We start from the raw sequence: 72,089 nt of genomic DNA, 5'->3' as shown, positions 1-72,089 counted from the left end.
CTGAAGCCTTTCACTGGAGAGGCACTATGCCTGTATCCGTTTTACTCACAGGACAGAGAGTATGCATCTCGGTGGAACCTCCAAGAAGTAACTGTCGAAATCTCGACCTCCGAAATGAATGACTCCGACACTTACAGCTCCGGTAGAAGTTTATTTAATTTACTTGCTACCAAGGGGCAGGTTACACTCAGTCAATGGCTAAGTGAACACCTCCGAAATGGTTCCGTTTAACAAGATATTTATACAGTAAAACCCAAGTTATGGCCTCTCCCTGTGTATTGCTCTGTCTCACAGTCAGTGAATACAGATAAAGAGTTAATTACTATATCCTGGTCCTGACATGGTATCCAGATATTTTCTTTTGTCAGGGTTATCAGTTGGCCAGCCGGCCATTACTCCATGAGTCATAGGTAATGGGCTATCACCTGTCTTGTATTGTGTCAGGATAGTTCAATTTCCTGGTCAGTTTATCTGTTTGCATCAAATGGATGAGGTCTCTGCAAGAGATAATGGCTGGTGGTTTGAGTCTAGAAGATAAGGGTGGGGTGACATGGAACTCCTGTAGTGTAGACAATAGGAAAGCACCATGGGGGGGTACTTGTCTCAGCATGACTTGTCTCCTAGCTGTCTGATGGCCATCAGCCATCTCAAACCAGGTTTAGCTGTTTATGCAAGCTGACTGCTAAAATGCAGAAAGTTCTGGAAGGGCCAGGACTCCATTTTGATATATATATATTGCAAAGGGCACACAAATACCGTATGGTATCAGCTTAGATAAAAATACATTTCCACAATTAGACAGGTCACTGAAGCCCTGTACTCATGCAGGAGGGATTTGATCAGCTTCCCTATGACCAGAATTTCTCCAGAATTGCAAACTTCCCCAAGGTGCAGGGAGCAATAGACTGTACGCACATCGTGATGCAGGCACCTTTTCAGGATGCTGAGGTTTTCAGGAACTGCAAGGGATTCCACAACTGAATGTCCAGCTGGTTGTTGACCACCAGCAAATTATACTGGCTGTGAATGCTCAATTTCCAGGCAGCATCCATGATGTGTACGTCCTGTGTGAGAGCACTGTATCTAACTTGTTTAACAATGAGCCACAACGTCAATGCTGGATGCTTGGGGACAAAGGATATGGCCTCGCCACCTGGCTGATGACCCCCCCTGCGTGACACCCACACCGAGGCCGAGAGGCGATACAACGAGAGCCACAGAGCAACTCGCAATATCGTGGAGAAAACCATTGGAGTGCTGAAGCAGCATTTCAGATACCTGGACCACTCAGGAGGCGAGCTCCAATACCACCCTGAGCAGGTAGCTCAATTCGTGGTGGTCTGCTCAATGCTACTCAATTTGGCTATCAGGAGGGGACAAGAATTGCCTGATGAGTCTGACAGTCTACCTCACCAGAGAGAGGAAGAGGAGGACAAGGAGGCAGATACTGACATCGGCCCAGACAATCGGGCTGATGCTGAAGCCATGCCCCCGCCCCCCTGTAGACCACATGAAAGGGCCCATGGTGGCATGATAGCTGCAAGAGCCTTACGTCAGAAGCTGATCAATGATCACTTTGCCTGAAAGAACGTTGGTGTTATTTACAAGGCTGACACACTGCTGGATGTGCAGGTCATACATCAATGGTGAGCATCACCTTGGTGACAGTTAAAGTTTAAGTTGATTGAAGTTAAGTGTGATTAACCCTTTGATGTTAACAAATCACCAGCGTGAGCCAATGTGCTGCAAGGTTTTATTAAATAAAAAACATTTAAATTGAACATTAGTCTGAAATCATCAGTATTTCTGTACAAACTAACCCTTTTTTCTTCCCCCCACCTTCTCCTTCCCACCTCAAACCCCTTCCCCTTCCTCTCCTGACTCCAAGCCATCTGGCTGAGGAGCTCCTCAGGTGATGCTTCATTTGGTGGGGCGGGGGGGTCGGGGGGTTGATGGCCGAAGCGCTGCTTGGACGACTACGGGAGAGGACAGTCCCGAGGTGGGAGCGTGCTCCGAACCCTAAGCAAGATGTTGCTGCTGGCTCTCGTGTGGTTGGCAATGGAGGTGCGTCACCTTAGGGTGCAGTACGGCGCTCCAGGACCACTGGGAGCCCTCTGCCACCAGTGTACCTGGCTACCAGTTCCAGGGCCTCCTCCATCCCTTGCATTTAATGTTATTTGTTGGACAAAAACTTGGTGTCAACTATGTTCTTGGTGCTTACTGGGCTTTTTGCTGCTGGTGAATCTCTAGTCTTTCCTCCCACAACAGACAAGCACACACCACAGCCACACACGCTTTCAGTTCCTCTGAGCTCCCTCTCTCTCTTTCTCCTCTTCTGCACATGTATTGATGACCCTTGACCTCCAGAATCACGGGAATGGAGTGTTGCCATGCCGTTGCAAACGATGGCCACACTTTACGGCAGAAGATCAGAAAAAATAAACACTACAGCCCATTTGATATCACTCGCGGTAATGCCCATTTTCAAAATCGTAAACTAGATGTTTTGAGAATGGGCGAGAAGCCGGCAATCTGAAAACCCTTATTTAATGCCTACGCCAAAAATACCGCCCATTTTTGGATGCTAAGCTCAAAAGTGGAGGTTCTAGCCCTTAAACTTAAATAAATCCAATTACATAGGTATGAGGGGCGAGTTGGCTAAGGTAGATTGGGAAATTAGATGAAAAGGTATGATGGTAGATAAGCAGTGGCAAATATTTAAAGAATATTCCAAATTTCTCAACGAATAAACATTCCATTGAGAAATAAAAACTCTATGGCTAACTAAAGAAGTTAAGGATAGTATTAAATTAAAAGAAACTACTGATTATATTGTGAAGAATATTAGCAAGAATGAGGATTGGGAGAACTTTAGAAACCAGCAAAGAATGACCAAAAAATTGATAAAAAGGGAGAAAATAGAATCAGAGTAACAAGCAAGAAATATAAAAACAGACTGTAAGAGCTTCTACAAGTATTTACAAATTAAGAGAGTAGTAAAAGTTGGCCCCTTAGAGGCTGAGACAGGAGAAATTATATTGGGGAACTGGAAATGGCAGAGACTTTAAACAAATATTTTGGATCTGTATTCACAGTAAAAGAATCAAAAAGTACACCAAAAATAGTAGAGAATCAAGGGTTTAATGAAAGTGAAGAACTTAAAGTAATTAATATCAGTGGAGAAAAAATACTTGAAAAACTAATGATACTAAAAGCTGATAAATCCTCTGAACCTGATAGCTGGAAGGGTTTTAAAAGAAGTGGCTGCAGAGATAGTGGATGCGTTAGTTGTGATCTTCCAAAATTCCCAGATTCTGAAAAGGACCCAGCGGATTGGAAGGTGGAAAATGTAACCAATGTTCCCTGTAATTCTGTTTGGTCCTGTGCAGTCCCCCTAAGGGGCTGTGCTGGCCGTCCAAAATACCGTGCATGCGCAGTTTTTGTATTGAAAAGCCAGCAAGCCGGCTGTGCAGGTTCCTTGGAGTGCAGCGCACCAGGGGACATTGAATGTAATCCTGCTATTCAAGAAAGGAGGGAGAGAGAAAATGGAACCACAAGCCAGTTAGTCTGACATCAGTCATCGAGAAAATGCTGAATCCACTAAGGAAGTGTTAACAGGGCACTTAGAAAATCCTAGTATGATTAGGCAGAGTAAATATGATTTTATGAAAGGGAAATTGTGTTTGACAAATTTATTAGAGTTTGTAAGTATGTAACTAGCAGGATAGACAAAGGGGAACCAACGGATGTCGGGGCCGAAATTGGTTATGGCAGTTTGTGAGGCGCTGTCACTGCCTGAGTGCTAATTTTAGTCAGTTTTAAATTCTGCCTCAAGCTGCCAAATTCAGTTTTTATGCCCAAAGATGAGAGAGGAGTGCTAAAAGTGGCATTGCACACTCATCCTCGCAGCTCAGGAGGCTTACTCAATTTTGCGACGGAATACTGCCGGCATGCGAGCTGCAAAAATGGGGAAAATAAATTTCTCCGACCCACACCCACACTTCCCCACTGTTGCAAATAATAAATAAATACTGAAATAAATATAGAGAAACTTATCTTGCTCTCTGGTCAATGCTGCCCCAGGATCACGAAGAAAGACACAAATAACCTTGCGGAAATACTAGGGAACCGAAGGTCTAGCGAGAAGGAGGAAATGAAGGAAATCCTTATTCGTCAGGAAATTGGGTTAGGGAAATTGATGGGATTGAAGGCCGATAAATCCCCAGGGCCTGATAGTTTGCATCCCAGAGTACTTAAGGAAGTGGCCCTAGAAATAGTGGATGCATTGCTTTCATTTTCCAACATTCTATTGACTCTGGATCAGTTCCTATGGATTGGAGGGTAGCTAATGTAATCCCACTTTTTACAAAAGGAGGGAGAGAAAAAACAGGGAATTATAGACCGGTTAGCCTGATATCGGTAGTGTGCAAAATGTTGGAATCAATTATTAAAGATGTAATAGCAGTGCATTTGGAAAGCAGTGACAGGATCGGTCCAAGTCAGCATAGATTTATGAAAGGGAAATCATGCTTGACAAATCTTCTAGAATTTTTTGAGGATGTAATTAGTAGAGTGGACAAGGGAGAACCAGTGGATGTGGTGTATTTGGACTTTCAAAAGGCTTTTGACAAGGTCCCACACAAGAGATTGGTGTGCAAAATTAAAGCACATGATGTTGGGGGTAATGTATTGACATGGATAGAGAACTGGTTGGCAGACAGGAAGCAAAGAGTAGGAATAAACAGGTCCTTTTCAGAATGGCAGACAGCGACTAGTGGGGAACCGCAAGGTTCAATGCTGGGACCCCAGCTATTTACAATATACATTAATGATTTAGACAAAGGAATTGAATGTAATATCTCCAAGTTTGAAGATGCCACTAAGCTGGGTGGAAGTGTGAGCTGTGAGGAGGATGCTAAGAGGCTGCAGGGTGACTTGGACAGGTTAGGTGAGTGGGCAAATGCATGGCAGATGCAGTATAATGTAGATAAATGTGAGGTTATCCACTTTCGTGGCAAATTCAGGAAGGCAGAATATTATCTGAATGGTGACAGATTAGGAAAAGGGGAGGTGCAATGAGACTTGGGTGTCATGGTACATCAGTCACCGAAAGTTGGCATGCAGGTACAGCAGGTGGTGAAGAAGGCAAATGGCATGTTGGCCTTCATAGCGAGAGGATTTGAGTATAGGAGCAGGGAGGTCTTATGCAGTTGTACAGGGCCTTGGTGAGGCCTCACCTGGATTATTGTGTTCAGTTTTGGTCTCCTAATCTGAGGAAGGATGTTCTTGCTATTGAGGGAGTGCAGCGAAGGTTCACCAGACTGATTCCCGGGATGGCAGGACTGACATATGAAGAAAGACTGGATCGACTAGGCTTATATTCACTGGAATTTAGAAGAATGAGATAGGATCTCATAGAAACATATAAAATTGTGATGGGATTGGACAGGGTAGATGCAGGAAGAATGTTCCCGATGTTGGGGACGTCCAGAACCAGGGGTCACAGTCTACGGATAAGGGGTAAGCCATTTAGGACCGAGTTGAGGAGAAACTTCTTTACTCAGAGAATTGTGAACCTGTGGAATTCTCTACCACAGAAAGTTGTTGAGGCCAGTTCGTTAGATATATTCAAAAGGGAGTTAGATGTAGCCCTTATGGCTAAAGAGATCAAGGGGTATGGAGAGAAAGCAGGAATGGGGTACTGAAGTTGCATGATCAGCCATGATCATATTGAATGGTGGTGCAGGCTCGAAGGGCTGAATGGCCTACTCCTGCACCTATTTTCCATGTTTCTATGTTTCTATCCCCGCTTTCACGACAGCTTTTTGTCGGCTGTCCGGACCCATACCCGTTAGGCCACCGTACAAAACAAATATCATGGCAGCGGCGCCAAGTTGACGTCATCACGTGGGTGGTGTTAGAGGGCGCAGCGTTACCTCTTGGCACCTCCGGCAATGCCCAACTCAATTTTTACGGAGGCGCAGACGCCGCTTTCCACCGATGGTAAGCCTTTGCCGCCCGTTAGCCGCCCATCACTGGCATTAACAGGTGGTGCTATGAAGCGAATTTTGGCCCTTAAGGACATTTCGATAAGGTGCCACATAAAACGTTATTACACAAGATAAGGGCTCATGGGGTTGGGGGTAGCATGGATAGAGGATTGGTTAACAGACAGAAAACAGAGAGTCGGAATAAACAGGTAATTTTCAGTTTGGCAGACTGTAACTATTGGGGTGCCGCAAGAATCAGTGCTGGGGCTCAGCTATTAATAATATATATTAATGACTTGGATGAAGGGACTGAGTGTAATGTATCCAAGTTTGCTGATGATACAAAGATAGGTGGGAAAATAAGCTGTGAGGAGGACACAAAGAGCCTGCAAAGGGATATCGACAGGTTAAGTGAGTGGGCAAGAAGGCGGCAGATGGATATAAGTGGGGAAATGTGAGGATATCCACTTTGGTAGGAAGAATAGGAAAACAGAATATTTTTTAAATGGTGTGAAACTATTAAATGTTGGTGTTCAGAGAGATTTAGGTGTCCTCGTACAGGAAACACAGAAAGCTAGCACGCAGGAACAGCAAGAAATTAGGAAGACAAATGGCATGTAGATCTTTATGGCAAGGGAGTTGGAGTATAGGGCCGAAATTGCCCACTGCTGGAAACGCGGTGCACCGACCGTGTTTTGACTGTTTTTACCGGTGTGGTTGATGCGGTGGCCTCTTGAGTATATTCTGCTATTTGGCTTTTTTTTTCAGCGGACTGGAAGTCAGTCACAATGGGGTTGGATGTGGGGTGGTAAGCGCAAGTTCGCACACTAGAGGGGCGGAAGTTGGGGGCGGGCGGAGTGTCCACCGTTGTCACTCATCAGTGTAGCGCTAATGACGTCATCACGCTGGCGCATCACCACGGCTCTCCCCTTCACTTAAAGGGGAAATCGGTGCGATTCTTTAAGTTAGGTCCAATGGGCCACCAGGGAGGGTTTCGGCCGGGCCAGCAGCCTGGCTGCCTGTTGGTGGACCGGGTGAACTCGGGGCATAATTGTCGGCCCGACATGGCAGTCGGCCGACAAAAAAAAAAGATGGTGGCTGTGGCAGTGCGCCCACCCCTTTAATGACAGCCGCACCGCCATTTTGCAAGTACTCCAAGCACAGTGCACTGGCAGAAAAAGCTGCTGGGGGCACCGAGTGGTGGCAGCAAGATTTTTTCAGCAAAATTTCACAATCGGTGGGGGGCACATCGGCGGTGCGCGCTTTGATGATGCACTTAGGATGGATCAGCAGCAGCAGAGCGGTTTGGGGGGAGCGGGTCACCGCCGGGATATCGCAGGTGTGGAATTCTCAAAATGGCAGCCAATCCATGAAAAATTGCCGGCCATTACACACCGCAGCAGTGCCAGTAACAGACCTTAAGGGAAGGCCAATTTCAGCCCCAGGAAGTCTTTCTATAATTGTACAGGACATTAGTGAGACCACACCTGGAATACTGTGCATAGTTTTATTCTCTTTATCTAAGGAAGGAAGACATAGTCTCAGGTTAGGGGTTGGCCATTTAAGACTGAGCTGAGGAGGAATTTCTTCACTCAGAGGGGTTGTGAATCTTTGCAATTCTCTATCCCAGAGGGTGGTGGATGCTGAGTCATTGAGTATAATCAAGGCTTGAGATAGATAGATTTTTGGGGCCCGAGTTTGGTCAAGCCTAAGTTCCGCCCACCTAAAGGACCACGAATATCCTGACGGTACTTTGAGGGGCAGTTTGGTGGAAAAATGGGAAAAAACCGCCTGGCAGAAAAAAATGGGCCTTGCACGTCGATTTGGGCAGCAGTAGGTGGTAGGTCGGATTCTGGGCAGCAAATGTTATTCTCGGCAAAGTAACGCCGAGGATAGAGTCGGGCCCAGGGAGGGGAGAACAGGAAAAAAAAATGTTTTCAACAAATGGTAAAAAAACTTTTCCAAATCCTTCAGAGGACCATATTCAACAGAATCGCTGCAAAAGAAATGAAGAAAACAAGTGCACTCACTTTTTTTTGCAGGTCTTCATACTTACCGTTCAGGTAAGACCTTTCTCCACGCGGCAGTTTCTTCTGCTGCTGGAGTGGAGGACCGCCCGGACCAATCTCGGGAGGGAGCGGGCGGGAGGACTTTTATCAGCGTTGCATGCCGGAGCACGCTTCCCAGCGATCTTCTCTCCCCGCCGGCGTGAGGGCCTCACCAAACTCGCTCAGAGGGGAGAGCGCCCAGAAAACAGGGAGACCGCCGAGAAAACACGGCGGCAGCCGGCAGTAAATCCACCAAATTCGGGCCCTAGGACTCGAAGAGAATAAAGGGATATAGGGATCAGACGGGAAAGTGGAGTTGAGGTCGGAGATCAGTAATGATCTTATTGAATTGTGGAGCAGGCTCAAGGTGCCATATGGCCTACTACTGTTCCTAATTCTTATGTTCTTATATTTTAATTCTTGCTGGGTATAAGGAAAGAAGCACTTGCATTTCTTTGGCGTATTTCATGATGTCAGGATGTCCGAAAGCGCTTTAAAGCAATAAAGATCTTTTTGAGGCGTAGTCACTGTTGAATGTAGGCAATGCAGCAACCAATTTGCACACAGCATGCGCCCACAAACAGCAATGTGATAATAAGCAAATCATCTGCTTTGGGGATGTTATTTGAGGAATAAATATTGGCCAGGACACTAGGGATAACTCCCCTGTTCTTCTTCGAAATAGTGCCATGGGATCTTTTAAGTCCACCTGAGAGAGCAGACGGAGGTTTAACTTCTCATCCGAAAGATAAATATACAATCGCATGGTCATCAGCCTCCATCTGGTACCTCACCCAGGTAACCATTTTTCATGTGTGACCCGAACTGGGGTACTGAAGTTGCATGTTCAGCCATGAACTCATTGAATGGCGGTGCAGGCTAGAAGGGCCGAATGGCCTACTCCTGCACCTATTTTCTATGTTTCTATGAACCGGTGAGTACCAACAGGCTAATTTGCCAGTGAGGATATCGTCATGAAGCCTCATCCTGTCCTCACGAAACGTTCCCGCTTACAGTAATCGGGAGAGGAAATACTGTCAGACCTTACTCCTGACAGAGATCGATAGATTTTGAATATTAAGGGAATCAAGGGATATGGGGATAGTGCAGGAAAGTGGAGTTGAGGTAGAAGATCAGCCATGATCTTACGGAATGGTGGAGCAGGCTCGAGGGGCCGAATGGCCTACTCCTGCTCCTATTTCTTATGTTCTTGTGTTCCTCCTTAGCTGACACCAGCTAAGCCAACACAGAGCAGAAATTGAATCTGGTGCATATGACTCAGTTTCACATTGACTAGTGGCTTCAGCAACTGAATGATCTGAGAACTATTAGCATCTAGTTTGGAAATGGACAATCTATTTCACGTTGAACCTTTACAGACAAAAGAGACTTTCTTCCTATTAGTCTGGACAGGATCACACCCAAATCTTCAGAAGTGAAGGGACAGTGACTAACTCACTTTAGCACTCAGTATTATTATTTATTATCGAGCAAAGTTCACTATCAGAACAATTCCATTGCATATTTTCACTTACACTGTTACTGACAGGAAATTGGATGATATTTATAGGAAATATATTGGGAGCAATTGCACAGATTATAGGAAAAAATATGATGGTGATTTTGGAATTCTGGATCTGGAAGGCTCTGAAAGTATTATTATGTTATCACTTCCAGAATCTGAGCCAGACTGATGTGCCAAGATTCTTATGAATGCTATTAAATGAGCAGTGTACAATCTTTGTGATAAACTGCTTGTCAAACATTTTTTTCTTTGCAAGCACACAATGTATTGCTGTAAATCACATCAAAATGATCAGCATTGTGTCACTACTACAGAACCACATTGGCCCTCCCACCTCCCACCCCGTGCTCAAACACTAAAGGCAGTTTGCTAAACACTACACCATGCCCAAATTATGTTCATTGCCTTCCGCTTCTGTCCTGAAGGCAGTGATCCTTACTAGGCTATGATACCAGGAGTATGGTAGCATAATAGTCATGTTACTGGACTAGTAATCCAGTGGCCTGGACTAATAATCCAAAGATGTGAGTTCAAATCCCACCATGGCAGCTGGGGAATTTAAGTTCAATGAATTTAAATAAATCTGGAATTAAAAAGTTAGTATGGTAACCATACAACTACTGGATTGTTGTAAAAATCCATCTGGTTCATTAATGTCCTTACCTGGTCTGCACACTTGTGACTCCAGACCCACAGCAATGTGGTTGACTCTTAACTGCCCCCTGAATTTTACCAAACTTTTACAAAGTATCACCAGTCTTTGAAGAAGGCAACTCACCACCATCTTCTCCAGGGCAAATAGGGATGGGCAATAAATGCTGACGTTATAAATAAAACCAAAACACAAGTGCCTATCCCTTGATACCTCACACACTTGCTCATTCTTCATGTCGTGACTGTGAATATTTGACCGGCGAGCTCTTTGTAGCTGAGTCCAATCCTGTTCTCACCCAACGTGCGTGGATGTGCACTTTCCAGCTGGGGTAATGGATAATGATCAGTCGCAGGAGTCTGAGCCTGTCTTTCCCTCCCCAGCACTTGAGCATAAAGCTCAATTACATAGCAATCAGAACACGGAGAGAGACCGTTTGGCCCATCCAGTCCATGTTGGTGTTCATCCCCCATGTGTGCAGTAGTCCTAACCCCAGGTACCTGCCCTGTTCCCATATCACTTTATTCACATTTTCTTCAACCATCGATATAACCTTTTCTTAAATGTTGATATGGTTTTAGCTGCAATCAACAACTCTGATAGTTTATTCTGCAACTAACACCCCAGGTTTCTCCTGCTCTCTGATTGATGCCTCTCCGCACCCCCCCTCCCCCCCATGCCCCCGCACCACCGTACTAGATCCCTCAATGACTGGAAACATTTTGTTTTTATTCACTGTGTCACATCTCTTCATAATTTTAAACACCTCTATAAAATCAAACCAAAATCTCCTCAGTTCTAAAACAGCGCCAATTTCCACTTCTTTATTTGTGTTTCTATGCATCATCCTCGTGACTCTGCATTGATGTGTCCTTACATGTGTCAGCCGTGACTCAGTTGGTATTATTCATAAACAACAAAATTTGGTACTTGGAGTATAATGTGGGAAAATGCGATGTTATCCACTTTGGTAGGAAGAATAAAAAAGCAAATTATTATTTAAATGGAGAGACTATAAAATGCTGCGGTACAGAGGGATCTGGGGGTCCTTGTACATGAAACACAAAAAGTTAGCATGCAGGTACAGCAAGTAATTAGGAAAGCAAATAGAATGTTGACCTTTATTGAAAGGGGTATAGAGTATAAAAGTAAGGAACTCTAACTATACAGGGCGTTGGTGAGACTACACCTGGAGTATTGCGTACAGTTTTGGTCTCCTTATTTAAAGAAGGATATACTTGCTTTGGAGGAAGTTCAGAGAAGGTCCACGGTTGATTCCTGAGATGAAGGGGCTATCTTATGAAGAAAGGTTGAGCAGGTTGGACCTATACTCATTGGAGCTTAGAAGAATTAGAGGTGATCTTATTGAAACGTATAAGATTCTGAGGGACCTTGACGGGGTAGATGCAGTGAGGATATTTCCCCTCATGGGGGAATCTAGAACTAGGGGCCATAGTTTCAGAATAAGGGGTTGTCCAATTAAAATTGAGATGAGGAGGAATATCTTCTCTCAGAAGGTCGTGAATCTTTGGAATTGTCTACCCCAGAGAGCTGTGGAGGCTGAGTCATTGAATATATTTAAGGCGGAGATAGACAGATTTTTGAATGATAAGAAGGTCAAGGGTTATGTAGAGCGGGCAGCAAAGTGGAGTTAAGATTGGATCAGCCATGATCTTACTGAATGGTGGTGCAGGCTTGAGGGGCCAAATGGTCGACTCCTGCTCCTATTTCTTATGTTCTTAATGTGCTACAATGCCCCTCCCCCTCCATTAAACGGGGGAGGGCCGCTGCGCACTTTGCAGGCTCTTTGATGACCGCCACCAAACCTCCGGGGCAATTTCCCGGGAGGTGGTAGCGCCCCTCCCCTGGGCAAAAGCTCTCTCATGGGGCAATAAAAAGGTTCAATTTCACCCCCTAAATGTCTGCCTTCTCAGGTGGCTGGAAAAGATCCCAGGGCACTATTTCTGAAGAAGAGCAGGGGAGTTATCCCCGGTGTCGTGGCCAATATTTGTCCCTCAACCAACACCACTCAAAACAGACTGGGGCAGAAATTCCTCTCAAGTCTTTCCGCGGGCGAAGCACTAAATAAAATGCGCACTTACCTTAAGCTGCTAGGCCCGCTCGAGATCCTGGTCCAGAGGCCTCTCGTGACTGCACGTCGCAGCGTGTTCACGTTGGGACATCCACCGGAGTCACGTGGGCCTGGACACCCAATCACAGGTAAGTATTTTCTCATTCATAGTAATAGGAGATTCGTAAGTTACGAAACTCCTATTACAATGAATGAGAAAACTCCCAGAACGCACAAACACTACATAAAACATTTAAAAAACACCTCACATAAATACACTAATAGTAATTAAAGTTGTTATAAATGTTTTTTAAAGAAAAAAAATTTGACGATTTTTTAAAAAGTTAGGGTTAGGGTTTAAAATAACATTACCTGAGTGGGCAGGGTTTTAATATAAATATGTTTTTTAACATTTTATTTTAATAATATTTTTGATAAGTCTTGAAACTTTTACGCCTGTGAAAGTAGGCTATGCACCTGCTTCTATCAGGCACAAGAGTTTTGAGGACATTAGCCGGACAAGATATGGGTACATACCACAATCTTGCCCATGCAACTGACCTCGCTCCCAATCTGTCTCGGATCTGTCCAGCTTGACAGATCAGAAAAGCTGGTTTTCAGTGCCTGCGCATTGATCGCTGAAAATCAGCTTTTCCGATGCCTTCCCGGGTCCATAGAAACTTCATACGGGCCAGGGACATCGGAATTTCCATGCCATTATCTGGTCATTATCACATTGCTGCTTGTGGGAGCTTGCTGTGCGCATATAGGCTGTAGCATTTCCTACATTACAACAGTGACTACACTCCAAAAGTACTTTGTTGGCCGGTGGTCATGCAAGTCTTTCTTTTCTTTCAGTGCCGTTATCCCAGCAAAGGCCACGGATGATTGGATCTGGTACCTTCATGGACCGGGGACTGGGCGTGCAGTTCCACACTGTGCAGTTCCTTCAGCAAGGGAACCCTCCCGATATTGACATTGCGGGGCAAAGCGAGTGAAAGCCTGTGCAAGGCGCAAAGGGTTAATGGAGGGCTTGGCACCAATCGGCAAGGAGGAGGGGCGGAGTTGCGATGCAAGCAGGAAGGGAAAGGGACTAACAGAACTCCAGAGTCCGGCCTCCAGATATTGCACAGGAGTGAATGAAATACTTGTTTAAAAACTTCATGACTACAGCACTGCCCGCTCCGTGTGCAAACTGGAAGAAGGTAAAGAGAGAGAAAGCAGGCGCTAATTTACAACTATTGAATGAAACATTAATTTGCATTCATACAGCTCCTGAGCGATCCGCAATTTCAAATTCAATACAAATATATACTATTGTGAAACGTTGCCTGGTAAGGAGGTTAAAACAATCAAACATTCAAATTTAGGAAAGGACCAAAGGTTTATAAATATTATTTCGTAAAGTTCTGATTTTTAATTTTGTTTAAAAAATCGTTTCTATATAACAAACTGGATTTACAAGCCACGACTTGTTAACAATCGGGGACGTTTACGTTGCTCCGAACAGATTTAATTTATTCCTGATGAACTTCAGTAATTAGCCCACAAAACGTTTGGACACATTTGCAGAAAGCAGCATTTAATTGTAACTAACCATGTATCTAACAGTATTTGGCTGTTTAAAGCACGTTTGCATTCGTATAGTTTGTTAAAATAAGCAGGAAGGGTTGTTTTAATTCCCCCCTTTAGTTTTTCTTAAGTCCATCACAGTGCGGTGTGGAAGTGGACAAGTTGGGGCATGTACCGAGAGGGGGCCTGGGCCAGGAAAACTGACTGCTACTTCACTCCTCCATTAATCGGAAGGGGGGCGAGGGTATTATAGATGGTGCTGGGTGTGAGCTGGAGTTTTTAATGTCTCTGAAAACTTAGGTAAAGACTGTGATTAATTATGTAACAGGTGGAGGAGGCTCAACTTCATAAAACTGACAAGCAGCTTGCTTACAGTGGGTGGATGTGCAAACAGGACCTGCTGCCCTTTTACTGAGCTACGCATGGTTCCTGTACATTTAATGGGACGTCATCGCCTTGCAGAATTATTAGGCGAGTTGTGCTTGTCCAGTGCGGTGCTGAAAGTGATGAGTGCTTTTCTCTCTGCCCCAAATGGTGCCAATCTATTTTTCATAGCGTGTAACAACTTGCATTTATATAGCGCTTTTAACATAGTAAAACGTCCCAAGTTGCTTCATGGGAGTGTTATCAGATACAGTTTGTCACCGAGCTGCGTAAGGACAGGTGACCAAAAACTTGGTCAAAGAGGTAGGTTTTAAGGAGAAGAGAGTTAGAGGCGCGAAGAGGTTAAGGGAGAGAATTCCATAGTGTAGTGCCTAGGCAGCTGATAGCACAGCTGCCAATGGTGGAGCGAGTTTAAAATCGGGTTGTGTAAGAGGCCGAAATTAGGGAAGCGCAGAGATCTCTGTGGGTTATAGATGCTGGAGGAGAATTTGCCCTATTTTCTCCCCTTTCCCCACCCCCTGGGTCATAAGCCTTCTGTACCCAAAAGCTGTGACACGTGTGTGAGTGGTCTGTTCCCAGATCACTAGCAATGCCACCAGCAAGACAGGAGTTAAAGTGGGCCCAAACAATCTGGTGCAATGGTAAGGCCCTTATACTATCTTGCCTCATTTAGTTCTGCTTGTCTTGGTAAGATGGCAAATTTAGACTTTTTTATTGCATTGGCTGTTTGTCCTCCCCCTATTTCCTAAGAGATTCGAATATGAGGTCAGAACGAGCTTGCAGTCCCGCTCTCAGTGCTAACTGTGTGTGCATGCCATGCCCCTGCTTATGACTGACTTTGCAGCCTGCAAGCCTGCTGTTGCTGATGTCTTGTTTGAGCTTGAACGCGGGCAGGTAAATATTTTCCATATCTTTGACATGAGCCCCGATTTTAACTCTTGGGTGGGTGGCAAGCCCCCATCAGGTCACAAGCGTAAACTCTCAGGCTTCATCTGCATGGGCCCAGTTAGTCTCCCGCCCGAATCCTGTGGGAAGCAGCAGCTGGGCAAGAGCGGAATTTCGGGCAGCGGGAGATCGCCACCAGGAGCCCAGAAGGACGGTCTCCGGCACAGGCAAGTGCTCAGGAGGCAGGTGTTGGGACGGCATTGTGGCCGGTGGAGGGGGCAGGAAGCACTGGACCAGGGACATGAGAACATAAATAGGAGCAGGAGTAGGTCCTACGGCCCTCGAGCCTGCTCCACCATTCAATTCATGGCTGATCATCGAACTCAATTCCACTTTCCTGCCCGATCTCATAGAAACATAAAAACATAAAAATTAGGAGCATTCAGCCCTTCGAGCCTGCACCGCTATTCAATATGATCATGGCTGATCCTCTATCTCGCTTTTCTCCCATACCCCTTGATGCCTTTTGTGTCTAGAAATCTATCTACTTCTTAAATATATTCAGCGACTTGGCCTCCACAGCCTTCTGTGGTAGAGAATTCCATAGGTTCTCCTCATCTCGATCCTAACTTTCCTACCCCGTATCCTGAGACTGTGACCCCCTTGTTCTAGACTTCCCAGCTGTTGGAAACAGCCTCCCTGCATCCAGTCTGTCCAACCCATATCTCCATATCCCTTGATTCCCCATGACTCTAAAAATCTATCGCTCTCGGCCTTGAATATATTCAGAAACTCAGCATCCACAGCCCTCTGCGGCAGAGAATTCCAAAGATTCACAACCTTCTTGAGTGAAGAAATTCCTCCTCATCTCAGTCTTAAATGGCCTACCCCTTATCCTGAGTCTATGCCCCCTAGTTTTAGACACTCCTGCCAGGGGACACAACCTCTCAGCATCTACCCTGCCAATCCCCTTCAGAATCTTGGATGTTTCAACGAGATCATCTCTCATTCTTCTAAACTCCAGAGAGTATAGGCCCATTCTACACAATCTCTCATCATAAGACAGCCCTCTCATCTCAGGACTCAATCGAGTGAACCTCCGTTGTACTGCCTCCAAGGCAAGTATATCCTTCCTTAGATAAGGAGACCAAAACTGTGCACAGTGCTCCAGGTGTGGTCTCACCAAGGCCCTGTACAGCCAAGGTTCCCTTGTGGGGCCAAGAGGTACATCCTTGCTCCTTCCTCCCGGCTCGCACAGAAACAGGAGAAAATAAAAAATGTATTTATTTTCTGGGTCTCTCTCGGGTCCAAATCCGTTTGCCAACCTTTCCGACACTAGCCACCAGTCTTAGTTAAAATTGCGTCGGGGTCATGATTGTGTCATTGGAGCCTGATTTAAATATATTCATGGCACCACCACCCTGCCTGTGGCCGGCGCCTCGGCTGCCTCTGGAAAGTACGCAATTAAAATGGCAGCGGGCGGGAGCACGGCAGGGACGTGGCAGTAAGTATGCTGCTGCTTTTTTAACCTCCCGCCCCGACCCTGTCAAAGGAGCAGGGTTAAAATTGAGTCGGAGGGGGTTAGAGAGAGGCAAAAAGGAAATTGGTTGGAGCACAGCCATGCCTGTTATGAAATCACAGTCGGACCAGGTCCATGAAATGGACAAAGCCAAGAAAAACATGACGCATAAAGGAAATACTACACCTTAATGTAGAAGTTGTATAACACAACAAAGTCTTTCAATACAAATTCAAATCGTCTTCCAACAAGATGTACAAATTTAAAAACTTTATTTTAGACTTTATTTTGGCATCACTTCTAAATATAACTAGGATGACACCAGCAAAGTGAAAGTAGTTCTCAGAGACTTGATCTACTGGACTATTTTCACTGATCATGAGGCGATTTAATAGAGGTTTATAAAATATGAAGGTTTTTGTTCGGGTTAATAGGGAAAGATAGTTTCCTCTTACTGAGTCAGTGATGAGAGGTCATAAATTCATCATTGCCATTGAGTATGAGGGAAGGGTTTAGCGGGAATTTCTTTAAGTAATAAGGTTGTTTGAGGCAGGGAGTGTTACATCTTATCATCGAATTATAGAATCCTAGATGTTTACGGCACAGAAAGAGGCCACTTGGCCCATCGTGTGGACCGACTGGAAAAGAGCTATCCAGCCTTATCTCATTTTCCAGCTCTTGGTCTGTAGCCTTGCAGTTTACAGCACTTCAAATGCATAACCAAGTACTTTTTAAAATGTGGTGAGGGTTTCTGCCTCGACCACATTTTCAGGCAGTGAGTTCCAGACCCCCACTACCCTCTGGGTGGAAAAAATAAATTCTCCTCAACTCCCCTCTAATCCTTCTACCATTTACTTTAAATCTATGCCCCCTGGTTATTGACCTCTCTGTTAAGGGAAATAGGCCCTTCCTATTATCTAGGCCCCTCATAATTTATGCACCTCAATTAAGTCTTCCTTAGCCTCCTAATTGGATAAATATTTGAAGCCGAGGAACAAACAGCAGATTGGGAAGAGATCAGGATGTGGGATTAGCAATTAGCATTGGACTGCTCGAGCACGGATGGACCCAATGGATTGAAAGGCCTCCTATGCTGTTAAATTCTGTGGTACCCTAAATCTTGTCATCTTAAAACTGTGTTATTGGGTTTCAGTGAATGATTTTGAGGAAAATCTTTTAAAAACAACTGAAGAATGATGAGAATCGGTGAAAAATTGAAGAACTAAATCGGCAGAAGGAGGAAGTGAAGGGATAATTTTATTTGGGAAGCTGCCAGTGTTTTTTTAAACCGACTATATTGTAAATTAATATTTTCTGTGCTGAATTTGATGGAGTTGGTCGATGTGTTTTTCTGTGATCTAGCTACACAGGAACTTTACTTGAGCTCTCTGCTTACCTTTACAGAGTGAGTTCTCATCTTTAAATTCTACAGTGATGAATTTCACTGGATGCTCTCCCCATCATTTTAAAAAATAAAACCCACAATGCTGAACAAATGTTCTTTGATTTTCAAAAATTACACAATGACTATCTTTTCCTCGCTGCACATCCCTTGTCTTTAGGAGTTTTACAAAAGACTCTCTCCTTGCCTTTAAAAACAAATCCCAAATCCCACAATGATGGACTTTAGTGCATATTATTCTTAAAAAAAGGCAAAAAAGCAAAGGGAAAAATTGGTTACGTTAAGGATTAGAGGGTGTAGTCATAGGTTACACAGGACTGGTGACTAGGTTTCCCTTAACCAATTTCACTTTGCCACTGCCTTCAGGAAGTGTGCACAATGACCTTGTGGAGACACTCAGTCACATGGGGGAGGATGCCCAGCTTTTATTTGACATGCTTCTACAGCAAGTCACCGAGAGAGGGATATAATCTGATTGTGATGATGCCCATTGATGCTTCAAAGCACCGCACCTATATATGGATGGGAAAAAAAATTCTGTTCGTTACTAAAAAAGAAGGTAGCTGCGCAGGAAAAAACATCGCTTTTGCTCAATTTCCAAATCTACATGAAAATTTATGTGTTTTATTTGTAGGCTGAAAATCCTGATCAGTTCTTGGATATTGCGAAGGAGCGTCGGAAATGGGACCAAGTATAGAGCTTCTTGTTTTCTTGTCTCTGGTACGTGTTGCTCTACTCCAAAAGCTTGTTCACGTGAGAGAGTGAGTGTTGCAGTAGGCTAGAAGGCTGATCATTCAGCTCAGGGACTCGGTGGTACACTGGGCAGGTGGCCTCCAGTGTTTCATCCTCCCGCCCCCTCGTTACCCAAAGTGGCAATGAAAATTGTTTCCAAAACTGGTCTTTTCTATATCACTGTCAACATTGACTTGGTCTGAGCACTTTTGGAATCATCCAATTTCAGTGATTTATGAAGAAGGATCTGTACCTGGAATGTCACCTTGTCTGTTCTCCCCACGGATGCTGTGCGATTCCAACATTTCCTGGTTTTCTTTCAGTGACTACAGCCCCGATTTTAACCCCGGGAATTGTGTGTATGGAGGTGGCAGGAGATGTCAAACAAGTTGCTGGGTGCTGAACTCAAAGAGTTCACAACCCCTCCCCCTGCCTATTTTAACTCCTGAGTTTTTGGGGGTGTCTGGGCCACCCGCCACAGGCAGGTGGGGGTGGGGGCCAGCCTCATGAAGATTTCAACTCTGGGGTTTGAATTGCATCTTCACCAACTCGGGGCAGAGTCAGTGCGGGGAATAAAATGGCTTGGGCTTCATGCTGGGGGTCGGAGGGGAGGCGGATTAATGCCCACATCAGTCTCTGCATGCCGCACTTGCATCCCAGGGACCCCGGAGTTTCTCCTCTCCCAATCCAAAGCATGAGCCCCAATTTTAATGTTACATGGAAAGTGTTAAAATCGGGTCAAGGATTTCATTGAACCATTGCCAAAATATTCCACTGGGGCTGGAAATAAAATTCGTACCAGGATTGATCGTGGCCTGAAATGTTATTCTTTCTATATTGGTCCCAGGAGCCGCTCCCAGGTTGGTTCCTCCAGTCTATTTGGGTACTCTTCTGTTCAAGAGCTTTTAATCCAGTGGGATCTTGTGAATGTTGCTCATATTTCATGTCTTAAGTCGAATCTGCCAATGCCAGCTGTTTTTGTAATTGAAGCTGTCATCACCATCAAATCATTTTTTAAATTCTTATTTGCATTGTCTCAACATAACATCTTTAAAACAACATGTAAAAAAAAAGAAATGAGCAGGGGTACTGGCACTGTACCGAGGAAGTACCTGTACCACAATATAACATTCATCATTTATGTTTTCTGACTCCTCCTTTAGCCTCTCAGTGTTTTCACCGACATGAGGGATTGCCGCGAGAATGAGTTTTGGAATGCCGATGGAACCTGCAAATTTTGTAAAGAGTGTGGACCTGGAATGGAACTGTCGAAGGTACAGAATCCCACAGTGAACCAGCAATGAGTCCACTCAATATGAGGACATTTTGCAACTACTATCGATGACTGATGGGGTCGACTGACAGATGTAACAAAACAACAGTCGTGACTGCATAACACGTTTGCATTTTAAGAGAGTTGTTCCTAAGAACAGAAGGACATAAGAAATAGGAGCAAGAGTAGGCCATACGGCCCCTCGAGCCTGCTCCGCCATTTAATACGATCATGGCTGATCTGATCATGGACTCAGGCCCACTTCCCTGCCCGCTCCCCATAACTCCTTATTGGTTACGAAACTGTCTATCTCTGTCTTAAATATATTCAATGACCCAGCTTCCTCAGCTCTCTGAGGCAGCGAATTCTACAGATTTACACCCCTCTGAGAGACGAAATTCATCCTCATCTCAGTTTTAAATGGGCGGCCCCTTATTCTAAGATCATGCCCTCTAGTTCTAGTCTCCCATATCAGTAGAAACATCCTCTCTGCATCCACCTTGTCAAACCCCCTCATAATCTTATACGTTTCGATAAGATGACCTCTTATTCTTCTGAATTCCAATGAGTAGAGGCCCAACCTACTCAAACTTTCCTCATAAGTCAACCCCCTCATAAGAACAGAAGAAATAGGAGCAGGAGTAGGCCATACGGCCCCTCGAGCCTGCTCCGCCATTTAATAAGATCATGACTAATCTCCGGAATCAACCTAGTGAACCTTCTCTGAATTGTCTCCAAAGCAAGTATATCCTTTCTTAAATATGAAAACCAAAACTGTACGCAGTATTCCAGGTGTGGCCTCACCAATACCCTGTATAACTGTAGCAACACTTCCCTGCTTTTATACTCCATCCCCTTTGCAATAAAGGCCAAGATACCATTGGCCTTCCTGATCACTTGCTGTACCTGCTTACTAACCTTTTGTGTTTCATGCACAAGTACCCCCTGGTCCCGTTGTACTGCAACACTTTGCAATTTTTCTCCGTTTTAAATAATAACTTGCTCTTCGATTTTTTTTCTGCCAAAGTGCATAACCTCACACTTTCCAACATTACACTCCATCTGCCAAATTTTTGCCCACTCACTTAGTCTGTGTATGTCCTTTTGCTGGTTCCTAAGGCAGAGCGATTGCCTGCTTTCTCCTTCCTTCTTGTGCTAACATTGAAACAATTCACTGTTGATCGGGAGCTAAATATTAATTTTAATAGTATGATTGATGTAATTTCACATTATGATCCCTGCTCCTTATAGCAGGCATATCAGTCTTGACATGATTTGCCTCCTATAATAAATAGGTGGCAAATGGTGAGAGAACATATCAGAGTAAGTGCTGTGGCTCTTTGTTATAGTGCTTGGAGGTAATCAATTCCTAATTATTTAAAAGGGCAAAGTAAATAAATTATTAACTGATACAGGTTCAACCTCCAAAATCCGGAGTTCCGGAATCCAGAATGTTCCGGAATCCGGACACCGGGCCGATCTGTGGCGGGGTCATCCAGAAACCGGAAAATGTTCCAATATCCGGACTCCCCCCGCCTCGGTGAATCAATTTCACCCCAACTTTGCCACAACTTTGCCTGCCCTGACTTCGCCCCGACTTCGCGCAGCCCGACCTCTCCCCTGCTCGACTTCGCCCCGGCTTCCCTCCGTCGGCTGCCCGACCCCACCTACCTCGGGCCAGACAAGGAACTCCTCCACAGCAGCGGGATCCCAACCGAACATTTCCTCGGAGGTGGGCCCCACCCGATCAGGTCCTCGGTGACGGGGTCCCGCCCAAACACTCCCTCGGTGGCTTGGCCCCACCCAACAACCTCATCGACGGGGCTGACGACCCGAACAGCTCCTCGGCGAGCACCCCCCCCCCCCCCCCCTCCTTTCTGATGTTCTGAAATCCGGAAATATCTGAACCTGGGCTCGGGTCTTTCCGGATTCGTGACATCAGAAAGACGTTCCGAAATCCGGAAAAACACGAAAACCGGCTCGGCCTCAGTCCTGAGGTTGCTGGTTTCGGGAGGTCGAACCTGTACTATTAATCATTGTGTTTATTGCACAGTGTACAGCTTGCTGAAATATGCTGAAGGAGTACAAACGTTATCCCGATGACTGGTGACAACTTGTGAACATTAACATGACATAACTACCAGCTCTCTTGTCTCTGCCACTTACTCCAATATCCAATGCTCCAATAACAGTGATACCCAAATAGAATGACATAGAATTTACCACACAGAAATGGGCCATTTGGCCCAACTGGTTTGTGCTACACATGAGCCTCCTCCTACCCTACTTCGTTTCACCCTCTCAGCATAACCTTCTATTCCTTTTTCCCTGTGTGTGTTTATCTAGCTTCCCCTTAAATACATAAGAACATAAGAAATAGGAGCAGGAGTAGGCCATACAGCCCCTCGAGCCTGCTTCGCCATTTAATATGATCATGGCTGATCCGATCATGGACTCGGGTCCACTTCCCCTCTGCTCTCCATAACCCCTTAATCCCTTATCGGTTAAGAAACTGTCTATCTCTGTCTTAAATTTATTCAATATCCCACCTTCCACAGCTCTCTGAGGCAACGAATTCCACAGGTTCACAACCCTCTGACAGAAGAAATTTCTCCTCATCTCAGTTTTAAATGGGCGGCCCCTTATTCTAAGATTATGCCCTCTAGTTCTAGTTCCCCTATCAGTGGAAACATTCTCTCTACCTTCCACCTTGTCAAGCCCCCTCATAATCTTATACGTTTCGATAAGATCATCTCCCATTCTTCTGAATTCCAATGAGTAGAGGCCCAACCTACTCAACATTTCCTCATAAGTCAACCCCCTCATCTCCGGAATCAACCTAGTGAACCTTCTCTGAACTGCCTCCAAAGCAAGTATATCCTTTCGTAAATATGGAAACCAAAATTGCACGCAGTATTCCAGGTGTGGTCTCACCAATACCCTGTATAACTGAAGCAAGACTTCCCTGCTTTTATACTCCATCCCCTTTGCAATAAAGGCCAAGATTGCATTGGCCTTCCTGATCATTTGATGTACCTGCATACTATCCTTTCGTGTTTCAAGCACAAGTACCCCCAGATCCCACTGTACTGCGGCACTTTGCAATCTTTCTGCATTTAAATAATAACTTGCTCTTTGATTTTTTCTGCCAAAGTACATGACCTCACACTTTCCTTGTCGTTTCTTTGCTTTTCTCCTCAACTACTCCCTGTGCAAGTTCCACATTATAACCACAATCTGGGTAAAGAAGTTTCTCCTGAATTCTTTATTGGATTTGTTAGTGCCTATCATATAATTATGGCCCCTAGTTCTAGACCTGTCATGCTGGCTCCCAAAATGTGTTGTAGGCACCTTTGTAATTTCTTTATTGGTAACGACAAATAGCCAGTGCTACTTGTCCAATATAGGCAGCTTCCTGTGATGAGCGTAGACAGTATAAGTGATGGGGACTATATTAGTCAAATAAACATGAACCACATCTTTAAACCGCAGCAGTGAATTCTGCGAAGATTTTTCTGCTTGTCCGCCATTATTTCGGCAGAATAGCCGCAAAAGCCCTGATTAAAACGCCGTTTCCCATCACTCCCCCGCAGTTTGCATGGTAAAGTTACGGCTGGCAAGCAAACGAGATGCCCCCAGAACTGAACTGCCACATCCTGTCGGAGGCAAGAGCAATGTTCGACCCTGTAACCTCCCGGAGGATTTGAAGAGGGGATTGTGAGCGGAAGGAGCTGAGAAGGGTACTACTTGGTGCACGGTTTTCCAAGACGCCACAACGGTGGCAGGGTCCACCCGTACCCTGCCTGTCCTCAGCGGGAAACTGCAGTCGCGAGTTTCTGTCCATTGATATCAAAGGACAGAGAATGGCAGGCGACACACTCTTGGTTTTGCGATACGCTTCCCGCCACGTGTGAGACCTCTGAGGCTGACCTGGGGCCTAGGATAAGAACAGAATCAGGCTAGGCTTTCGATGCTTCCTCCCAACAGGGTCTAATTGTCCACTGAGGCTCATGATCCGGCCTCACAGCGTCTACTTTTGGGAGATACTGAATGGCTGCCAGTGCTTATGGATCTATCCCCCACCATGAGTCATCACGCCCCATAAGAAAGCGCTGAAAACCAATGGAATTTTTAAGGGTGACAATAACATTTTGGCTGTGTATTTTATTACTATCCATTGTACTTCATATGGAGGGATTGAGGCTCAAGTTCAATGGGAAACACTAAAGGGATGGTTCTGAGCTCCCATCAGGATCCTTTGCTCGATTGAGAGCCTGGGTCAGAGAACAAGAGGACTACCTCTGATCCACACACCCTTCAACAGCACCTGTCCCTGGGAGCGTAGAATTACTCCTTGTGTTCATAGAATCATAGAATGGTTACAGCACAGAAGGAGGCCATTTGGTCCATCTATCCTGTGCCAGCTCTCTGCTTGAGCATTTCAACTAGTCCCACTCCCCCGTCATTTCCCCGTAGTCCTGCAAATCTTTTTCCTTCAGGTACTTATCCAATTCCCTTTTGAAAGTCACGGTTGAGTCTGCCTCCACCACCCTTTCAGGCCGTGTATTCCAGATCCTAACCACTCGCTGCGTAAAAAAGCTTTTCCTCATGTCGCCCTTGGTTCTTTTGCCAATCACCTTAAATCTGTGTCCTCTGGTTCTCGACCCTTCTGCCAATGGGAACAGTTTCTCTTGATCTGCTCTGTCCAGACACCTCATGATTTTGAACACCTCTATCAAATTTCTTCTCAATCTTCTCTGCTCTAAGGAGAACAACCCCTGCTTCTCCAATCTATCCATGTAACTGAAGTCCCTCATTCCTGGAATCATTCTTGTAAATCTTTTCTGCACCCTCTCTAAGGCCTTCATATCCTTCCTAAAGTGCGGTGCCCAGAATTGGACACAATACTCCAGCTGAGGCCGAACCAGTGTTTTATAATGGTTCATCATATCTTCCTTGCTTTTGTACTTGCCTCTATTTATGAAGCCCAGTATCCCATAAGCTTTTATTAACTGCTTTCTCAACCTGCCCTACCACCTTCAACGATTTGTGCACATATACCCGCAGGTCACTCTATTCATGCACCTTTAGATTGTGCCAAATAGTTTATATTGCCTCTCCTTGTTCTATCAAAATGTATCATTTTGCACTTTTTTGCGTTAAATTTCATCTGCCACGTGTCCGCCCATTCCACCAGCCTGTCTGTGTCCTCTTGAAGTCTATCACGCTCCTCCTTACTGTTCACTATACTTCCAAGTTTTGAGTGATCTGCAAATTTTGAAATTGTTCCCTGTATACCCAACTCCAAGCCATTGTGTTGCAGTGCTCCTTATTTGGAGGCTTACTAAGTTGATGGTTGTTGTTTATTCCTGCAGGACTGTGGTTTTGGAGTTGGGGCTGGTGCACAGTGTGTGATCTGCAGACCCAACCGGTACAACGACAACAGTGGACAGCAGAAATGCAAACTATGCCTCTCTTGTGCCCTTGTGAATCGGATTCAGGAAACAAACTGCACAGTTTCTAGTAACACTGTGTGTGGGAAATGCTTGCCAGGGTAAGTGTTAGGACAGAGACTGTTGTCCTGTTCTTCGAGGTTTATTTTCCCTCTTCACCAATCTTAGAAAAGTTGACGTAATCCATTTTTATACTTGCCAACATTTTGGTTAACAGTAAACCGAGGAAAATATATCTCATGAACTCTGGTTTAGGAAGCGGTAAGTTCATGGTGAATCACACAGGCTGTTTATGCACAGTTACATGAAGAATAATCATTAACATATGGTTAATTAGGCAATAATCTCAGACGATTAAGAGTGCATATTAATTATTTTTTCCCCAAAATATTGTAGTTAACCACCTATTGTAATGGCTTTTCTGCAGAACAGAACTCTTTTTCAATTTGGACACACCATCTCCATTTCAAGGACTTCCCAGGTCAGGTCTCACACAGCCAGCGACAGTAAGGTTCCTGAGCACTGTCCCAACAATCGAGCGGGGAGAGGAGTTGTTGTTCAAGTTGTTACATAAAAATGTTCACGAAGATATTCTCTGGATTTTTAGCAAGATCACAAATCCCTTAATTTTTTTTGGAACTCCCTCAAATCTCGTCTTTCTCTTCCAATCTCGAGGCTTTTAAACCTCCTAGGTTGGCGTTATCCAATCGCTCCTCCTTGGTTAATCTCGTATTGTCTTCCACCCATTTCAGCCTGCGTAATGGGCCTTGGCCCTCTCCTGAGCTTTCTCAGTAAAACTTTTTGTTTTCCTTTATGCAGATTCTATAGGAAGACCCGGCTTGGAGGATTACAGGACATGGAGTGCATTCCCTGCACAGATCCAGTTCCTGCCACTGAATCTCAGTGTAAGTGACAGCTTCGCTCTGCATGTCTCACACAGGACTCGAGAAAGCGTTTAAACCCAGTGTGTTGTGGGAAACCTTATAAGGGACTGTGGAGTGAAGCAGTGTACTGTGGGTGGGGGAGATCGGGTTGCCAATACTGGTTCAACGTATTCCTGGCGGTTTCATCACTTGACCTCCTGCCTCCAAACACCCCGCCCCCACCCTCCCGCCATTGGTCGGCCGACACTTCCATCCTCGCAGTGCACCACCTTCCCACACCAATTGGATAGCAAACAGGCTCTTGATTACCCTTTGATTTTTATTCGTTCTGAGATGTGGGCGTCGCTGGCAAGGCCAGTGTTTATTGCCCCTCCCTAATTGCCCTTGAGAAGGTGATGGTGAGCTGCCTTCTTGAACCGCTGCAGTGCATGTGGTGAAGGTGCTCCCACCGAGCTGTTAGGGAACATTATGACGCAGTATCCATGTCTATAATTCCCCACGTAGCAAGCTTCTAATCTCGCATCCCTATTACGAGGAAGTGTCAAACAGAGGTCGTCATTTCCCCACAGAGAGCGAGTGGAAACCGCTATCAGATGTTTTGCAATGACTATTAATAGAGTAGTACTGGCAGAGACCTGGGAACAGGTTGTACATCCATTCTCTCTGCCAGCGATAGTTCGTGGCACAGAGGGAAAAAAAACTATATAGACATTTCTTGCACAGTTATCTTTGGGGAAACTGGATTATGAACTGTATTCTTTAAGCGTAGAGAACAGTGTCACAGAGGAGTGAGATTATAAAAACCACAGTACAGTATATTAAATAGTTAAGGTGCTTTGAGCTCCATGCCATCCCAGTCCATAAATAACGATCAAATAAGGATAAAGGTAGTGCATCATGTTATCAGGCATTATGTTCTGTCTCTCTGCTGTTTACAGTAACACACAGCTGCTGAGCTGTGTGGCTAAAAGTACATGGAGTATGACATCTAATGTGCCAACACCATTATTCCAATATGAAATTGTTTTCGTGATGAGAGGTCTGCTGTTCTTAGACTGCGGTATCAATTTCATATTTTTAAAATTACTCCTCTGTTAAGGCCTATCTATAAGGAAATGAGCACTTTGTTTTTAAGTATATGTAAATAGATTTCCCCCTGCCTCACCGTTCCACATGCTAATTCTAGCTGACAGAATGGATAGACTGCCTGACCCTCAGGCACCTGTTTACGGTCACTTGGAGGTACACAAGAGCAGCCGCAGCATGTGGTGTTAGGTTCCCCTCGGTGATGCTGCTCTGCAATTGGAAAAGCCTGATTTTAAAGGTCCCTAAGTTTGAAGGAAACTGACTTGAGAATGAACCTAATTAAGCAATACTCCCTCAGTGGGTAAAAGTAGAGTGTGGAGTATTACCAAACTATACAGAGCAGGAAGGTTCACTATTCAATCTCTGGTCCGTGCTGAGTTAATGGAGCTCAGCGGGATCTGTAGTGGCCACGCTACAATTGTCTTCTGGTGGGGGGAGCTGGAGGGGGCGGGGTTGGGGTGGAATGGGGCGATTACTTTTCAGTGGCCTGTTGGAAAGTATAGGGTGAAAGCCGCCATTGTACGGAGTCTCGCTTAGAATCATAGAATGGTTACAACACAGAAGGAGGCCATTCGGCCCATCGAGCCCATGCTGGCTCTCTGCAAGAGCACTTCGGCTAGTTCCACTCCCCTGCCCTTTCCCTGTAGCTCTGCAATTTTTTTTTCTTTCAGCTATTTATCCAACTCCCTTTTGAAAGCCGTGATTGAGTCTGCCTCCCTTTCCGGCAATGGATTCCACATCCTAACCACTCGTTGTGCAAAAAAGTTTTCTCTTATGTTGCCTTTGGTTCTTTTGCCAATCACCTTAATTCTGTGTCCTCTGGTTTTCGACCCTTCCACCAATGGCAAAAGTTTCTCTCGATCTACTCTGTCCAGATCCCTCATGATTTTGAACACCGCGATCAAATCTTGATGGGGGCATGGGTCACTGGGCCAATTTTGTGGCCCACACTCCAGTTGAGCAAACTCCAGTCTCTCTGAATTTACCCATGTGGTTGTTGAGTGAGGAAAGGATTCGATTCAGCGGCGATTGGCCCACCCGCTAATGAACAGCCGGTCAGCAGTTATTTTCGAAGCTTGGGAAAGGTAATGTAAGATGCTGACACCCATTGAACCGATGACCAACCATAGTGATGCACGTCACCAGCTCGGTAGCAGGCTGAAAAAATTGAGGAATTAAAAAGTCTGCAGTTGGACTGCCTCCTCCATCTTACAGTTTCCCCTCTGTTTGCTTCACAGGCATCTCCAGATCAAATGTGGTGAGGGACCTGAGCTCTGAGGCTCCTCCCTATGACGCTGCCCTTGTTGCTGTGATCTGCAGTGCTCTGACAACAATCCTGCTGGCTGCCTTGCTCCTCTGTTTCATCTACTGCAGGCAGCTGCTTGCAGAAAAGCAGAACAATGGTAATCGAAGTTAATCACGCAGTGATTGTTGGTGCTGCAAGTTATAGGTACTGGTGATAGCTGTGGCTCAGTGGCTGCATTCACACCTCAGTGCCTCGTAAGCCCCAAAATACACTATCTCACATGTTTTTCCTCATCATAGAATCTTCACTGTGTTGAAGTTGAGATTTACGGCACTGTCCTTTTCTAATGTATTAGTTCCCAGGACCTCTAAGCAGTCAGTCCCTCTTCCCATCCTTTACGATCTATTATATATTAAGCCCCGAGCTTGGCATTGCTTCCTTGCTATATTTCTTGTTTTATCTTGTCTTCTTTCGTACTCCTTTGAATCTTCAGTTGTGCACAACACTGACTACACTTCAAAAGTACTTAATTGCCTGTAAAGCACTTCGGGACGTTCAGAGGTCATGAAAGGCAGTTCGTAAATGTGAGTCTTTTTTTTTCTTTGTTCTGCACTGAGCCCACACTCCTTCACCACTCTGGTACAGCACACTGGAACTTCAGCAGAATGCATTATGCCATTGTGCCATGTGAGTTCATTCATACACATGTTTCACCTTTCAGGGCGCCCAAGACCCCCAGTGGCTGAAAGAGTCAGAGTGGAATCTTCATGTTCTGAGGGACAGATGGATGACACAAGCACTGAAGGTTTGATTAAACTCTGTCAGAAGATCAGTGCCGGCAAGAATGCAGCACAATCTGCAGGTAAAAGAAGCCTATCATAATAACATAAGGATTCGGAGCAAGAGAAGGCCATACGGCCCCTCGAGCCTGCTCCGCCATTCTATAAGATCATGGCTGATCTTCTACCTCAACTCCACTTTCCCGCACTATCCCCATATCCCGCAATTCCCTTAGTGTCCAAAAATCTAACTGTCAATTTTGAATACACTCAGTGGGCTCAAGTTTCGGCCTGAGTTGCTCCTATTTTTTTGGAGCAACTAATTTAGAATGGAGCATCTTAGAAATTGCAATTCTCGTCATTTAGTTTGTTCCAGTTCTAGTGAGTTAGAATAGTTCCATTTTAGAACATTTTTTTTTCAAAAGGGGGCGTGTCCAGCCACTTACGTCATTTTTGCAAGTTTAGGTAGCGAAAACTTACTCCAAACTAACTTAGAATGGAGTAAGTGTAGATTTTTGTATGCTCAGAAAAACCTTGCCTACACTTATAAATCAGGCGTAGGAACGAGAGATGGCGGGGAGGGAAGTTGACAAACATTAAACACTTCACTTACAAATAAAGAGCCATCATCAATAATAAATGATAAATAAATCAATAAATCAACCAATAAATCAATCCAAAAAAAAATCAATAAATAAAAAATTAAGTTTCTACTCACCGACTACAGCACTGGGAGCTCTCCAACAGCGAGCTGGGATGGGCCTCCCCCCAGTGTGTCTCTCTCTCTCGCTGTCAGTGTCTCTCGTTGTCAGTGTCTCTCTGTGTTTCTGACAATGAGAGGGGGGGAGGGGGGGTGAGGAGGGGGGAAGAGGGAGGGAGGAAGAGGGAGGGAGAGGAGGGTGGGAAGAGGGAGGGAAGAGGGAAAAAGGGAGGGAAGGGGGGAAGGGGGGAGGGAGGGAAGAGGAGGGGGAGGGAGGGAAGAGGGGCGAGGAGGAAGGAGGGAGGGATAAAGGAGAGGAGGGGACAGGGAGATTCAGAGGGTGGGGTAAGAGGATAGGGTGGGGGAAGAGAAGAGGGTAAGGGGAGGGGGGGGAGAGGAGAGGGGGAGTTGGGGGGAACCGGAGCGGGGCCTGAATGGGGGGGGAGCCAGAGCAGGACCTGAACGGGGGTGGGGGGAGGGAGCTGGAGCGGGACCTGAATGGGAGGTGGGGTGGGGGGGGGAGGTGGGGAACCGGAGCGGGACCTGAACGGGAGGTGGGGAGTGGGGGGGAGCCGGAGCGGGACTTGAACGGGAGGGAGGGAGTGGGGGGAGCGGAAGGTGAAGCTGAAGAGGAGGGGAGGGGGGCTCGAGTCCAATCTTCGCCACCCCGGTGAGCCCATTTGGCCAGGGGTAGGGGCGGCGTGCTTCAGGCCCCTCCCACACAGCCTTGGGGGCCTGGAGCTACTGCACATGCACGCACACTCTAGCACGCATGTGTAGAGGTCCCGGCACTGTTTTCAGCGCCGGGACCTGGCTCCGCCCCCGACTCCTTGCACTGCGCCACGCCGAGTACGAAGACGTCCTGAGGAGACTGGAGAATCACAAGGTAAGTTTTCGGTGCCCTTTATCTTCCAGAAAGTCGGCACACCTTATTGAGATGCGCCGTTTTTCCAGAGGGCGGAAACTTGGGCCCAATGACTGAGCACAAACAGCTCTCTGGGGTAGAGAATTCCAAAGATACATAGCCCTCTGAGTGAAGAAATTTCTCCTCATCTCAGTCCAAAATCGCCAATCCTTATCCTGAGAGTATGACCCCTAGTTCTAGACTCTCCAACCAGGGGAAACAGATTCTCAGCATCTACCCTGTCATGGCCGCTAAGAACTGTATATGTTTCAATGAGATTATTCATTAATATAGCTAACATATCAGTGAGCATGTCTTATTATGCAATATATACAGAAGATCAAACTCAGTTCGACACTTAAAAAAAAAAAAAAAATATATATATATATAATACAGCGCCTGAAATTATGCTGTGGAATATTAGTATACAAGCATGTTTGTGTGAAATTCTTCTTTCTGCTATTATAATGGAGTTGTTCATGCATTTAACGTAATATACAAATGAATGAAAGAATATTACATCTGTCTAGTGCCCAATCATGCTCCCAGGATGTCCCAAAGCAGTTCACAACCAATGGATTACACATAAGCAAATATTACAGTCCATTTGTGAACAGCAAGATCCCACAAACAGCAAATGAGATGAATGACCATTAATTGTTCTTGGTGATATTGGTTGAAGGAAGGCTTTTTATGTCAGGACACAAGAAGAACTTCCTGCTCTTCAAATAATTCCATGGGGGTCTTTAATGTCCATCAGAACCTTGGTTTTACATCTCATTTAAAGGCACCTCCAAAAGTGCAGCACTATCTCGATACTGCACTGGAGTTTCAGGCTAAATATGAGCTCCAATCTTGGAGTGGGACTTGAACATGCAACCTCCCTCAGAGATGAAATATACTGTCAACTGAGCCGTGTTGACTCTTGATAGATTTAACTAATGACTAGTCGATATCCTGTGGCATTGCTCATAGGTGGATACATTGTGATTTAATAATTTGGTGAGATGAGGCAGTGTGTTATTACACAATATTGCACTGAAACTGTAAGACTAAGCTCCTAGCTTGGATTCTTGCTCCACGAGAGTGTAGATCAGAGAATCAGAAGTGGAGGCTAGTGCAACTAATTTATCGTCCTCCCAATTTTTTAACCATTAAAATACGAAATTGTTCTTTTTATTTCAAAGGGTAAGCACCAACATAAACAGGTCAAAACCCAGGCCTGCACACACACCTACTCTTGAGTTCGATGCTGTTATGTATGTAATAAAGATTCAAACTGAGTACTGTTTAACTAATCATGGTATAACCTTGGCTGTGCTTTATTTAGGACCAAAGTGCCTGACTCTCAAAATGGCTGGCCTTTTATACCTGAGCAGTACCATGTACATGCTGCTCAGTGGCCTCCAATAATGACGCCATCTAGTGGCTACAAACAAACATGACAATACGCCCCTCTGAGATCTTATCACAGTCTTTCACAGGTTGAGAAGGTCCGGTGCTTTGCGCTACCGGGTTGACCGCCTCAGTTCGATTCCAGCCTTGGGTGAGTGTGCTGGGTCTGTTGTGGCTGATGGCTGGATGCCTGACTTGTTAGGGGTGGCAGTGGCCATGTCAGGAATTGCAAGTCTATTTTTATTGAACAGGTCCGTGATGGAAATTCCGGGTTCACTGATGACCCTTGAGTCATAGAAACATAGAACATAGAAAATAAATGCAGGAGTAGGCCATTCGGCCCTTCGAGCCTGCACCACCATTCAATATGATCATGGCTGACCATGCAACTTCAGTACCCCATTCCTGCTTTCTCTCCACACCCTCTGATCCCTTCAGCTGTAAGGGCCACATCTAACTCCCTTTTGAATATATCTAACGAACTGACCTCAACAACTTTCTGTGGTAGAGAATTCCACAGGTTCACAATTCTCTGAGTGAAGAAGTTTCTCCTCAACTCGTCCTAAATGGCTTACCCCTTATCCTTAGACTGTGACGCCTGATTCTGGACTTCCCCAACATCGGGAACATGCATTTAACATGTCCAATCCATATGTTTCTATGAGATCCCCTCTCTTCTAAATTCTAGTGAATATAAGCCTAGTCAATCCAGTCTTTCTTCATATGTCAGTCCTGCCATCCCGGGAATCAGTCTGGTGAACCTTCGCTGCACTCCCTCAATAGCAAGAATTAGGAGGCCAAAACTGCACACAATACTCAAGGTGTGGTCTCACCAAGGCCCTGTACAACTGCAGTAAGACCTCCCTGCTGCTATACTCAAATCCCCTCGCTATGAAGGCCAGCATGCCATTTGCTTTCTTTACTGCCTGCTGTACCTGCATGCCTTCTTTCAATGACTGATGTACTATGACACCCAGGTCTCGTTGCACCTCCCCTTTTAATAATCTGTCACCATTCAGATAATAATCTGCCTTCCTGATTTTGCCACCAAAGTGGATAACCTCACACTTATCCACATTATACTCCATCTGCCATGCATTTGCCCATTTACCCTGCAGCCTCCTAGCATCCTCCTCGCAGCTCACACTGCCACCCAGCTTAGTGTCATCTGCAAACCTTCATCTAAATCATTAATGTATATTGTAAATAGCTGGGGTCCCAGCACTGAACCCTGCAGCACCCCACTAGTCACTGCCTGCCATTCTGAACAGGACCTGTTTATTTCAACGCTTTGCTTCCTGTCTGCCAACCAGTTCTCTATCCACATCAATACATTACCCCCAATACCATGTGCCTTAATTTTGCACACTAGTTACATGCTCAAAGAACTCCAGAAGATTTGTCAAGCATGATTTCCCTTTCATAAATCCATGCTGACTTGGACCGATCCTGTCACTGCTTTCCAAATGCACTGCTATTACATCTTTAATAATTGATTCCAGCATTTTTCCCACCACCGATGTCAGGCTAACCGGTCTATAATTCCCTGTTTTCTCTCTCCCTCTTTTTAAAAAAGTGAGGTTGCATCAATCCTCTGAAGGCTGATGGTAGGTTGGTTGGTCGTCAATGGTTTCTTCGTCCGACTGTTCTGGCTCGTCTGTGTGCCTCAGCTTTGTCTGATCCATGTGTTTCCTGCAAGTTTGCCCATTCTTGAGCTTAATAATGAATACTCTGTTGCCCTCCTTGGCCATGACCGTACTAGCGATCCATTTGGGACCCTGACCATAGTTCACCACATATACAGGATCATTAACAGAAACCTCGCGTGACACAGCTGCTTGATCGTGGTAACCTTGTTGACTTTGTCTTCTGTATTCAACATGATTATTTAAATCCGGGTTTACCAGAGATAGCTTGGTCTTGAGACCTCTTTTCATCATGAGTTCAGCAGGCGAGACCCCTGTGAGCATGTGGGGTCTTGTCCTGTAACTCAGCAAATGTAGGACAAGTGAGTCTGCAGTGACCCTTGAGTTACTCTCCTCATGCTTTGCTTGATAATTTATACTGCATGTTCAGCTTGCCTGTTGGACGCAGGCTTGAATGGTGCTGACCTTGTATGTTTTACGCCATTAAGTTTCACAAACTCCTGAAACTCCTGACTGGTGAAGCACGACCTATTGTCGCTCACCATTATGTCAGGCAGACCATGTGTCGCGAAAATGACATTGAGATTCTGTATGGTTGTCGTGGACTTGCTGGATGACATGATTATGCATTCTATCCACTTCGAATAAGCGTCCACCACCACTAAAAACATCTTGCCCAGGAAGGGACCTGCAAAATCCACATGGATCCTGGACCAAGGTTTGGATGGCCACGACCACAGACTCAGCGGCGATTCCGCTGGTGCTTTGCTGAGCCGCATGCAAGTGTTGCACTGATGCACGCATGCTTCCAGCTCAGAATCAATTCCTGGCTACCATACATGGGACCTGGCGATGGCCTTCATCATCACTATACCAGGATATGTGCTGTGTAACTCACACACAAACTCCTCACTCTCTTTCTTGGGCATTACAACTTGATTGCCCCCCAATATGCAATCTGCTTGAATAGACAGTTCGTCCTTGCAACGAATGTACGGTTTGGCCTCCTCACAGATTTGCTTAGGTATGGCAGACCATCCCCTTTGAGGATGCAACCCTTTACCACCAATAAAATCGGGTCCTGGCTGGTCCAGGTCTTAACTTATTGAGCTGTGACAGGGATTCCTTCACTCTCAAAAGCATCCATGATTAACATTAGATCCACTGGTTGTGGCATTTCCACGTCCAGTGTGGGCAGCGGCAACCGGCTCAAAGCATCGGCGCCATTCTCTGTGCCAGGTCTATGGCGAATTACATAATCATAGGCAGATAATGTTAGCGCCCACCTTTGGATGCGGGATGAAGTGTTGGTATTGATACCTTTGCTCTCGGAAAACAATGAAATGAGTGGCTTGTGATCAGTCTCGAATTCGAAACTCGGACCGAACAGGTATTGATGCATCTTCTTAACACTGTACACAAACGCTTAAGTTTCTTTTTCTACCATGCTGTAGGCTCTTTCTGCTTTAGACAAACTTTTGGATGCATACGCGACAGGTTGAAATTTCCCCGGCTCATTGACTTGTTGGAGTACGCAACCAATTCCATATGACGATGCGTCACAGGCCAAAACTAAACGTTTACATAGGTCATAATGTGCCAACAGCTTGTTTGAGCAAAGCAGATTGGTGGCTTTCTCGAAAGCTGTCTTGCATTGCGCCCCACACCCAGTTGTCGCCTTTTCTCAATAGCATGTACAGTGGTTCTAGTAAGGTGCTCAATTTAGGTAGGAAGTTACCAAAGTAGTTGAGTAGACCCAGGGACAAACGCAGCTCCGTCACATTCTGCAGCTTGGGTGCATTCTTGATGGCTTTGGTTTTCACGTCAGTAGGTCTGATGCCATCAGCGGCGATTTTCCTCCCGAGGAATTTGACCTCCGGTGCCATGAAGACGCACTTTGAGCGTTTCAGTCTGAGTCCCAATCTATCCAAACACAGTAGCACCTCTTCCAGGTTGTTTAGATGTTCGGCGGAGTCACGACCGGTGATCAGGCTGTCATCTTGGAACACGACGGTTCTGGGAATGGATTTCAGTAGACTTTCCATATTCCTCTGGAATATTGCTGCAGCCAAGTGAATTCCGAAAGGGCACCTGTGGTAAATAAACCGTCCTTTGTGCGTGTTAATGCACGTAAGTCTCTTCAACGTCTCATAAGAACATAAGAATTAGGAACAGGAATAGGCCATCTAGCCCCTCGAGCCTGCTCCGCCATTCAACAAGATCATGGCTGATCTGGCCGTGGACTCAGCTCCACTTACCCGCCCGCTCCCCATAACCCTTAATTCCCTTATTGGTTAAAAATCTATCTATCTGTGATTTGAATACATTCAATGAGCTAGCCTCAACTGCTTCCTTGGGCAGAGAATTCCACAGATTCACAACCCTCTGGGAGAAGAAATTCCCTCTCAACTCGGTTTTAAATTGGCTCCCCCGTATTTTGAGGCTATGCCCCCTAGTTCTAGTCTCCCTGACCAGTGGAAACAACCTCTCTTCCTCTATCTTGTCTATCCCTTTCATTATTTTAAATGTTTCTATAAGATCACCCCTCATCCTTCTGAACTCCAACGAGTAAAGACCCAGTCTACTCAATCTATCATCATAAGGTAACCCCCTCATCTCCGGAATCAGCCTAGTGAATCATCTCTGTACCCCCTCCAAAGCTAGTATATCCTTCCGTAAATAAGGTGACCAAAACTGCACGCAGTACTCCAGGTGCGGCCTCACCAATACCCTATACAGTTGCAGCAGGACCTCCCTGCTTTTGTACTCCATCCCTCTCGCAATGAAGGCCAACATTCCATTCGCCTTCCTGATTACCTGCTGCACCTGAAAACTAACTTTTTGGGATTCATGCACAAGGACCCCCAGGTCCCTCTGCACCTCAGCATGTTGTAATTTCTCCCCATTCAAATAATATTCCCTTTTACTGTTTTTTTTTCCAAGATGGATGACCTCATATTTTCTGACATTGTATTCCATCTGCCAAACCTTAGCCCATTCGCTTAACCTATCTAAATCTCTTTGCAGCCTCTCTGTGTCCTCTACACAACCCGCTTTCCCACTAATCTTTGTGTCATCTGCAAATTTTGTTACACTACACTCTGTCCCCTCTTCCAGGTCATCTATGTATATTCTAAACAGTTGTGGTCCCAGCACCGATCCCCGTGGCACACCACTAACCACCGATTTCCAACCCGTAAAGGACCCATTTATCCCGACTCTCTGCTTTCTGTTAGCCAGCCAATTCTCTATCCATGCTAATACATTTCCTCTGACTCCGCGTACCTTTATCTTCTGCAGTAACCTTTTGTGTGGCACCTTATCGAATGCCTTTTAGAAATCTAAATACACCACATCCATCGGTACACCTCTATCCACCATGCTCGTTATATCCTCAAAGAATTCCAGTAAATTAGTTAAACATGATTTCCCCTTCATGAATCCATGTTGCATCTGCTCGATTGCACTATTCCTATCTAGATGTCCTGCTATTTCTTCCTTAATGATAGCTTCAAGCATTTTCCCCACTACAGATGTTAAACTAACTGGCCTATAGTTACTTGTCTTTTGTCTGCCCCCTTTTTTAAACAGAGGCGTTACATTAGCTGCTTTCCAATCCGCTGGTACCTCCCCAGAGTCCAGAGAATTTTGGTAGATTATAACAAATGCATCTGCTATAACTTCCGCCATCTCTTTTAATATCCTGGAATGCATTTCATCAGGACCAGGGGACTTGTCTACCTTGAATCCCATTAGCCTGTCCTGCACTATCCCCCTAGTGATAGTGATTGACTTGAGGTCTTCCCTTCCCACATTCCTGTGACCAGCAATTTTTGGCATGGTTTTTGTGTCTTCCACTGTGAAGACCGAAGCAAAATAATTGTTTAAGGTCTCAGCCATTTCCACATTTCCCATTATTAAATCCCCCTTCTCATCTTCTAAGGGACCAACATTTACTTTAGTCACTCTTTTCCGTTTTATACATCTGTAAAAGCTTTTACTATCTGTTTTTATGTTTTGCGCAAGTTTACTTTCGTAAACTATCTTTCCTTTCTTTATTGCTTTCTTAGTCATTCTTTGCTGTCGTTTAAAATTTTCCCAATCTTCTAGTTTCCCACTAACCTTGGCCACCTTATACGCATTGTTTTTTAATTTTATACTCTCCTTTATTTCCTTGGTTATCCACGGCTGGTTATCCCTTCTCTTAGCGCCCTTCTTTTTCACTGGAATATATTTTTGTTGAAAGAGCTCCTTAAAAGTCCTCCACTGTTTCTCAATTATGCCACCGTTTAGTCTGTGTTTCCAGTCTACTTTAGCCAACTCTGCCCTCATCCCATTGTAGTCCCCTTTGTTTAAGCATAGTATGCTCGTTTGAGACACTACTTCCTCACCCTCAATCTGTATTACAAATTCAACCATACTGTGATCACTCATTCCGAGACGATCTTTTACTAGGAGATCGTTTATTATTCCTGTCTCATTACACAGGACCAGATCTAAGATAGCTTGCTCCCTTGTAGGTTCTGTAACATACTGTTCTAAGAAACAATCCCGTATGCATTCTATGAATTCCTCCTCAAGGCTACCCCGTGCGATTTGATTTGACCAATCGATATGTAGGTTAAAATCCCCCATGATTACCGCCGTTCCTTTTTCACATGCCTCCATTATTCCCTTGATTATTGCCCGCCCCACCATGAAGTTATTATTTGGGAGCCTATAAACTACGCCCATCAGTGACTTTTTCCCCTTACTATCTCTAATCTCCACCCACAACGATTCATCATTTTGTTCATTAGAGCCAATATCATCTCTCACAACTGCCTTGATATCTTCCTTTATTAACAGAGCTACCCCACCTCCTTTCCCTTCTTGTCTATCTTTCCGAATTGTCAGATACCCCTGTATGTTTAATTCCTAGTCTTGGCCACCCTGCAACCACGTTTCTGTAATGGCCATCAAATCATACCCATTTGTAATGATTTGTGCCGTCCACTCATTTACTTTATTTCGAATGCTGTGTGCGTTTAGGTAGAGTATTTTAATCCTAGTTTTTAAACCATGATTTTTAGTTTTGACCCCTCCTGCTGCCCCTTTATATTCATACATATTGTCCCTTCCTATCACCTTGTGGTTTACACTTACCCCAGTGCTATTCTGCTCTGTTGCCTCCTGCCTTTTGCATTCTTTCTTGGGATCCTGTTCATCTGTGCTCTCACACATTCTAACTAGCTCAGAACCCTCTCCTGTGTTCCAAGTACTCCTTGCATTGAGGCACCGAGCTTTCATGCTTGCCTTTTTATTACACTTTGACCCTTTAGAAGTTTGCTGTACAGCGGCCCTTTTTGTTTTTTGCCTTGGGTTTCTCTGCCCTCCACTTTTACTCATCTCCTTTCTGTCTTTTGCTTTTGTCTCCTTTTTGTTTCCCTCTGTCTCCCTGCATTGGTTCCCATCCCCCTGCCATATTAGTTTAACTCCTCCCCAACAGCACTAGCAAATACTCCCCCTAGGACATTGGTTCCGGTCCTGCCGAGGTGCAGACCGTCCGGTTTGTACTGGTCCCACCTCCCCCAGAACCGGTTCCAATGCCCCAGGAATTTGAATCCCTCCCTGCTGCACCACTGCTCAAGCCACGTGTTCATCTGAGCTATCCTGCGATTCCTACTCTGACTAGCACGTGGCACTGGTAGCAATTCCGAGATTATTACTTTTGAGGTCCTACGTTTTAATTTAGCTCCTAGCTCCTTAAATTCGTCTCGTAGGACCTCATCCCTTTTTTTACCTATATCGTTGGTACCAATGTGCACCACGACAACTGGCTGTTCACCCTCCCTTTTCAGAATGTCCTGCACCCGCTCCGAGACATCCTTGACCCTTGCACCAGGGAGGTAACATACCATCCTGGAGTCTCGGTTGCGGCCGCAGAAAGGCCTATCTATTCCCCTTACAATCGAATCCCCTATCACTATCGCTCTCCCACTCTTTTTCCTGCCCTCCTGTGCAACAGCCAGCCACGGTGCCATGAACTTGGCTGCTGCTGCCTTCCCCTGATGAGTCATCCCCCTCAACAGTACTCAAAACGGTGTATCTGTTTTGCAGGGTGATGACCGCAGGGGACCCCTGCACTACCTTCCTTGCACTGCTCTTCCTGCTGGTCTTCCATTCCCTAGCTGGCTGTGGACCCTTCACCTGTGGTAAGACCAGCTCGCTACACGTGCTACTCACGTCATTCTCAGCATCGTGGATGCTCCAGTGTAAATCCACCCTCAGCTCCAATTCCGCAACGCGGACCGTCAGGAGCTGGAGTCGGATATACTTCCCGCACACGTAGTCGTCAGGGACACCGGAAGTGTCCCTGAATTCCCACATGATACAGGAGGAGCATATCACGTGACCGAGCTCTCCTGCCATGACTTAACCCTTAGATACACTTAAATTGGCAACAACCATGCTAAAGTTTACTCACTGTTATAGAAGAGAAAAAAGAAAAACTACTCACCAATCACCAGCCAATCACTTACCCCTTTGGCTGTGACGTCCCCTTTCTGTTTCTTTCTACTTCTTTTTGCCTTTCCCCTGTAGCTGCACAAGCCACGCCTCTCGCCGAACTCGCGCTGCTCCTGGTCTCACTGGTCTTTTGTAGGCCTCTCCAATCCCCGGAACTCTCGCCGAACTCACGCTGCTCCTGGTCTCACTGGCCTTTTGTAGGCTTCTCCGATCCCCGGAACTCTCGCCGAACTCACGCTGCTCCTGGTCTCACTGGTCTTTTGTAGGCCTCTCCGATCCCCGGAACTCTCGCCGAACTCACGCTGCTCCTGGTCTCACTGGCCTTTTGTAGGCTTCTCCGATCCCCGGAACTCCCGCCTCGCGCCGAACTCGCGCTTCTCCTGTATCATATAGGCCGACATCAAGTTCAGTTTTGTGAACGACTTCCCTCCGGCTAGCATCGCAAACAAGTCATCAGCCTTCGGTAACGGGTACTGATCTTGTTTTGAAACCCTGTTGATCGTAGCCTTGTAGTCTCCACAGATTCTGACTGTGCCATTACTTTTCAGAACAGGAACAAAGGGGCTGGCCCATTCATTAAATTCGACCGGTGATATGATCCCTTCATGCTGGAATCTGTCCAGTTCAATTTTGACCTTCTCCCTCATATACGGCACTGCCCGAGCTTTATGATCGACGGGCCTTTCATCTGAGTCCACGTGGATCTGCACCTTGGCTCCCGTGAAGTTGCCGATACCCGGTTCAAACAGCGAGGAGCACATGTATCTTCCTCCGATGACAACGCCTTTGTCATTCCAGTCGCATCTGATTTTCTCCAACCAGCTCCTGCCGAGCAGCGTTGGGCCATTGCCTGGAACAATCCACAGCGCTAACTTGTGAACCGCACCGTTATATGACACATTAATTTGTGCACTGCCAATCACCTTTATCAGTTCTTTGGTGTACATGTGCAACTTGGCGTTAACAGGGCTCAGCCTGGGCTTCACAGTCTTCGTTTCCCACAACTTATTAAATGCCCTCTCGTTCATGATCGATTGACTCGCCCCTGTGTCCAGTTCATCGATACCGGTATCTCGTTAACTTTCACATTAATCAAAATTGGTTTACTCTTGGTGATGAAGGAGTACAGTCCATACACTTCCTCCTCTGGCATCTCAGATTGCGTATCTGGATCCGCGCTAGTCTGACTCTCATCCTCCACGTGGTGTGTTGCAGCTCGCTTGCTCATCTGCAGATGCCTTTATTCTCACAGCGTTTGCAACTATATTGCTTAAATCAGCACTGCTGGTACCGATGATTTCCCCACAATGCCAACACGGAGAAGTCGGATACATTCCTGCTGGTGGACTTTGGGCAGCCACAGGCCTCACGAACGCAGCCGGATAGGCCTTGCCATGTGCCGCTCTGCGGAACGCCGAATCAATCGTATTTACAGTACTTGCCGAGGTTCGGTTCTTCACCGATATTTGCTTTCGACTCCTGTCCATCATACATGATTGAGGGTTCTGGATGGCCCTTTTTAAATCCAACTCCTCCATCGCCAGAAGTTTGTGCAGGATCACCTCATGGTTGATACCGATAACAAAGAAGTCCTGTAGCATATCTGCCAACACCGTCCCGAACTTGCACGGCCCCGCTAGATGTCTCAGGTCGGCAATGAATTTCGCCGCGCTCTGGCCCTCCGATTGAATGTGTGTATAAAACCTGTATCTTGAGATGATGATGCCGTCGCCTGGCTTGAGGTACTCCCGTACCAATGTACACAACTCCTCGTACGTTTTCTCTGTTGGATCACTAGCCATGAGTAGATTCTTTATCAGACCGTAGACCTTTGAACCGCACACAGTGAGGAACATTGCCCGGCGCCGATCTGCATCGTCGACCCTTCATTTTGTTAGCCATGAAGTACTGGTTCAAACGGCTCACAAAGTCTGCCCAATCCTCTCCCTTCACGAATGCTCTAAAAATCCAATCGTGCTCATTTTGCAAACAAAGGTTCTTGTATTCTCGTCACCAAATGTTATGTATGCAATAAAGGTTCAAACTGAGTAATGTTGAACTGAACAAGGTACAACCTTGGCTCTGCTTTATCTAGGCCCAAAAGTGCCTGGCTCTCAAAATGGCTGGCCTTTTACACCTGGGCAGCACCATATGTGTGCTGCTCAGTGGCGTCCAACAATGACGCCATCTGGTGGCTACAAACAGAATGTACATTCATGACAGATGCAGTCATGACGCGTGGCATAGAATCAAGTAAAAAACTGCTGGAAACACTCATCAGGCTATACCTGACGAGAAAGTAATAAACAGTTCAGGGGATAGAAATTCAGCGCCACCCGAAACGGGTTGCACCTACCGCTTCTAATGTGTTTTCACCACTGCTGTGGATGAGGTGGCCTCCTGCATGAAATTCAGCTCTTTGGCAATTCTTTTGGAGAGGGCCGGAAGTCGGTCATATGGAGGTGGAAGTGCGGTGGTGAGTACTCGAGTGGGGCGGAAGTGGAGGAGGGACGGAGTCTGCACCGCTGTCAGTCATCGGCCTGGCACTGATAACGTTATGACGCATGTGCGTCACCACGGCTCTCCCCTTCTCTTAAAGGGGCGAGTCTTCGCCATTTTAAAACTTCGGTCCACTGGGCCACCAGGGAGGGTTTCCGCTGGGCCAGCGGCCTGGCACCCAAGAGGGGGTGTCAGGCTGCCTGTTGGGGGCCCGGCCGAACCCGGGGGCATAATTGTCAGCCCGAGCTTGCAGTTAGCTGAAAATAAAACAAGGCGGCCGCAGCAGTGCTCCCTCCCCTTGAATGGCCTCCGCGATGCCATGTCGCACACACTTCCGACACAGTGCATCAAAACAAAAAGCTGTCGGGTGAATTTAGATGGCTGTGCGGGAGATCGGTGGTGTGCGCTTTTATTACACAATTAGGAGGGGTCGGCAGTAGCGGGCAGAAGTGGAGACCGTCAGAAAAACTACCAAGGAGAATTTCGCGAGCGGCGGCTATTCAGCTTTACTGGATGGTTTGCGAACAGAACGTGGTCGGTTTTATGGATAAAGATTTCTTAGTGAATAATTGAATTGTGCATGGAACCTTGAAAATTGAGACTTAAAAACAATATTTTAGCTCTATACATACTTGGCTGATTGAGGAAACATGACCATGAATGGAATTGGGAAAAAATGGTTGAGTGATTTGATTGCTCTATTTTGTCTCAGTTGCTGGTTTCCGATTGATCAATTTGGGGAAAATCAGTAATTGGCTGTTTTTTGAGTTGCTGGCTCATGATTGATAGCTTTTCCTAGCTGTCCATACTTTAGAAAATCAGTATGGTTGCTTTAACACTGGTGCTTGATTAGATACAATTGTGGGTATTTGCATGTGTCACAATTTGAAGTGTGAATGAGACTGTTCTTTGCCCTATGAAACCACGTGAAAAGCCAAACTTTTATAGATGGATGAATATAGGAGTATTCCATTGTGCTGAAAGGTGTACTACACCACCATTGGTGTTTGGATGGTGATGATCTCATTATTCTATCCTGCATGCTCTTCCTCCAGCCTGCACCCTCACTGTGTAAGTGCCAGCCGTGGCTCAGCACCCTCGCCTCTGAGTCAGAAGGGTGTGGGTTCAAGTCCCACCCCAGAGACTTGAGCACATAAATCTAGGCTGACACTTCAGTGCAATACTGAGGGAGTGCTGTACTGTCGGAGGTGCCGTCTTTTGGATGAGACATTAAACCGAGGCCCCGGTGCCCTGGCCAATATTTATCCCTCAATCAACATCACTAAAATAGATTATCATGATCACATTGCTTGTTGGAGCTTGCTGTGCACAAATTGGCTGCCGTGTTTCCTACATTACAACAGTGACTACACTCTAAAAATACTTATTTGGCTGTAAAGTGCTTTGTGGCATCCGTTGGTCGTGAAAAGCGCAAGATTTTCTTTTCTTCTGAAATCAAGACAGAAGGAGATCCCAGATTTGATGGCCAGTATGTGCTGATTTAAATGATCTCACTCACTTGCGATTAACATTCATAAACGTCTGCTTGGAGTTGTATCTATGTGGACATTGATAAGAACAGGATCAGACTCAATATAATGATGCCCTGTTGTTCAATAGTCTGCTTACACTGACTGCCTGGACTCACGTATGAGGAATGGTTACGCCTCCCAGACCAGTGACCTCTGCCGCCTAGAAGGACAACGCAGCAGGCGCATGGGAGCACCACCATCTGCAAGTTTCACCCCCAAGTCACACACCATACAGACTTGGAAATACATCGCCATTCCTTCATCATCGCTGGGTCACAATCCTGAAACTCCCTCCCTAACAGCACTGAGGGAGTACATTCATCACACGGACTGCAGCGTTTCAAGAAGGTGGCTCACCACCACTTTCTCAAGGGCAATTAGTGATAGGCAATAAATGCTGGCTTTGCCAGCGGCGCCCACATCACATGAATGACTGATTTTTTTTTTAAAGGTACAGGAGGGTGTCTTGACACGCACTAAATTATATCCCAGCAAAAATCAGGGTCTGCTGGAGAGTGAAGGAGAAAATTCTCTTGGGAAAAGTTACTAGTGCTACTGTATCTGGCCTGACGTTTTCTCTTTGTGGTACAACTGAAATAAAAACTGAATTAGCGTTTCTGGTCAGCAGAAGCCATGTAACTGCAGGATATCACTTCACTGCTTTTACACACAGGGCCAGGAGATGTGGTTCAGCCTGAAGATGCACCGTGTCCCTTAAGATCATGTTTCGTGGCCTATCTGTGTCCATCAGGATCCGAAGACCAAAGCAAGAGGTAAGCTTGGAAAATTCCTTTTCCTTCAAAATATAGCAGAGTACACTGGGGGGTACGTCACTGGGGGTGCGGGGGGGGCGGGGTGCGGTTGGGGGGTGGGTTAAACTTGTGACCCTAAGCAGTTGGTGATTTGTATTACTTTGGTCATGAATGCACTGAGGGGTTATGTGACGATCAAATGGGATTTTAAAAATCCGGTTTGCACAGAATTGCACCACGAGCAGAATTAATTTTCCATCAAAATGCTTATGGGCCTTTTGTGTTACTGGAATGCTGATCTCCCAGTGTGTTGTACTGTAATAAATGATTCTATTAATATGTAGCTGTTTTAGTAATAATCGGGACTGAAATTCCTTGGGGGGATGGCCGGGGGGGGGGGGGGGGGTGGCGTTTCATCAGTCTCCGACCACAATTCCTGTGAGAGACCGGCGGAAACCTCTGGAAAACAGCGGAGACCTGGTTGCGCCGGGCCTCCATCCTTTCCGGGAATTTCCAACTTGCTTTGTAAGCAGAAGAACTCGACTCACCCCTTACAATGCACGTGTTGTAAGGGGGCCGGAGCCAAGGGCAGTAGCTCCCTGTGACAGGAGTTCCCACACCAGAAGCTCAGTCAGGACCAAGCATATCTGGTACACGCAGTGAGGTGAGGCGGAGCAGCCTCCAAATGGACAATTGTGGACCCATTGGTGCGGTCCAGGCCAAGGAGCCTGGACCCCTTGAAAGAAGCCATTGTATTTTTTTTAAAAAATTGAAGATCAGCATCTATCTTACTTGGGGCTGAGGAGGGTGGGGCTGGGGAAGGCCTGGGCAGGAGCTGGAGTTTACAGCCACATGGGCCAGGGCAGGCACCAGACTTGTGCCTGTAGCACCTGCCTGCCCCATGCTAATTAGGTGTCCTCCCAGTGACCTATAAATTCTGGCAGATCTTCACTGGAGGGAACCAGTGTACAAGATCCTGGCATAATAGCCAGGTTCACGTTCTGAGAAATTCTGGCTCCCATGTTCGTTTTTCAATGCTCGTTACCAATTTCTGTTTTTTGACGTGTAATCTTTCTGAAGGTACACTCCAGTACCTCAAACATTAGGTGTGAACTTGGACATTGAGGTCAGCCAGCTTCTCAAACAGAGAAGCATCACAGCTCAGTATGGCATAATTTGACGTCCACACACGCATTTTCCAGCAGGAATCATTGAAATAGTGGTTGGGATCTGGGATCGCTCCTGATTTTCCCCTCAGTAGCCAAGGGCCACTGAGGCTAATGGCAGCCAATATTCTCGCTAAGCTGTGTGGCCGTGCAATAATCTGGAGGTCCCGCGCAGGCCGCTCACCAGCTTCTATACGGGAGAAACCGCACGTGCGCGAAATTTGAATGGACTGCGCAACCACTTAAAGGGACCACACATGAAAAAAATTTTGAGAACGTTGATGGCAGCTCCCCCCTATTTAAAGCACCGCTGAGATGAGCTTCCTCAGCACAGAGCAGTGATGGAGTCTGGGATCTCCCTGTGTTGTTATGGCTCGGCACCACATCAGGTAGTGTGCTTACCAAACTGAGCCAGTGAAAGGAGTTTTTTTCCATTTTCTTCAGGGAGAAAATAAAACAAACATAAAGTTGACACACTTTCTGGACTTGGTTTCAGGAATGTCACAAAAACTTTGAAGAATTAATGGGTGCAATTTACCATTTGAATAACTTCACTCAAACAGAAACTAGCAATACATATTCCAGTTAATTCATCAGAAGGAATGAAATTAATTGTTGGCCTTTGGTTGCCCTGCATTAAATTCCATTCAGTAGCAGATCAACTGGTCTGAGCTTGTGGTGACTAGAATGTTGCTCTCACGTACAACCTTTGATATTCTAGGCAGATTGCATGTGAAGCCTCTCATAGGGCAGTCAGAAAGCCCAGCCTCTTAGTTACTAGTCCTGTTGCTTACAATCTGCTCACACTAAAATAAAACCTGTACAGAGTTTCGGCTGTTGCCCTAATATAGGTTTTTTAGGTAGACAGATAGTGGTAAGTCTATTTTACCAATACCACTAGTATCATTACTCCTATTAACTTTGTCCTGTTCTCACTAACCTTCAAACTCTCACTGCCTTAAATGCTCTTCTTCTAGCTTCTATCATAACTATATAGAAATCAAGACTCATTCCATATCCTACTCCATGCTGGGGCCTCAAAACTGTGGAATTCCTTACCTGTCTTCTTCCTACAGCCTGCATTTTTTTGAAAGAAAGAACTTGAATTTATACAACACCACTCACAACCTCACAAAGTGCTTTACAGACAGTTACATAGTTTTTGAAGTGTAGTCACTACTGTAATGTAGGAAATGCGGCAGCCAATTTGCACAGAGCAAGGTCCCATAAACGACAATGTGATAATCATAGAATCATAGAAATTTACAGCACAGAAGGAGGCCATTCGGCCCATCGTGTCCATGCCGGCCGACAAAAAGCTATCCAGCATAATCCCACTTTCCAGCTCTTGGTCTGTAGCCTTGTAGGTTACGGCACTTATTGGCCCCAAGTTTCCACATGATTTGCTCCTGATTTTTAGGAGCAACTGGTGGAGAACGGAGTATCTTAGAAATCGCAATTCTCCACATTTAAGTTTTCTGCAGTTCTAGTCAAGTAGAACAGTTTCACTTTTGAACAGAATTTTTTTTCAAAAGGGGGCGTGTCCGGCCACTGATGCCTGATTTGAAAGTTTTCACATTGAAAACGTACTCCAAACTAACTTAGAATGGAGCAAGTGAAGATTTTTGTAGGCTTGAAAAAACCTTGTCTACACATTAAAAAATCAGGCGCAGGTTACAAATTAGGCGTCGGGAACGAGGTGGGGGGGAAGGAAAGTCATTAAATTCTACAATAAATCCTTAGTTATACTTATACAAATATTATACAAATAAATCCAACCTGAATAAAAATTTATAAGCAAAGAAAAGATTAAATAAACCATGTTCCTACCTGTGTGAAAGTGCTTCAGGCAGGCCTTTCAGGCAGCGGTTTGCCGTCGGGACCGACCGACGGCAGGGGGAGGGAGAAAGCTGCAAGAATCTTGCCTGAGTGCTTCAGGCAGCCGTTTGCCGTCGGGACCGACCGATGGCAGGGGGAGAAAGCTGCAAGAAGCCTCAGTGCTGATCATGGAAGGGCAATGTGGTTTTAGTAAAACATTTTAAAAATTGAACAGCTACAAAAAATTTGAATAGTCTCAAACAAGTGCATGTGTCCCGTTTATCACAGTCTATCTTTAATTACAGAATGCACTCCCTCACACACAGAAATGTCAAGAAAATTAAAATACAAGCCTTTGCAAGGGTTCAATAAACAAATTTTCACTTTTTCTGCAGCACTTTTTAAAATGGCCGAGTGCCAATGTTTACTTCAGACTGCGCGTGCGCGAACGCTCCAACGCGCACGCGCAGGGTTGCCGGCACCAAAAAAACTCATTTAAATTGTACCCGCCCCCTCCTACTTACAAAATCGGCGCGAGTGGTAGGCTCCGCCCCCTGTGCGCCGCGCCAAGCAGACATCGAGCTGCAAGGTGCTCGAGAATACCGCGTTTTTTTTCAGGCGCCCAGCTCGGAGGGGCGCCTGTTTTGCCGTGTGTGGAAACTTGGGGCCATAGTGCTTATCCAAGAACATTTTAAATGTGATGAGGGTTTCTGCCTCTACCACCCTTTCAGGCAGTGAGTTCCAGACCCCCACCACCCTCTGGGTAAAAACAATTCTCATCAAATCCCCTCTAAACCTCCTACCACTTACTTTAAATCTATGCCCCCCTGGTTGTTGATCTCTCTGCTAAGGGAAATAAGTCCTTACTATCCACTCTATCTCGGCCCCTCATAATTTTATACACCTCAATTAGGTCTCCCCTCAGCCTCCTCTGTTCCAAAGAAAACAAACCCAGCCTATCCAATCTTTCCTCATAGCTAAAATTCTCCCGTTCAGGCAACATCCTCATAAATCTCCTCTGTACCCTCTCTAATGCAATCGCAGTTTTCCTGTAATGTGATCAGAACTGCACGCAGTACTCCAGCTATGGCCTAACTAGTGTTTTATGCAGTTCAAGCATAACCACCCTGCTCTTATACACCATGCCTCGGCTCTCGGCTATTAAAGGCAAGTATCCCACATGCCTTCTGAAATACCTTATCTACCTGTCCTGCTATCTTCTGGGATCTGTGGACATGCACTCCAAGGTCCCTCTGTTCCTCTACACTTCTCAGTGTCCTACCATTTATTGTATATTAGCCCTCCCTAAATGAATTACCTCCCACTTCTCTGGATTGAATTCCATTTGCCACTGTTCTACCCACCTGCCCAGTCCATTGATATCTTCCACATGACCAATTTTTGTATCATCTGCAAACTTCTTAATTATACCCCTTACATTCAGGTCCAAATCATTGGTATATACCACAAAAAGCATGGGACCTAGCACTGAGTCCTGTGGAACCCCATTGGAAACACCCATCAACCATTACCCTTTGCTTCCTGCCTCTGAGCCAAATTTGGATCCAACTTGCCACTTTGCCCTGGATCCCACGGGCTTTTACTTTCATGACCAGTCTGCCATGTGGGACCTTATCAAAAGCCTTGCTAAAATCCATATACACTACATCAAATGCTCAACCCTCAACGACCCACCTTGTTACCTCCTCAAAAAATTTAATTAAGTTAGTCAGACACGACCTTCCCTTAACAAATCCATGCTGTCTGTCCTTGATTAATCCGTGTCTTTCTAAAAGATTTATCCGGTTCCTTAGAATTTTTTCCAGTAATTTTCCCACCACCGAGGTTAGGCTGACTGGCCTGTAAACTCGATCAATCTCTTCCTTTTTAAACAGTGGTACAATGTTAGCAGTCCTCCAGTCTTCCGGCACCACACCTGTAAACAGAGAGGATTGGAAAATGATGGTCAGAGCCTCTGCTATTTCTCCTCTTAGTTTTGTTAACAGCCTACGATACATTTCATCCGGGCCTGGGGATTTATCCACTTTGAAAGATGATAACCCCTTAATACTTTCTCACTATGCTTATTTCATCAAATATTTCACACTTCCTGATTGCAATGCCTGCATCGCCCCTCTCTTTTGTGAAAACAGACGCAAAGTATTAAAAGCCATACTCGCGTCTTCCGCCTCCACACACGGGTTACCTTCATGCCGAGAGATCTCAGAGATGCAGTGATCATGACCATCTTTAAAAAAGGAGACAAGTCCGACTGCGGCAACTACAGAGGAATCGCCTTGTTATCAGCCACTGGGAAAGTCGTCGCTAGAGTCCTCCTCAACCGTCTTCTCCCTGTGGCTGAGGAGCTCCTCCCGGAGTCACGGTGTGGATTTTGTTCCTTACGGGGCACAACGCCATGATTTTCACAGCGCGACAGCTGCAGGAAAAATGCAGGGAACAGCACCAGCCCTTATACATGTCCTCTTTGAACTTACAAAGGCCTTTGACACTGTCAACCACAAGGGTCTAGGGAGCGTTCTCCTCCGTTTCGGATGCCCCCAAAAAGTTCGTCATCATCCTCCGCCTGCTCCACGACAACATGCAGGCCGTGATTCTTACCAACGGATCCATTACAGACCCAATCCATGTCCGGACCGGGGTCAAACAGGGCTGCGTCAACGCCCCAACCCTCTTCTCAATCTTTCTCGCTGCCATGCTCCACCTCATAGTCAACAAGCTCCCCGGTGGAGTGAAACTAAATTACAGAACCAGTGGGAACCTGTTCAACCTTCGTCATCTCCAGGCCAAGTCCAAGACCACCCCAACCTCTGTCGTCGAGCTACAGTACGTGGATGATGCCTGCGTCTGCGCACATACAGAGTCTGAACTCCAGGACATAGTCAACGTATTTACTCAGGCATACGAAAGCATGGGCCTTATGCTAAACATCTGTAAGACAAAGGTCCTCCACCAGCCTGTCCTCACCGCACAGCACTGTCCTCCAGTCATCAAGATCCATGGCGCGGCCCTGGACAATGTGGACCATTTCCTATACCTCGGGTGCCTCTTATCAACAAGAACAGACATTGATGATGAGATTCAACACTGCGCCAGTGCAGCCTTTGGCTGCCTGAGAAAAAGAGTGTTTGAAGACCAGGCCCTCAAATCTGCCACCAAGCTCATGGTCTACAGGGTTGTAGTAATACCTGCCCTCCTGTCTGGCTCAGAGACATGAACTATGTACAGTAGACACCTCAAGTCACTGGAGAAATACCAGCAACAATGTCTCTGCTAGATCCGACAAATCCCCTGGGAGGACAGAGGCACCAACGTTAGCGTCCTCGACCAGGCCAACATCACCAGCATTGAAGCACTGACCACACTTGATCAGCTCCGCTGGGCAGGCCACATTGTTCACATGCCAGACACGAGACTCGCAAAGAAAGTGCTCTACTCGGAACTCCTTCGTGGCATATGAGCTAAAGGTGGCAGAGGAAACGTTACAAAGACACCCTCGAAGCCTTCCTGATAAAGTGCAACATCCCCACTGACACCTGGGAGTCCCTGGCCAAAGACCACCCTAAGTGGAGGAAGTGCATCTGGGAGGGCGTTGTGCACCTCAAGTCTCATTGCCGAGAGCATGCAGAGATCAAGCGCAGGCAGCGGAAAGAGTGTGTGGCAAACCAGTCCCACCCGCCCTTTCCCTCAACGACTATTTGTCCCACCTGTGACGGGGACTGAGTTTCTCATATTGGACTATTCAGCCAACTAAGGATTCATTTTTAGAGTGGAAGCAAGTCTTCCTCGATTCCGAGGGACTGCCTATGATGATGACCTTCATGGTCTCTAATATGCCGTACTCTTTCTTTACTTATCCTTTTTCTCTTAACGTATTTATAAAACATCTTTGGGTTTTCCTTGATTTTACTTGCCAGTATTTTTTCATGCCCTCTTTGCTTTTCTAATTTCCTTTTTAATTGCATCCCTGCACTTTCTATACTCCTCTAGGGTTTCTGCAATATTGAGCCCTCGCTATCTGTCGTAAGCTTCCCTTTTTTTCTTTATCCTACCCTAAATGCCCCTTGTCATCCAGGGGTCTCCAGATTTGTTAGTCCCATCCCTTTTCTTTAAGGGTACATATTTGCTCTGAACCCTCACCATCTCCTCATTGAATGCCTCCCACTGCTCTGACACTGATTTACCTTCAAGTAGCTGTTTCCAGTCTACTTTGGCTAAATCACATCTCAGCTTAGTAAAATTAGTTTTTCTCCAATTGAGAACTTTTATTCCTGCTCTATCTTTGTACTTTTCCATAACTACCCTAAATCTAACTGAATCATGATCACTACCACCAAAATTCTCTCCCACTGATACCCCTTCCACCTGCCCAGCTTCATTCCCTAAAGTGAAGTCCAGAACCACCCCCCTCTCTTGTTGGGCTTGCTACGTACTGGCTAAAAAAGTTCTCCTGAATGCATTTTAAGAATTCTGCTTCCTCTATATCTTTTACACTAATTCTATCCCAGTCAATATTAGGGTAGTTGAAATCCCCTACTATTACTGTCCTATTGTTTTTGCACTTCTCAGAAATTTGTCTATATATTTGCTCTTCTATCTCCCTCTGACTGTTTGACGTCTATAGTTCACTCCCAGTAGTGTGATTGCCCCTTTTTTGTTCTTCAGTTCAACCCATATGGCCTCATTTGATGACCTGTCTAACATATCTTCCCTCCTCACAGCTGTAATTGTTTCTTTAATCAATATTGTGACCCCCCCTCCCCCGCTTTTTTAACCCCCTCTCTATCTCATCTGAAAACCCTGTAACCAGGAATGTGGAGCTATCATTCCTGCCCTTCCTTCAGCCAGATAATGACCAGATAATCTATATTTAGGTGTTGGTTGAGTAATAAATGTTGGCCAGAACACCGGAGAGAGCTCCCCTGCTCCTGTTCGAAATAGTGCCACGGGATCTTTTACGTTGACATGAGAGGGCAGATTGTCATGTATTCAACTGTCATTGTAACCCATGTATAAACTGACCTAAGTTGTAGACCGTGTGAACACTGACCATTAGGTGGTGAACTTGTGGGAGACACTCCTAAACTGGACTTTCAGGTATAAAAGGGGAAGCTCCACCCACCTTCATCACTTAAGTGCTGGCTAATAAAGATTACTGGTCACAGAGTGATCTTCTATCAAGTATGGGCCTCATGTGCATTTATACTGTATAGTAAGGATGTATTATTGGTGATGAGAAACTGGGATTTAAACCAAGCGAGAATGGCCACTAGCAGCACAGACGAGAGTACTGTGTTGGTGATGATTGGGATGATTTTATTGAGAGACTACAGCAAAGTTTCGTCACCAAGGAATGGTTGGGACAGGATTCGGCCGACAAACGCAGGGCTCATCTCCTGACGGTTTGTGGATCCAGGACATACTCCCTGGTGAAAGACCTTCTAGTGCCAGAGAAGCTGGCGGACAAGACTTTTGAAGTGCTCAGTAAGTTGATCGGGGAACACTTTAAACCGACGAGCAGCATGCACATTGCGAGACACCGGTTTTACACACACCGGCGGCGAGAAGGGCAAAGCGTTCCAGACTTCGTGGCAGACCTCCGGCAACTTGCGAGCCTATGTAAGTTCCCAAATGCATGCAGAGAGGAGATGCTGCGAGACTTTTTTATTGAGGACATCGGGCACGCTGGGGTTTTCAGGAAACTGATTGAGACCAAAGACTTGACCCTGGAAACGGCGGATTTGATGGCCCAGACATTTATCTCAGGGAGGAAGAGACCAGAATGATGTTTGACAAAAATCGTGGCTTAAATGCAGCAAATGGACAGGGAGTCAACATTGTTAACGCGGGATACAGTTCTCCAGGCAGGCAGGGGCAATCGGACATGCCCGAGCATGTAGTCAAACCCAAAGGGGGAATTCAACAGAGACAATGGCTAGCTGAATGGCGATTCATGCCATCGCAAGGGATAATGCGGCCAGTAATCAACACTTGTCAATGGTGCGCTTAAGGATAGTTACAGAGACAGTCAGAGACGATCGACTGGTAATGGACCTTTTGTTTCCAACAGCGGCGCATGTTGGAGGTGTGGAGGCAAACACCCAGCCAGAGCTTGCAGGTATCAGCAATATACCTGCAGAAACTGCAACGTCAGCGGTCACTTGGGGCATATGTGCAGGAAGCCTGCAGCCAGGTTGATGTACGAGGAGGACGGGCCTGATGTAAGTCCTACGAGGCCAAATGAACACTGGCGGAAATCGCTGGAAGCTGAAGTTCAGCGAGTTCATGTGGAGCACATATACAGTTCATACACCAGGACGCCACCGATAATGATGAAGGTGCTCCTCAATGGCATCCCAGTATCAATGGAGCTGGACACGGGGGCCAGCCAGTCCCTGATGAGTATCAAACAGTTCGACAAATTGTGGGCGTCTAAGGCCAGGAGGCCAAAATTATTGCCGATTGACACTGCTACGGACATTTACAAAGGAGATCATTCCGGTGATAGCCAGCGCCACGGTAGCCGTGACCCTCAAAGATTCGTAGAACAGGTTGCCACTCTGGATTGTCCCAGGGGACGGTCCCACACTACTGGGGAGGAGTTGGTTTGCTGTCATGAACTGGAAATGGGGCGATGTCAATGCAATTTCTTCTGTGGAGCGAGTATCATGCTCACAGGTCCTGGACAAATTCGACTCATTATTTCAACCCATCATTAGCACTTTCATGGGGACCAAGGTAGTGATTCACATAAACCCGGATGCCAGGCCAGTACACCACAAGGCCAGAGTGGTGCCGTACGTGATGCGGGAAAAGATAGAAGGCGAATTGGACTGCCTGCTGAGGGAAGGCATCATCTCGCCAGTCGAATTCAGTGACTGGGCGAGCCCGATTGTGCCGGTGCTCAAGGCGGATGGGTCGGTCAGGATATGTGGTGATTACAAGGCTACCATCAATCATGTGTCACTCCAAGACCAGTACCCGCTACCGAGAGCAGAGGACCTCTTTGCAACGCTATCCGGTGGCAAACTTTTTTCAAAATTGGACCTGACCTCAGCTTAACTGACCCAGGAGCTGGCGAATGAGTCGAAGAAGCTGACCACCATCATGACACACAAGGGGTTGTTTGAGTACAACCGATGTGTGTTCGGGATTCGCTCGGCCACCGCAATCTTTCAACGCAATATGGGAAGCCTCCTCAAGTCAATTCCAAGGACGGTGGTTTTCCAAGACGACATCCTCATCACGGCTTGCAGCACTGAAGAACACCTCCACAACCTGGAGGAGGTGCTAAGCAGACTGGACCGGGTAGGGCTGCGACTGAAAAAGACGAAGTGCATATTCCCAGCTCCAGAGGTAGAATTCCTGCGGATGAGGGTAGCAGCAAACGGAATCAGACCTACCGCGTCCAAAACGGAAGCGATCCAGAGAGCACCCAGACCCCGTAACACGACGGAGCTGCGTTCGTTCCTGAGGCTCCTGAACTATTTTGGTAACTGTCTTCCCAAATTGAGCACGCTGTTAGAGCCGCTACATGTGCTCCTACGCAAAGGTCATGATTGGGTCTGGGAGGACAGCCAGGAAAGTGCTTTTGGTAGAGCACGCAATTTGTTATGCTCCAACAATCTTTTAACGCTATATGACCCATGTAAGAAACTTGTTTTAACGTGCGATGAGTTGTCCTATGGGGTCGGGTGTGTGTTGCAGCATGTTAATGCTAAGGGTCAGTTACAGCCGGTAGCTTATGCCTCCAGAAGTCTGTCCCAGGCAGAAAGGGACTACAGGATGGTAGAAAAGAAAGTGCTTGCATGTGTATATGCCGTCAAAAAAATGCATCAGTACCTGTTCGGCAGGAAATTTGAGCTGGAGACTGATCACAAACCCCTAACGTCCCTTTTGGCCGACAACAAGGCCATAAATGCAAATGCATCGGCCCGCATACAGAGGTGGACACTCATGTTAGCCGCCGATGACTACACAATTTGGCACAGACCGGGCACTGAAAACTGTGCCGATGCACTCAGCAGGCTCCCACTAGCTACCACCGAGGGGGCAACCGAGCATGCTGCTGAGATGGTCATGGCTGTTGAAGCTCTCGAAAGCAAAGGCTCGCCCGTGACAGCCCGTCAGATCAAAGTCTGGACAAACAGAGACCTGCTACTGTCTTTAGTCAAGAAATGTGTCCTGAATGGGGACTGGGCAGCCAAGTACGGGGCATGCCCTGAGAAATTTAAACCATTTCACAGGCGCAAGGATGAACTCTCGATTTAGGCCGATTGCCTACTATGGGGTAACCGAGTAGTCATGCTCCAGATGGGCAGAGAGATGTTCATCAGAGAACTCAACAATGAGCACCCGGGCATTGTCATGATAAAGGCAATTGTCAGGTCACACGTTTGGTGGCCAGGGATAGATGCAGACCTGGAACGGGGAGCGGGCGGGTAAGTGGAGCTGAGTTCATGGCCAGATCAGCCATGATCTTGTTGAATGGCGGAGAAGCCCGAGGGGCTAGATGGCCTGCTCCTGTTCCTAATTCTTATGTTCTTATGTAACTTTGTGTTCGCAGGTGCAACACATGTGCCCAGCTGAGCAATGCACCCAGGGAAGCCCCCTTAGCCTCTGGTCCTGGCCCGCCAAGCCATGGTCACGCATCCATGTGGACTACACAGGTCCTTTCATGGGAAAGATCTTTTGGTTGTAGTAGACGCCTACTCCAAATGGATCGAGTGTGACATTCTTAATTCAAGCACATCCTCTGCCACGGTAGAAAGTCTATGTATACAGCAATGTTCGCCGCCCATGGCCTACCGGACGTCTTGGTCAGCAACAATGGCCCGTGCTTTACAAGCATTGAATTCCAGGACTTCATGGCAGGATACGGTATCAACCATGACAGAACGGCACCATTCAAGCCGGCTTCAAACGACCTGGCGGAACGAGCAGTGCAGATAATCCAACAGGGGATGCTCAGAATCCAATGAGGTTCCCTACAAAGCCGCTTATCACGCCTCCTGTTGGCCAATAGATCCCAACCACACTCGCTCACAGGGATTCCACCCGCAGAGCTGCTAATGAAAAGGACGCTCAAAACCACGTTACCCCACCATGAAAGAAATTGTTGAGAGCAGGCGCCAGTCACAATGTGACTACCATGACAGGAATGCGAGGGCGTGATGTATTGATGTCAATGACCCTGTCTTTGTCCTGAACTACACTGCAGGGCCCAAATGGCTCGTAGGCACTGTGATTGCCAAAGAGGGGAATAGGATTCTGGTAGTTAAACTTACCAATGGACAAATCTGCCACAAACATGTGGATCAAACAAAAAGGAGGTTCTGCAATCCCATAGAAGAAGCAGAGGAAGAACATGATGTAGGGTTCACTCCACCACAGGTGACCAAATACCGGAACCAAGCGGAGGAAAGCCCAGTCACTGTGGGCAGTCCGGACAGGCCTGAGGCACCACAAACAGCAGACACTCAGGCCAGCGCCCAACAACCGGAGCCCCAACTCAAGCGTTCTACAAGGGAGCGTAAACCACCAGAGAGACTTAACCTGTGATCCCAATAAGACTTTGCGGGGGAGGTGATGTCATGTATTCAACTGTCATTGTAATCCATGTATAAACTGACCTAAGTTGTACACCATGAGAACACTGACCACTAGGTGGTGAACTTGTGGGAGACAATCCTAATCTGGACTTTCAGGTATAAAAGGGGAAGCTCCACCCACCTTCATCACTTCAGTGTTGGCTAATAAAGGTTACTGGTCACAGAGTGATCTTCTCTCAAGTATGGGCCTCGTGTGCATTTATACTGTATAGTAAGGACGTATTACGGATGAAGCCTTGGTTTAACATCTCATCTGAAAGGCGGCACCTTTGACAGTGCAGCACTCCCTCAGTTATTGCACTGAAGTGACAGTCTCCTAGAGTGGGTCTTGAATCCACAACCTTTTGACTCAGAGGCGAGTGTGCCACCTCTGAACTAGAAACATAGAAAGTAGGTGCAGGAGTAAGTCATTCGGCCCTTCGAGCCTGCACCGCCATTCAATATGTTCATGGCTGATCATGCAACTTTCGTACCCCATTCCTGCTTTCTCTCCATACCCCTTGATCCCTTTAGCTGTAAGGGCCACATCTAACTCCCTTTTGAATTATATCTAACAAACTGGCCTCAACAACTTTCTGTGGTAGAGAATTCCACATGTTCACCACTTTCTGAGTGAAGAAGTTTCTCCTCATCTCGGTCCTAATTGGCTTACCCCTTATCCTTAGACTGTGACCTCTGGTTCTGGACTTCCCCAACATCGGGAACATTCTTCCTGCATCTAACATGTCCAATCCCGTCAGAATTTTATATGTTTCTATGGGATCCCCTCTCATTCTTCTAAATTCCAGTGAATATAAGCCGAGTTGATCCAGTCTTTCTTCATATGTCAGTCCTGCCATCCCGGGAATCAGTCTGGTGAACCTTCGCTGCACTCCCTCAATAGCAAGAATGTTCTTCCTCAGATTAGGAGACCAAAACTGTACACAATATTCAAGGTGTGGCCTCACCAAAGCCCTGTACAACTGCAGTAAGACCGCCCTGCTCCTATACTCAAATCCCCTCGCTATGCACCCATGCTGGATACCACCCAAGTAAGATTCATTTTGCTACGTTTCTCAACTTTGATGATGTCCTGTACTACCGGCCTGGCTCCTCACTTAGATTTCTCCTCACTGGACTCGCAATTGAAGATCAGATTCCATCCAAGACTTGCTGAATGCTGACCGATTTGGCATGTGGGTGTAACTTCCGTCACTTATTTGTGACAAATTGATCCAAGCTTCAATGAAACAAAGCTTTCAGATGGGTTTCATTGAAGACTGATATGAAGCGCAATCAATTTTTCTTTCTTCCTGTTCCTGTGCAGTATTTTTGCAATTGGTCAAAAAAAAATAACTGGAAGGCTGCAGTAAATTTAGCCACTCCAGGGATCTGCTTACATAGATCTGCACACTGAAGTTGGTTTATGGCCACTGGTACTTTTAACATAAGTATGATTTGAAATGATATGCAAGATTACAGATTAGGTTCACTCTTCACTGAATGGATTGGATAAAATAAAACACTTGAGAGGAGAAGCAGGGAGAAAACTGGAGGGGAAAAAAACAGTTCCCGACAGGAGGTATTGAGGATACATTATACTTCGTTTTAATTTTTAAAATATACTCAAAGTACTGTTGGATATCAGATCTTGTGAGCAATTATTTTAAACTATTTATTAATTCCTATTAAAATCTGTTTTCACAGCGTTGTTACCTGTCCTGCATTCTCCAGCTCTCTTCCACAAAATTACTGTCAGAGTGGCATATCTGAACTCCAACCACTGGTCCATACATCTGGCTGCAGCGACTGCTCTGCTAGTTGCCCAACTGTGAGGACTTCAACCTTTGGAATGGGTGATGAGCACTTCACAGAACGCAATGAAGGTGCCAGTGTCCCATCGGGAGCAGCAGCCGGCCAAACTCCCAGAAAGCACTGTGCCTCAACATGCCATCACAGGCGGCAGCATGTTCCAGTGGAATGCACAGAGCTGGACCTTCAGGAGTATCTGACGGATGTGCGGGGTGAATCCACGGTGGTAGCACAGGAAACTGCAGCGCGCTGCCAGCCCTCGAGACTACATGAAGGGCGAGCTACAGCTTCCTGTAGCATTGGACCTGGTTCTTGTATAAAGGAATCATACATGTGGGACCATGGCGAGAGCAAACCAGAGGAATGCCACAGCAGTGGATGTGGTAACTCTCAACTTTGCAATCTACCCACTGGGAATAATCGGGTAAGTTATTGTTTCAATTAAAATGTGTGTGTTGTGTGATTTGATATCCGAGGCACATTTGGAAGTAATTGCTGCCTTGTTATTTTTTTTTTGAATATAATTTTTGACTTTTTTATATTCCTTTTAATACCACGTACCATTCTCCAGCTGAGAAATGGGCACATTAATAACTTAGTGTGCAGAAGCGGCAAAGCTTCAATTGCTGCACATGCTGTTCCTCTCTCTGAGAAACCACCTTCCTGTTTCCCCACCCCTATCATTACCTCTGGCATGGATCTGGTTTACACCAGTGCAAATTCCAAGCTCAGTTCATGCAGTTATACCGACGTGTTGAAGGCCATATCAGGATAACTTCAGCTTATTTCATCACTAAAATGGAATCTTGTTGTTTGGAAATCCTGCCAGACTGCTCCAACAATGGTCCTCAACTCCAGCATCAGGAGAGGACCTCTTGCTATGGAATAGAATCTAATCAAAGCTGGTTAATGCTGTATCAGATAACCCCTTTAAAAAGCTATAGGAATGTAAAGTTCTAAAAAAAAAATCGAGGTATGTACTGTTAAGAACAGACGGATAATTATAGTTGGGCCATTATTTTACAGTGACTAAGTCAAATTGTGTTTTCATTACATGGGATTCTAGGGTTTTGGGGATCAAATTCCCTGATTCCATCTATTTATAATTAGGGACATTGGTTAATGGTGACCGAGTAAGTCCAATTTTATTTTGAGTTTATGTGATTTTCCTGGATATCTGTTGCTGTTTTGAAGACTGCATTCTGCGATTCCATTTATTTTCCGTAAAGACTGCAAATCAGTGGCCTTGGAGATGATCAGTTAATGTACAGAGCTCTTACCATTCATTTTCTGTTTAGAACATAAAAGTGTCATTTGTAGAGTTCAACAGACTAGGATTAAATAATGTTACATTGATATCCTTGGAGTGTTATGCACCATTGCCTTTGAGATCAGGGATAACTTTGAGGTTTCTCTTCTTGGACTGTCACCTGTGGTTAGCCATCTGTCTGAGTTGGGTAGTCATGACAACACAAATTGCTCCTCGTCTGTTGGAAACAATGGCTCAATTAGCTGAAAGGCTCTCATTCTTGTACATTGCACCAGTGCGATGTTTCCATTTCACATTATTTGTCCTTGTAGCTCTCTGAGTCATGCTACCATGGAACTTGGTCGATTGCCCAAACTTGTTACATTAGAGAACTATCGGTAGTGAGATTTATGATCAGAAAAAGTGGCACCCACTTAAAGGTATGGAGCTGCATTTGTTATTAATGATGACCCATGTTGTTAAAGCAAAAATAAGACCACTCATTTTGTGAGTGATATTTGGCTGGTCTGCATTGGGCCGTCTCTTGGACGTCAAGTTTTGTCCAACAGGAAAACAGACATGCAAAAACTTGTCAACTGATAGTTCTCTTACCTCTGACCAGCAAGCTCTTTCTAATTCTATCCTTATTATCTCCATTTTATTTATTTTTATTATCTCTATTTTATTGATGATGCTGCAATCAATGTTTTTCATCAGCTCTACCTGTCCCATCCTGCGTTGGAATTTCCGAATCCCGCCACTGGTGGGTCGGGCCGGTTCGGGACTTCAGCGGGCCACTCCAACTTTGCTGTGACCGTGGCCCGGCTTTCTTCCTCGTGCCTCTTTGAGCATGCAGGGCGGACTCTCGGCAAAACCAAGAGGGAACCTGCCACCGGTGCACACGGGGTTTCCATCCCATCTTCTGGGAGAACCCCAAGGAAATTCCGGCCGCAAAACACATCATACGGTCCCCTCAAAACTGTGGAACTCCTTGACTCCCTCAGTCTCTGCCCCTTTGTACAGGCAATGGGCTTTTAATATTGAAGCTTGGTGTCACTCCCTCAGTACTGCACTGGAAGAGTCAGCCTTGATTTTGTGATCAAATCCCTGGACTGGGACTTGAACTCACAACCTTCAAAACTCACAAAAATAGAATTGGCTTGCATCTCTTTGTGAACTCAAAAGACACTCCAGGATATCAATTAGATTAATTCATCTTTTTTTGTTGAATCCAGAGGGAAAATTCCAGTCGGAGGCTTCCTTCGGACGAATGCTTCTGACCCGAAAAATTTTTGTGAAAATACTTGATGATCCCGGAGGCACCTTCGATTCCAATCGGAGGTCTTCATTCGATGTGCAGTGTACAGGGACATGACTTCCCCGGACGTACAAAAATGCTGGAGTCACGTGGGCCTGGACCACCAATCACTCTGCAGTATTCTCATTGATAATAATGGGATCTCCATTTTTACGAGTTCCCATTCCTATCAGTGGGAATAACTCCTAAAACAAGAAACACAACATAATAAATAAAAAAGACACCTCACATATTTAAAATGAATGGAAATTAAATGTGATTAAATTAGAAAAAATATATATTTTGGGAATCTTTTTAATGTGTTTTAATAGGACTTAAAATAATCTTACCTTAATGGACAGGGTTTTTAACATTTAAAAAAATATATGATTAAATTTAATTTTTATATGTTTTAAACTCTTACACTGGCAAAACTAAGCTATGTGCCTGTTTTTACGCCTCCTTCTCCCGGGGATGTGGACTTGACAGATCGGAAAAGACGTTTTTTGGCGCTTGCACATCGCACCCTGAAAACCAGCTTTTGCAAGGCCTCGCCGGTTCCGTGCGTACTTCGTACGGACCCAGCAAGGCCGGAATTTTCGGCACATTATTTGATGATCTATAGATATATTTACTCGTTTAGCTTCCAGTTCTTCTGCAACTAGGTAGTCATCTATTCCTTTTATATTAATTAGATTTTATGGATGCCTATTCTGCAGCTCAGTGATCATCTTGGGCTGTCTACCATGAGTTCCAAAATCCCCATGGTAATCTATTTCTAGATTGTCATTTGATTAAGTTTATCTATCTAATTTACACCTTTCTGTATTAGGTTGCTGATTTTAGCAATTCTGCTCAACCAAGCCTGTGAGCTGACTCGAGGTGAGATATTTTTTATTTTCTTTATTTCACCCGAGGAAAATGTTTTCTTAAAGGCTTGTATCTGCCACAAAAACCAATATGCATCTGAATTCTCCTCCAAAAAAAAAATGCCCACTTTCCCTTGAGGCCTGCACACAAGCCCATTCTGCCACATTTGGGGGTCAAGGGTGCATGATTAACCCCTTTTCCCCATTCCCCTTCACTTCTGCCCAAACCCACCCAAATAGTTATCTTCACCGTTATCAGCGGCATTAAAAGCTGCAATGAGATACATACCACCTTGAGGGAGGCCATTTGGCGTGCTGCTAGTGAAGCTTTGTGTTTCTTTGCCTGAATTGTCTTGGCCACGGTCCTTGGCTGAGCCAGATTTTTCACAATCTCCCTGAGATAAATTTCCGTCCTCGTATCTGTTCACATCTCAAATATTACCTACTTCCACCTCCATAATATTGCCTGCCCTTGCCCATACCTCAGCCCATCTGTTGCTGAAAACTTCATCCATGCCTTTGGTAGCTTCAAACTCATTACTCCAATGCCCTCCTGGCTAGCCACCTATCTTCAAACCTCAGTAAACTTCAGCCCATTCAAAATTCTGTGTATCTTGTGCCACAGTTGGTTCCCCATCCATCACTCTTCACCTCAATGATCTACATTGGTTCCTGGTCATAAACACTTTTAGTTTAAAATTCTCATCCTTGTGTTTAAATCCCTCAGGGTCTCACCCCTCCCTAACTGTGTAACCTACTTTGGATATGTTTTCGACTCCAAGCCCCAAGCTTCCCTCAACTCCATTGCCTCTTCACTTCCCTTTCTTCCATTAAGACCCTCCTTAAAACTCACCCCTGTGACCACCCCTCCTGATCTTTGGCTCAGTGAGTATTTTATCCTTGTACCTTTTGAATGTTTTTCTATATCAAGGGGAGTAAATAAATGCAAGCTACTTTAAGTCTAGGCAACAAGGATGTAAACAGTAACATTTTTAATTCAATTAAGAAATTATGCTCTTGTTCTCACTTCAGTGATTGTCTTTTAGAGGGTTTTCAATAAGATTTATTGCTGTAACATAGGGCCCAAGTTTCCACATGATTTGCGCCTGATTTTTAGGAGCAACTGGTGGAGAACGGACTATCTTAGAAATCGCAATTCTCCACATTTTTTTTTCTGCAGTTCTAGTCAGGTAGAACAGTTCTACTTTGGAACAGAATTTTTTCTTCAAAAGGGGGCGTGTCCGGCCACTGACGCCTGATTTCAAAGTTTCCACAGTGAAAACGTACTCCAAACTAAGTTAGAATGGAGCAAGTGAAGATTTTTGTAGAACTGAAAAAACCTGTTCTACACATTAAAAAATCAGGCGCAGGTTACAAATTAGGCGTCCAGAACGAGGTGGGGGGGGAGGGGGGGGGGAAGGGAAGTCATTAAATTCTACAATAAATCCTTATTGATACTTCTACAAATATTATACAAATAAATCCAACCTGAATAAACATTTATAAGCAAAGAAAAGATTAAATAAACCATCTTCCTACCTGTGTGAAAGTGCTTCAGGCACGGAGAATGCTGCAGTCAGCCTGAGGGGCCCGTTCTTCCCGTGGGGGGGGGGGGAAGAGGAGGCGCCCGTTCTTTCCCGCGGTGGGGGGAGGAGGCGCCCATTCTTCCCGCGGGGGGGGGGGTAGGAGGCGTCCGTTCTTTCCCGCGGGGGGGGGAGGCGCCCGTTCTTCCCGCGGGGGGTGGGGGGGAGAGGAGGCTACCGTTCTTTCCCGCGGGGGGGGGGAGGGAGGAGGTGTCCTTTCTTTCCGCGGGGGGGGTAAGAGGAGGCGCCCGTTCTTTCCCGCGGGGGGGGGGGGGAGGAGGCGCCCGTTCTTTCCCGCGGGTGGGGGGGAGGCGCCCGTTCTTCCCGCGGGGGGGGGGGTAAGAGGAGGCGCCCGTTCTTTCCCGCGGGGGGGGGGGGGAGGAGGCGCCCGTTCTTTCCCGCGGGTGGGGGGGAGGCGCCCGTTCTTCCCGCGGGGGGGGGGGTGAGAGGAGGCGCCCGTTCTTTCCCGCGGGGGGGGGGGGGGGAGGAGGCGCCCGTTCTTCCCGCGGGGGGGGGGGGGGGGGGGGGGAGGAGACAGTGAGAAGGCTGCAAGTGCTGATGTGCTGATGGCAATGTGCTTTTATTAAAAAAATGTTCAAAAATTAAACAGCTACAAAGAACTACAAAAATGGCCGAGTGCCAATGTTTCCTTCACACTGAGCATGCGCGAACGCTCCAACGCGCACGCGCAGCGTTGCAGGCAGGAAAAAAACTAATTTAAATAGTACCCACCCGCTCCCACTTACAAAATCGGTGCGAGTGTAGGCTCCGCCCCCCTGGGCGCCGCGCCAAACAGACAAGGAGCTGCAGAACGCTCCAGAATCGCGAGTTTTTTTTTAGGTGCCGTTTTAGGCGCGAAAAACGGGCGCCCAGCTCGGAGGGACGCCCGTTTTTTATTGTGTGGAAACTTGGGCCCATAGTGATGTACATCACCGTAAAAAGATACTTGCAATTGCTTGTGAATTACTTCGAAGTATAGTATCAGCTATTCAGTGCCAGCAAAGCCCTACAAACTGCTGATTGGTGGAATTGGTTAAGGGAGAATTCTTGGTCAGGGCACTAGGACAGCTGAATCTTCAAATAGTGCCAAGAGATTGTTAATTTCCATCTTAACCACTGAAATAGTGTCTCATAAAGAATGAAAGACTTGCATTTATATAGCGCCTTTCATGACCATCGGACATCTCAAAGCACTTTGCAGCCAATGAAGTACTTTTGGAGTGTAGTCACTGTTGTAATGTAGGAAACTCGACAGCCAATTTGCACACAGCAAGCTCTCATAAACAGCAATGCGATAATGACTAGTTAATCTGTTTTTGTTATCTTGATTTGAGGGATAAATATTGTCCAGGACACCGGATATAACTCCCCTGCTCCTCTTCAAAATAGTGCCATGGGATCTTTTACATCCACCTGAGAGAGCAGATTGGATCTTGGTTTAATGTTTCATCCAAAAGATAGCACCTCAGACATAGCAGCACTTCCTCAGCACTGCCACAAGGAGATTCTTGAAGGGCAGAAGTTCTTTTCAAGAGCCGATGTAGGAAGTGGAATGGAGGGAAAGGCAGAGGAGAGCTAAAATATGCAGAGACAGATTGCAAGTGGTGAAAGATTGGCAGTGTTAATTTAGGAGCAAACTAAGGGGTGGGTAAATTAAGGGAGAAATGTGGCTTTGTTCCATATCCTGTTTTTATGAAAATGAGATCAGATTGATTCGGAATGCAAATGCTCGAAGTTATCTTGATGGTCAACTTTTTTTTCTTCCTAGTCTCTATCTCTAATTGCAGCATTAAATTGTTCCCTGCTGTCCCTTCTGCAGGTTTGCACATTTAGCTCCCTCGGACTTTGGTCAAAGCTCGCGTGCTCAGACTGGATGGCTCCCCACTGAGCATGAAGAATTACAGGCATTTAGAAAATGGGAGTTCCACAGGAGATGGTGAATGACATAAAGGGGGTTGAGCTTCCACCTTGTACCCTGACAGCGGTGCCTGAACATATAAAGATCCTTTACCAACTGCAGCGATTTTGTATCTCGGGTCGTCTCTGTAGTTCCATGGATATTAGAGGCTGCGACACATCCACTTATGGAGCGATGGACATTGCTTGGAGCAATTCATTTGTAGCACTAGTGGTTCAGTTTGAATTCCTTGATAATATGGTGAGGTAATGGTATCTGGAAGCCTAAAGGGATCTACACAGTTTACTGTCAGTCTTTCGGACAAATTGATGCCTAGCAATCTAAGCGATACAAGATCTTCTTACATTCTAAGCCTAAAAGGTGCACATTGGCCACTTATTCAATCAATTTGGGGATTGTTACTGAGGCATTATTTCTGCCCATGCTATTCCTGTGACACCTTTCTGTAATTGGGTTACTTTAAGAAGATGTGTCCCTATAATTGTCCACCTATTCTTAATATTTAATACCAATAGCTCAGCAGTACTGTGTACGCACATGTTAGAGCAGCACCTAGAACAGGTCTTAAGAAACTGAATCAAAATGCCACATGAAGGCTGATATCCTTCACTGGTCTAGAGGTGAAAATGCAAGACGAGATACCTTCTGGGGGGAAAGTGTGATGTCCATTACATATAAAGCAGATATCTAAAAGGTGTGTGCTGTGTAATCAGAAAAAAATAAACTGAACATTGCGATCCAACACTGCAGAATTTTATATTCTGCCATACTTCACCAGGAAGGTCGTGAAATGAGCAGCCTGTTTACCTGTACTTCTGACTAGTTTGTTAGCATCAGGCATTTGCAAAATATTTTGGTAATTTTACACTAATGTTTGAGATTGTAAATCTCATTTTGATCATTGATTTAACTTTTTGAATTAAACGGCAGTTGGTGGTATTTCCTGGTGTCAGATTTTTATGTCGTTCAGTTTTCTTTCGAATGAAGAAAGCAGTCGAGTTAAAGCTCAGTCACAGAAACAGGAGGATCTCTGACCCCCTCATCGGGATATGCAACCCATAGTATCACGGCCCTGAAATTCCTGGGTTGATCTTGTGAAGGAGGAGCAGGATTACCCCTCCCCCACCCCCACTGACTACATCGACGGCCTCGCCCACGCCCCCCCGCCCCCACCCACTGACTACATCGACGGCCTCCACCCCACCCCCACCCCCACTGACTATATCAACGACCTGCCCGCTGTCTGAAATACTGGAGTCAGACCCATTTGAATAGCTACAACAGACACCTGTGCTGCTTCTGGCACAGCTAGGACACCGACCTGAGAGAAGGGGAAGAATTTAGCTGTGACATGTTGCATCACAGCTCAATGAGATTTGAGAAGGAACTCTCTCGATTGTGCAATGAAACCAGCTTTTGGAATTTTTAAAGCCTCAACCTCTTTCTTTCCCCTCTCCAGTACTGGATGCAAGGAACTCACAGGCATTGTCTGTTGTTCATCATTGCTAATGGCATAACTAAGGGAAGTACGTCGTATGATATGCCCGCCGATTTTTGGAGGTGGGTGGGTGCTTATGGTAGCGGGGTTGAAGCGTGGGCAGGTACAGCAGGAGCGGCGAGGCCGGGGCGAAGGAGTGACGAGAGATTGCAGAGCGACATGATCGGGGCCCAGGAGAGGCATGAGTTCGGGGCCCAGAAGAGGCGAGGGTCCAGGGGCAGCACAGGCCAGCCCACACTGCGATATGTGTGCACACAAGGTCCGTGCAGCAGAGTTGGTCTCCAGTCGTCTTGGTTAATCCTTGCCACTGGATCAAGACCTAGCTCTGTCAAGCCCGTGTGGTGGCTGGTGTGCAATGGCCACCACACGTTAAAAAATCCATGCAAAGGAATATTAGGTCCTTCATTGAAACACCTCATCCCTTTTTGGCGTGGAAGCAAGTCATCCTCGAAATGAGGGACCGTCTATGATGATAGGGTGACCATATTTCCTAAACCGAATCTGGGAACACACAAGGTTGGGAGCCCAGCAAAGTAGCCAGGATGGAAAATGTAGGTTGTGCAGTGAGGCAAAAAGTTTTGTTATTTTGATGCAAATTGAATCTGCAAAAAGCAGCGTCAGATTTGAACCCGTGCATGTTCGGGGATGTGTTTCCTGAACTGGGGACTCTACTGAGACATTGCCCTGCAACGCAGTCCTTCTTCCGGGGACTGTCCCCAGAAAATGGGGACGTATGGTCACCCTAATTTATAAGCCATTCTGCAGAAGTGCCAGGTTTCTGACAGGACTGAAAGGGGGTGGAATCTTACCAGATCCAGATTTTGCCTCAAGTTCTGTCTCCTCCCCACCCACCCCCCGGCCCCCACTGCCTCTTGTTTCACCCTAGCTGCCAATATGCCATCAAACCAACTTGCTCCTTCTCTCCAATCCCTGGAATTTCAGGGCCTATGTTATCTCATTTCATGCTTGTAATTCAGATTAAGAGATCATCTGCCTAATAGTAAATTTCCCATATGCTCCTTCAGGCTGTAATTAATACAGGGGTACAGGTACTATCTGATGCCTTACCCAAATGGCTTATTCCTTGTATCTAAGCTTGGATAGTGAATGTTAGAGGCGAAGATTATTCAATCATAGAAGCCATTATAACTGAGACAAATCCTATTAGTTAATATCTGCGCAAGTGCAATTGCATGCGCTGCATAGCAATCTGAAATCCTGCCTAATTTTCCATTTTTGAGCTCGGCCGCATGAATACCCAACCAGGCACCACAGTAAAATCTGGCCTGGTACCGACCGCACAACATGGTTCGTGACAGATTAGTAGAAGGGGAGGTGCAACAAAACCTGGGTGTCATGGTACATCAGTCATTGAAGGTAGGCATGCAGGTACAGCAGGCAGTAAAAGTAAAGAAAGCAAATGGCATGCTGGCCTTCATAGCGATGGGATTTGAGTACAGGAGCAGGGCGGTCTTACTGCAGTTGTACAGGGCCTTGGTGAGACCACACCTTGAGTATTGTGTGCAGTTTTGGTCTCTTAATCTGAGGAAGGACATTCTTGTGATTGAGGGAGTGCAGCGAAGGTTCACCAGACTGATTCCCGGAATGGCAGGACTGACAGATGAAGAAAGACTGGATCGACTAGGCTTATATTCACTGGAATTTAGAAAAAAGAGAGGGGATCTCATAGAAACATAAAATTCTGATGGGATTGGACAGGTTAGATGCAGGAAGAATGTTCCCGATGTTGGGGAAGTCCAGAACCAGGTGTCACAGTCTAAGGATGAGGGATAAGCCATTTAGGATCGAGATGAGGAGAAACTTCTTCACTCAGAGAATTGTGAACCTGTGGAATTCTCTACCACAGAAAGTTGTTGAGGCCAGTTCGTTAGATAAATTCAAAAGGGAGTTAGATGTGGACCTTATGGCTAAAGGGATCAAGGGTATGGAGCGAAAGCAGGAATAGGGTACTAAAGTTGCATGATCAGCCATGATCATATTGAATAGTGGTGCAGGCTTGAAGGGCCGAATGGCCTACTCCTGCACCTATTTTCTATGTTTCGATGTTTGCCCAGTGTACCATGGGAGAGTTCATTTGGGTATCGTTGAAAAATGCACACTCAGGATCTTTATCGTATTTCACCCTGAAGTGCTCTTTTAACTGGAAAATTGCCTTTTTAAAAATGAAAGCAGATGTGAATCCATCCAAAAAAAGGGCGCTGTGATTGTCAGCCTTCTACATAATGGCATTTCTGTATACACCAAAATTTTTAATTTCTGTGAAGAACAGTTCTTGAGTAATTGGTCTGCTCCTGGCATAGGATATGGAATTCCATAGAGAACAAGGATTTAGGACCCAAGATCTATTCAAATTGCAGTTACTAATGGAATCATCTGCTGATGCTGTTAATGGCTTCAGCAGTTGTTTACGCAATAGTATTTTTTGGCTCTGTGGGTGCTGAGAGCTCTGGCTTCCTGTTTGCACTCGATATTGTGAAATGAAGAAGTTACGCAACATGAAGATTAATTGCTGTTAGCTAATTAATTATGTAAAATGTGAGCAGAGCGGACTGATGAACAGTTGACGCACTGGCGGACTCGAGTCTGGGGTGGCACTGATCCCCTTCATCTGCATGAAGCTGATGGCTTTCAGAAGTCTGTGGACAAACTAACCACTTGTACCCTGACCGGAGAGCAACTCAACTCCCAGATTTACCATTTCTGTGCGATGGAATGAGTTTGTTTCATTGCATGTTCTGATTTCTGAGTGAGTAAGCTTGTAATGCCAGCAAAATGACTGACTTTGGAAGAAAACCAGCCTACATTCAACCCAATTCACCAGTGCACATTGCAAATGTTGGACCTCATTGAACTGGCAGGTGGATCCAGGCTTGCTGGTCCAGATCAAACTAATGTCCTGATTCGAGTTTCTCCTGTTATTCTTCTCCAAACACTGATAACCGTGGCCTCTGCAACCCGCATGGTCCTGAAAATATTAATCGCACCACCGTCGTTCCACAGCACCATGAAATATCTCCGTCAATGGCCCGTAATTTGTGGTCAGCGGCGAAGCAAAGGCATTCAACGATGGCCCCGAAGAAAGCTGCCCGTGGAGATCTCGCGATCTCTGCGGCGAGAAGCATGCCTTTTTTGACGTTGAATTGATTTGAGCGATCCGTAGTGGGAATTCTCATGGGCGATGCTGCTGTGATGTCAACCGGCTGTCTAAGCAGCCAATCACATTGCAGAATTCTTACCGACAGGAAACGAGAAAATGAGAAGCTGCTTTTATCCGGACGTTAAAAAAAATGAGACCAAAATAAAGATTGGGAAAAGGTAGAAGCTGAAATATGAAATCACTTAAAAAAAAAATTTAGATTTTTAGAAATTGAAATTTTTATCATAATGGAGAAATTTGACACTCCACAAATATAAAAATTTGTTTTTCAAGACCAGAACATTTGTTTACCAGTCAATACGCTGTTAAACACAGTTTCACCTATTCCGATAAGGCTTAACATTTAATGGGATTTTTAATAGCAATATTAGCATGGAAAAGCCCAAGTTTTTGTAAGTTTCACTGATTGCTGACTATGGGTTGGGTGGGGCAGGGGCGGGGGCAGCTCCACAGTGCAGCCAGTGTCGAAGCAGTGAATGACTGACCGTAACTTCAGGAATTTTGCGTTTAGATGCGCTTGCGCTGCATTCTGAAGTTGCGGTCAGTTTCAGAGGGGTAATAATGGCAAATGCTGTTAGTGCGCCATTATTATCCACTGCAACTTCCAGCCCAATATTACTGGCTCCAGAGTGGGTAGAGTTGCACGGGTTTGAGAAG

At 45.9% G+C, this 72,089-nt stretch overlaps 1 protein-coding gene across 3 annotated transcripts; it reads left to right on the top strand.

Annotated features, from left to right (window-relative positions):
* Positions 1–13,363: 13,363 nt before the first annotated feature.
* eda2r (ectodysplasin A2 receptor) lies at positions 13,364–67,675 on the top strand. 3 transcript variants are annotated; one of them, XM_070882037.1, is made up of 12 exons: positions 13,364–13,491; positions 18,683–18,768; positions 19,944–20,054; positions 25,429–25,607; positions 26,326–26,411; positions 28,715–28,879; positions 29,444–29,584; positions 45,358–45,457; positions 59,736–60,264; positions 61,422–61,529; positions 63,219–63,268; positions 66,658–67,675. In XM_070882037.1, exons 2-11 carry the CDS (start codon positions 18,730–18,732, stop codon positions 63,255–63,257), a joined length of 1,497 nt encoding a protein of 498 aa, XP_070738138.1. In that variant the 5' UTR covers positions 13,364–13,491; positions 18,683–18,729; the 3' UTR covers positions 63,258–63,268; positions 66,658–67,675. The 3 variants fall into 3 exon arrangements, with proteins under 3 accessions (XP_070738138.1, XP_070738140.1, XP_070738139.1); XM_070882038.1 differs by lacking the exon at positions 13,364–13,491 and adding an exon at positions 13,554–13,620; XM_070882039.1 differs by lacking the exon at positions 61,422–61,529.
* Positions 67,676–72,089: the final 4,414 nt, after the last annotated feature.

This window comes from Pristiophorus japonicus, chromosome 6, assembly GCF_044704955.1.
Source record: "Pristiophorus japonicus isolate sPriJap1 chromosome 6, sPriJap1.hap1, whole genome shotgun sequence".
In the NCBI taxonomy this organism is placed as follows: domain Eukaryota; kingdom Metazoa; phylum Chordata; class Chondrichthyes; family Pristiophoridae; genus Pristiophorus; species Pristiophorus japonicus.
The sequence above is the reverse complement of the archived record's forward strand: the minus strand, read 5'-3'. Positions and strand labels throughout refer to the sequence as shown.

Bases quoted from the DNA above. Each gene is read 5' to 3' on its own strand.
- eda2r (XM_070882037.1), top strand. From the start codon at position 18,730: ATGGGACCAAGTATAGAGCTTCTTGTTTTCTTGTCTCTG. The intron at 18,769-19,943 runs GTACGTGTTGCT...CTCCTCCTTTAG, and splicing joins TTCTTGTTTTCTTGTCTCTG to CCTCTCAGTGTTTTCACCGA. The intron at 45,458-59,735 runs GTAAGCTTGGAA...CTGTTTTCACAG, and splicing joins TCCGAAGACCAAAGCAAGAG to CGTTGTTACCTGTCCTGCAT.